This window comes from Pristiophorus japonicus, chromosome 9 (genome assembly GCF_044704955.1).
Source record: "Pristiophorus japonicus isolate sPriJap1 chromosome 9, sPriJap1.hap1, whole genome shotgun sequence".
Lineage (NCBI taxonomy): Eukaryota > Metazoa > Chordata > Chondrichthyes > Pristiophoridae > Pristiophorus > Pristiophorus japonicus.
The window spans coordinates 181,708,754-181,780,842 of NC_091985.1; the positions used below are offsets into that span (position 1 = coordinate 181,708,754).

General features: G+C 49.6%; 1 pseudogene; it reads right to left on the reverse strand.

Moving 5' to 3' along the window:
* Positions 1 to 15,979: 15,979 nt before the first annotated feature.
* Positions 15,980 to 50,036, reverse strand: LOC139273982 (zinc finger protein 229-like; annotated as a pseudogene).
* Between the last annotated feature and the right edge of the window lie 22,053 nt (positions 50,037 to 72,089).

Below are 72,089 nucleotides of genomic sequence, written 5' to 3' on the forward strand. Positions count from 1 at the left end.
CTTATACGTTTCTATGAGATTGCCTCTCATCTTTCTAAACTCCAGTGTATAAAGGCCCAGTTGATCCAGTCTCTCTTCATATGTCAGTCCAGCCATCCCTGGAATCATTCTGGTGAACCTTCGCTGCACTCCCTCAATAGCAAGAACGTCCTTCCTCAGGTTAGAAGACCAAAACCGAACAAAATATTCCAGGTGAGGTCTCACCAAGGCCCTATACAACTGCAATAAGACCTCCCTGCTCCTATACTCAAATACCCTAGCTATGAAGGCCAACATATCATTTGCCTTCTTCACCACCCGCTGTACCTGCATGTCAACTTTCAATGACTGATGAACCATGACACCCAGGTCTCATTGCACCTCCCCTTTTCCTAATCTGCCGCCATTCAGATAATATTCTGCCTTCGTATTTTTGCCCCCAAATTGGATAACCTCACATTTATCCACATTATACTGCATCTCCCATGCATTTGCCCACTCACCTTTCCAAGTCACCCTGCAGCCTCTTTGCGTCCTCCTCACAGCTCACACTGGGTTTACATGTGTTATACAGAACAAGCAGTTGTTGAAACATAACAGATTTCTGGCTTTCTCAAAAGCAGCCTCTTGCGATTTCCCCCATACCCAGTCATCTCCCTTGCGTAGCAGCACGTGTAGGGGTTCTAGCAAGGTGCTTAACCCAGATAGGAAATTACTAAAATAGTTGAGGAGTCACAGGAATGTCCGCAGCTCCGTCACATTCTTTGGTCTCGCCGCGTTCTTGATGGCCTCGTTCTTGACGTCAGTGGGTCTGATGCCGTCTGCCGCGATTCTTCTCCCCATGAACTCCACCTCTGGCACCAGGTAAACATACTTTAAGCATTTCAACCTGAGTCCCACGTGATCCAGCCAACTTAGAACCACTTCCAGGTTCTTCAAGTGTTCGATGGTGTCCCGACCTGTGACCAGTATGTCGTCCTGGAAAACCACAGTGCGCAGAAGCGACTTTAGCAGACTCTCCATGTTCCTTTGAAAAATTCTCGAACGGGCATCTATTGTCGATGAACAGACCTTTGTGCGTGTTGATGCAGGTGAGCCCTTTCGAAGATTTCGCCAGCTCCTGCGTCATGTAGCCGAAGTCAGGTCCAACTTGGTGAACGTCTTTCCTCCAGCCAGGGCCGCAAATAAGTTGTCTGCCTTGTGTAGCGGGTACTGGTCCTGTAGCGAAAAATGGTTAATCATTACTTTATAATTCCCACATATTCTGACCGTGCAATCGCCTTTGAGAACCGGAACAATTGGACTGGCCCATTCGTTGACCTTCACCGGCGTGATGATGCCTTCTTGCTGCAGCTTGTTCAGCTCAATTTCCACTTTCTCTCGTATCATATATGGCACTGCCCGTGCCTTGTGGTGGATGGGTCGTGTACCGGGAACCAAGTGGATCTGCACCTTCGCCCCCGAGGAAATTCTGCTGCCTGGCTCAAACAACGAAAGGAACTTGCTCAGAACCTGGGCACATGAGGCATTGTCGATGGATGAGAGCCCTCGGATGTCGTCCCAGTTCCAGTGGATTTTTCCCAGCCAGCTTCTGCCGAACAGTGTGGGGACATCTCCTGGTACAATCCATAGTGGGAGTTCGTGCACTGTTCCATCATAGGAGAATTTTAATACTGCGCTGCCAATTACAGAGATCAGCTCTTTAGTGCAAGTTCTTAGCTTGGTATGAATGGGGCTACGCTTGGGCCTGTGTGCCTTGTTGCACCACAGCCTGTCGAAGGCGTTTTTGCTCATGATAGACTGACTCACACCCGTGTCCAGTTCCTTGGATACTGGAATTCTATCCAGTTCGAATTTTAGCATGATCGGTGGACATTTCGTGGTGAAGGTGTGTACCCCATACACTTCTGCCTCCTCGGATCCGTTGTGGATCCATCCTCCTCTGCAACGTGGTGGTTTGCAGGGGTTGCACATTCGCTGGAGGTGTCCCATTGTTCCACAGCCTTTGCACATATAGTGTTTGAAGCGGCATTGATGGGCTAGACAATCACCTCCGCAGCGCCAACAAGGCGCTAACTGCCTCGCAATAACGTTTGATGGCAGATTCTGGGTCATCTGAGGTCATGCAGCTGCAGGCGTGTACTTTCTGCCATATGCATTTCCTGCCTGAAAACGATGTTACTTTGTGTACAGTACTTGCCGAAACCTCTTTATGCTGCGAAATTTGTTGGGTGTTATCGCTGGTGGACATAAATGCCTGGCCTATCATTATGGCTTTGCTCAGGTTCGTGTTTCAACAGTCAATAGTTTGCGAAGGATAACCTCATGGCCAATGCCAAGCACACACAAGTCTTTTAGTATTTGCTCAAGGAATCCATCGAATTCACAATGCTCTGCAAGGTGCCTTAATTCAGCGAAGTAGCTTGCCACTTCCTGGCCTTCAGACCGCTGAAACATGTAGAATCGATACCTTGACATCAGAAAACTTTCCTTCGGATTTTGGTGCTCCCAGACCAGTGCACACAGTTCTTCATAGGATTTGTTTGTTGGCTTCACAGGAGCGAGAAGATTCTTCATGAGGCCGTAGGTTGTTGCCCCGTAGACGGTGAGGAGGATCACACTTCGTTTGGCAGCGTTCTCATCCTCTTCCAGCTCATTGGCTACGAAGTATTGGTCGAGTCGCTCCATGAAGGCCTCCCATTCATCCCCTTCTGAGAATTTCTCCAGGATACCAACAGTTCTCTGCATTTCCGCGTGGTTGTTCGTTATCTTATCACCAATTGTTATGCTTATAATAAAGTAATGCAACTGGGTACTGTAGAGAATGAGTAAGTGTGACCTTAGCTCCTTTATTCAGACTCCAGAGTGCTGGTACAGCGTGGTAGGCCTGCTTATATACAGTGCTCCCAAAGAATGCTGGGATCCCTTGGGACTTCAATAGGTAAGCCCTCTGGTGGTGGTATTATACAGGTTGCCTGGGGTTACATATATGACAGGTGGGCCAAGACAGCAGCGTGTTCTGCAACCAATTACAGTGCTTGAGGTTTGGATCCTGAATCGGACTGTCAGGTGAATCAGTGTGAACCCCTCTTAAATAATTTATCTTTTAACAGTTAAATTCAGGTTTCTTTTGTCAACAAAACAGTTTAATATTTGTCAGTATTTTGTTTCCCTGAAGTTCCGATTATGAGTTCCAGACACTTCAGTGCCAAGTGGAATAGATGTTGAAAAGATCATTCATTTCCCTCTTACCATGTCACTGTTAGTTAAAGGTACAGAGATTGATTTCCCCTCATTATACTTTCGCGGTAAAGTAGCATCCTTCGTGTTGGTAGTGAGTCACATTCTGTGCTGGAGGAGATGGCTGGTGGCATCAGCCTTTAAAATACTCCTCCACTTGTTGAAATCCCTCCAAAGTATCACCCTGCCTATCTCTGTAACTGCCTCCAGCCCAACAAACCTCTTAATAGTTTGGGTTTGTTTTCTTTAGAACAGAGGAGGCTGAGGGGAGACCTTATTGAGGTGTATAAAATTATGAGGGGCCTAGATAGAGTGCATAGAAAGGACCTATTTCCGTTTTAGCGGGATCACCAAACAGGGGGCATAGATTTAAAGTAATTGGTAGGGGGTTTAAGAGGGGATTTGAGGGGAAATGTATTCAACCAGAGGCTGGTGGGGGTCTGGAACTCACTGCCTGAAAGGTTGGTAGAGGCAGAAACCCTCACCACATTTAAAAAGTACTTGGATGTGTACTTGAAGTACTGTAACCAACAAGCCTACGGACTAAGAGCTGGAAAGTGTGATTAGGTGGGATAGCTCTCTGTCGGCCTGTGCAGACACGATGGGTCTAAATGGCATCCTTCCATGCTATAAATTTAATATGCTTCTATAATGAGAAACAATTTACAGTGTCGGGGGTCGATAACCAGGTGTTTAAAGGTCATTCATTTCCCTCTTTCCATGTTGCTGTTAGTTAAAGGTACAGGGATTGATTTACACTCATTATGCATCTTTAGTCGTTAAACAAAAATCTTTCCTGTTAGCAGTGAGTAACATTCTGCACTGAGAGAGATAGCTGGTGGCTTCAACCTTTAAAATACTCATTTGTCCAAATCCCACCAAGGCCTCGCCCCTCCCTATCACTGTAACCTCCTCCAGCCCATCAACTCTCTGAATAAGGAGAAACAATTTTCAGTGTCAGAAGGTTCGGTAACCAGAGGACACCAATTTAAGGTGATTGGCAAATGAACCAGATGCTACACGAGGGGGGAAAATTAAGCAGCCAGATGTTATGACCTGGAACGCAGAATGTTCCCAATGTTGGGGAAGTCCAGAACCAGGGGTCACAGTCTAAGGATAAGGGGTAAGCCATTTCGGACCAAGATGAGGAGAAACTTCTTCACCCAGAGAGCGGTGAACCTGTGGAATTCTCTACCACAGAAAGTTGTTGAGGCCAAATCATTAAATATATTCAAAAAGGAGTTAGATGAAGTCCTTACTACTAGGGGGATCAAGGGGTATGGCGAGAAAGCAGGAATGGGGTACTGATGTTGCATGTTCAGCCATGAACTCATTGAATGGCGGTGCAGGCTAGAGGGGCCGAATGGCCTACTCCTGCACGTATTTTCTATGTTTCTATGCCTGTTAGGGTGATGGAAGCAGATTCACATGTTACTTTCAAAAGAGATAAATATTTGAGTTGGAAAGATTTTCAGGGTTATGAGGCAAGAGCAGCGGAGTGGCTTGCATCCTGGAGTCTTAAGAAGTAACGGCAGGGATAGTGGGTGCACTGGTTGTAATTTACTAAAATTCCCTGGATTCTGGGTAGGTTCCAGCAGATCGGAAAACTGCAAATGTAACACCCCTATTTAAAAAAGAAGGCGGACAAAAAGCGGTAAACTAGTTAACCTAACATCTGTTGTTGGGAAATTGTTGGCGTCCATTATTAAGTCAGCAGCAGGGCATTTGTAAAAGCAAAATTCGGTCAAGCAGAGTCAGCATAGATTTATGAAGGGGAAGACATGTTTGACAAATTTGCTGGAATTCTTTGAGGATGTAACAAACAGGGTGGATAAAGGGGAACCAGTGGATCAGGTGCATTTGGACTTCCAGAAGGCATTTGACAAGATGCCACATTAAAGGTTACTGCATAAGGTAAAAGTTCACAGGGTTGGAGGTAATATATCAGCATTGAAAGAGGATTGGCTGACAAACGGAGAACAGAGAGTCGGGATAAATGGGTCATTTTCTGGTTGGCAATCAGTAATTAGTGGGGTGCTGTGGATATGTGAACTGGATATATGGAAATAAAGACAGTGAAGTGAACTGGATATATGAAAATGTATAAGCCATGGAAAAATAACTAAGAGAATGTCAGATTGCAAATAATACAACATCAGCACAATTAACAGACTTTCTCAAGGTTTTAAGTTACTAATCATGCCAATATAAATTGTAACATGAAATGGATATATGGATAAATGAAAATACAACATCAGCACAATTAGCAGAATTGCAAGGTTTCAGTTAGTAGTCACGCCAGTAAAATTGTAACATTTAGAGGCAATGCCTGAGCTTTCGTAAAAAACAGCCCATATAGATGTCGGCTAATGAGTGAACAAAGGAAAGGAAGGATCAAAAGGGATAAGCTGAACTAGAATGTCAATCTAATTGTATCTTGTTATCTATTTTCAAAAATGTATAACTGTCGTCGCTTTACGATGTAACTTCGCTTATCCGTAGGAAGTGTGTACGCTCTATCGAGAGAGTATACCTTCTGTCTGATAAGTCTCGCCGGCCGGTGAATAAAGACTGCTTTGTTGAAAGCACAATCGTTATTCGACTCAGTAATTTCACTGAACCAGATTGAGAGAAAAGAACTCAGAAATCAACATTTGGTGTCAGAAGTGGGATCTCAACAGACGACTGCCGAGAAGTTGTGAATTAAGAGCCAGACTAGCCTTGGACGAGGCGAGGGGAAAGTGGCCACTGGAGTAAGTATACTTTTAATACAGCTCCAGTTTCTCCTAGTTTCAAAAGTCTGAGGAAAGTTTGGCCACTCGCTGGTTCTCGGGTAGTGTCTGAACGAGATCCATAACAATCTGGCGAATACCTTCTAAATTTAGGAAATAAGTGTCCAAGTTAGGTGTGACGTCGACCTTGTATATCACTTGGCCCGTCTAGGCACTGATTGGATTTAAACTGCGCAGTGACGCAAAAGGATAGGGAAATCTGGAGACTAAAAGAAATTAAATAAGGCTCATAAGGAATTAAATTAGGCTCACAGGGAATTAAGTAAGGCTTATGGGGAATTAAATAAGGTTCATAGAGGATAAGTGTCCAAGTCAGGTGTGACGTCGACCTTGTATATCACTTGGCCCGTCTAGGCACTGATTGGATTTAAATCACGCGGCAACACGAAAGGTAGGGCTAGATAGGGCTAGGTAAAATGTGCAGCGATGCGAACATGCAGCGACGTGAACCATGGGCCGACGCGATTGCGAGGTAACGTGAACCGCGGGCCGACACGAATGCGAGGTAACGTGAACCGCGGGCCGACGCGAATGCGCAGCAACGTGAACCGCAGACCGACGCGATTGCGAGGTAACGTGAACCGCGGGCCGACGCAAACATGCAGCGACGTGAACCGCGGGCCGACGCGATTGCGAGTTAACGTGAACCGCGGGCCGACACGAACGCGCAGCGACGTGAACCGCGTGCCGACGCGATTGTGAGGTAACGTGAACCGCGGGCCGATGCGAACGCGCAGCGACGTGAACCGCGGGCCGACGCGATTGCGAGGTAACGTGAACCGCGGTCTGACGCGATTGTGAGGTGACGTGAACCGCGGGCTGACGTGACCGCGCAGCGACGTAAGTTAAAGTTAGTTTAAAGTTAGTTTAAATCGCGCGGCAACGTGAACCGCGGGGCGACGCGGAAGTCAGTGTTAGTTTAAAGTTAGTAAATCGCGCGGCGACGGGAACCACGAGGCGCCGCGGAAGTCAGTGTTAGTTTAAAGTTAGTTTCTATCGCGCGGCGACGTGAACTGCGGGGTGACGCGGAAGTCAGTGTTAGTTTAAAGTTAGTTCAAATCGCGCAGCGACGTGAACGCGCAACGACGCTGGAATTAGAGTTAGTTTAAATATGAGGGGCGGCGTGAAAATGGGTAATCAGTTGGATAAAACAACGGATGCGGATAGTCCGCTACAAAAGTTATGTGAGGAATTCCCTGAAAGAGCTGAAGAATTAAAAAAATTATCAGGAGCCCTGAACAAATTATTAGGAGATGACCAGTGGCCTCTAGGTGGCAGTAGATGCGTAGAGGTAGCAAAAAAAGCACAGGGATTAATTTGGAGAAGGGGACGAGGAAAAGCGGACAAAAACTTAATTGCAACATGGCGACACTATTGTCAAAAATTAAAAGATGCATCACTTCTGTCAAGTTGGCAAATAAATGCTATTAAATTAGGACTCTCATTGACAGAGGGAAGACATGTTAAAAACTGTAGACGTCTTAAAAAAAGAATGCGCGCACGAGAAACTTACTAAGAGATCCTCTGGGACCTCTGAGAAAGGTATTGACCGACTACGTAGTCAAATGGCTAGCTTTGTGTTGACCGAGGCTGATGATGAAATTGATGAATGGTCACTGACTCAGCGCCCAACGGCGCCTTCCGCACCCCCTAGCTCCTTGCTCCAGTCTCTTCCCATCACCCTTCACCTTACACTCCGGCGAGAGGAGTTAAAGATAAATATAATCCCATACCAACAAAGCAACAAACCCAAACTGACTCCTCATCCTCTGATAGCGATTCAGATCCCCAGTTCACAAGCAATATAGCCAAAAGGACCAGATCTCACACTCGGAAGGGCAGAACTATATCTCGATATCACAGACAGTCCCGTAAATCTTCTCGTCAATCTACCAGTCCAAGTTGTGAAAGACATAGCAAACACTCCCGCCGATCGAGACGCGGAATTGTCAAGCAGTCAGACAGCTCCGAAACATCCTCCGACCTAGAAATGCCTTCCAAGATCCCAAAGTCCCGACACCAATTCCCTGTCAGACCAATGCCAAACCCTGATGCACAACAAGCTGCAAACCACCCCACCATAGATGTCTATGTGCCCTGGAAACCGAACGAAATTCTGACCCTTATGGCCAGCATACCAGATCGAAAAAAAGAACCTATCAAATTTATAGATCATCTTCGAACTACTATTTCAGTTTATAATGCAGAATCAAGGGACCTGTGGGCCTTGGTAAAGCAAACCTTGAGCCCAACTGAACATACCGGATTTCTAACTCACCTAGGACGTGCTACTCATGATGCATTGGTGGTTGCTCACCCTAACGATGTCCAGGATCGCCTAAACGCTATCTTCAATGCTCTCACCACGACCCTTCAGAAGCCCATCAGTATGGCCACAGTATTAGAAACTAAACCCAAGCGAGAAGAAACTGCCGATGAATTTATGGAAAGATTTATTGAAATATACGGGAGTCAATCAGGAGATAATGCCTTCAGGGAGCGAGAGGATTCTCCTCAATTCTGCGCTATTCTACTTCAGTGCCTGCCCTATTCGATGCTCACGCTATCCGGACAAATAATATGAATTGGGCAGATAACAGTAAAGCCCAGATGGAAAGGGCGGTTAGATATTATTGGATGGAAAAGAAAGGAGAGGGGGAAGGTGCGCCCCCAACCCGGGTCAAGTCTGAATACGTGACTAGAAACGAAGAGCCATCTCGGGTGGAAGGACCAAAACCCGATCCAAGGGGATACCATATGGAACCGCAGTGTTGCACAGGATTAGATGGATAAGCAAGGATACGGTTATACTAAACACCCAAACGGCTCGGGCCCTGCTAATTACAAACCTCCCTATTGTCCCCGGTATGGTATGGGAAGAGGTCGGGACTGGGTAAGAGGAAATGAATGCTTTAATTGTGGGCAGGAAGGACATTGGAATAAAAATTGCCCCTACCGTCAGCATGAAAAAGGAAGAGGAAGAGGAGGGGGGGCAAGGGGGGAGAGGACGAGGATCTTACACTAACTTCTCCCCCGATTCGTATTGACTACGTAGCTTGATTGTACAGAGATCCTCCCCGGACGACGAACCAATGATATTGTTAAAAATTATGAATGAGTGGCAACCCTTTTTGATAGATACGGGAGCCTTCATGTCTTCTGTACAATCAAAGCTTAAACTCCCTCCCTCTACTGAAACACAGGAACTTTCAGGATTCCTGGGACGAGTCTCTACATTCCCGGTGTCAGAACTGGTTAAAGTGGGTTACCAGGAAGAATCGCTAGGACATCGATTTGTCATCACTACCAATCTGGACTGTAACTTGATGGCTAGAGACCTCCTCTGCAAATTCCAGTTGCATTTAGAGTGTGGAGATGATGGGATTATTGCAAAATAGGGAACCCTTAAGCGGCAGTATTATACCACTCGAACCCCTCAGTGGTGGTCTCTGGACCTGCCGCAGGGACCCTATCACGTAACCCTAGCATACAATCCCAGTGGAAAGAATCTGGACCTGCAGAACTTTTATCAGGATCACGAAGGGGAAGTGAAGGGAATTCTATTAAGGACTAGAGTGACTGGTCCGGAAGGAGAGGCAGATTTTGTGGAAATGGATAAGAATCTGTGGAGACAGCCCCTAACGGTGGCACCGCATATTACTCGTGAGTATTAGCCCCTCACCATGCTAAAGATTTGGGAGTTATGGTGCACAAGGCCATAGATGAGGCTGACCCTACCAGGCGGGATGTGCAAATTGTAAAACATGGCCGAACAGTCCAATTTCATGGGGACCCTGTGAAGGTCTTAACGACTCTACAGCATCATACTGGCTCTGACATACCTGACTACGTGGATCCTCATGTGTGGACAGAGGACCCCTCCCATGTGGGTTATACTCCCATTGATCCGATTGAGATCTCAGTGCAGGGCAATGTGGACTGGCCTTCTATCCGACAGTACCCACTGAAATCACAGGCAATACCGAGTATCCACCGACTGATTAAGGGGCTAATGGAACAAGGGATTTGGTCCGATGCCAGTCCCCGTGTAATACTCCTATACTGGCAGTCCCTAAGCCAGGCAGACCAAACGAATACCGTTTGGTCCAAGACCTTCGAGCTATCAAAGCTATCGTCCAGCCCCTGCACGCTCTGGTTCCCAACCCAGCACAGATACTGTCTTTAATCCCAGCAGACGCCAAGATCTTCACAATAATAGACCTCCAACACGCCTTCTTCGCTTTGCCGTTAGCCCAGGCGAGTCAGTACCTATGTGCCTTCACTTACCAGGGACAGCAATATACCTGGACTAGACTTCCCCAAGGGTTCATCCACTCCCCGACCTTATTCTCAAGGTGCCTGCAGAAACAGTTACAATCTCTCACGCTGACTAAGGGATCTACTTTAATTCAGTATGTGGACGATTTACTGGTATCCAGCACAGATGAACCAATTAATAGAGAGAATGCTAATCAATTATTGAATTACTTGTCCTCCCTGGGATACATAGTTTCCCCATCAAAGGTCAAAATTGGCCACTCTCAAGTCAAATTTCTTGGGATCACTTTATCAGGCACCCACCGAGCCTTGGAGGCATGTCGAATCAAACCCATCTGCCAGTTTCCAGTCCCTAGCACGGCTAGACAAATGCGGCAGTGGTTGGGGATGATAAATTACTGTAGATCCTGGATTCCTAATGCTGCCCTGATGACCAAGCAACTCACACCGTACACTACCAAGGAAGGCAGCTTTGAAATAGAAACCACAGACGTCCAAGCCTTTAAGGAACTAAAAACAGCCCTGCTGCAAGCTCCGGCTTTGGGACGGCCCCTCTACGACCGTCCCTTTCAACTGTATTGTACGATCATGATAGATTGTGCCCGCTGTCTTAACTCAGAAACACGGGGATAAACATAGGCCTGTTGCTCACTACTCTTCTAAAATAGACTCCGTTGCCTTGGGACACCCCGTATGTACTCAAATATTAACTGCTATCTACAATAGCCTTCAATCTGCCGCCAACCTTACCCTTCAGCAGGATATTGTTGTATATACCTCTCACTCCGTAGCTGCCCTCTTGGGTCAACTGCAGACTCAACATCTTACCATGGCCAGGCAAAGTAGATATGAGATCTACCTACTAAATAATCCAAGGCTGACCTTTCGGCACTGTACTGCCATCAATCCGGCCTGTTTTCTTACCGAGCCACCCCAAGATGAGGAAGAACCGGGTCATGACTGTTTATCTTTAATTCAAGAAGCTAACTCGGTCAGAGAGGATCTAATTGATGCACCAATGGAGGACCCTGACTGTATTATGTATGTAGACGGAAGCTCTTCCATTGACCCAGAAGGCAGACGAAATTCTGGACACGCCATAGTAAACCAGGAGAATCAGGTCGTGGAATCTGCCGCCTTTGAGACCACCTATTCCGCCCAACAAGCTGAACTATTTGCCCTCACCCGAGCCTGTATCTTGGCTAAAGACCTCAAGGTCAATATCTATACCGACTCTGGGTATGCCGTTAGAGTAGCCCATGATTTCGGACAATTATGGCAGAATAGGGGCTTCCTAACTTCAAATGGGAATGAGATATCTCATAAACAGCTAGTATCTGATTTGTTGCAAGCCCTCATGTTCCCCAAGCGCATTGCCATTATCAAATGTACCGCCCACACTACCGGAAATTCTCTGGTTGATATAGGGAACCGTTATGCTGACCAAGAGGCCAAACAGGCGTCTCGTGGCCAACGAATGGTAGTGCCTAGAATGATGAGTCAAACTAAAAACCCTGCAAAGGATAAGTTAGCCTCGGAAAAACCAATGTCAACCATCCAAATGTTATTAAAGCACAGGAGGACGCTCCTGAAAAAGATAAACTGTTGTGGAAAGATTATGGATGTACCTATGACAATGTCTCTAAACTCTGGACCACTCCCGCGGAACAGACTTGCATGTCTGACGAGTTAGCCTCATGGGTTATTGAATGTATGCATTTTGCTATTCATTGTGGAGCAAGGGCGACAATTGATACGCTTTTGGCTACTTGGTGGCACCTCAGACTTCAAGCGTTGGCCCAGAACACTAGTAGCCGTTGCCTTGTTTGCCAACAGCATAATCCAGGGAAGGGAGTCCCCTGTGATTGGGGTAAGACGCCCCTACCAGAAGGTCCCTTTGAGATCTTGCAGTTGGACTACATTGAGTTGCAAAGGGTTCAGTGTTACAAATATGTGCTAGTAATAGTGGATGTATTCAGCAAATGGATCGAAGCTTATCCTACCCTGGACAATAAAGCTCAAACTGTTGTTAAAGTGTTAATGAGGGAAATTGTTCCTAGATATGTTATCCCTGCTCGACTGAGTTCCGATAATGGCCCTCACTTTATTGGCCAAGTTAACAAAGAATTCTGCTCCCAGATGCACATTAACCAGCAGCTGCATTGCGCCTACCGACCCCAAGCTGCGGGATTAGTTGAACGTGCTAATCAAACTCTAAAAACCAAGCTTGCAAAACTGGTAACATCAACTGGACAATTGGATTAAACTCCTTCCCATAGCCCTATTCCAGATACGTACTACTCCGACTGGTAAGACTAGGCTGACCCCCGCTGAAGTCATTTATGGTAAACCCCTAAGGATCCCCTGGAATCAGAATGTCCCCTCCACTGTCCAGTTCCACCACATGACTGAGGAGATGACCACATACTTTCTTTCCTTAACTCAGGCTCTGCGAATAGCCCACAACCAGGTTCGAGGGGCTCACCTTGACCTCCCAGTTTTACCCGAATCATCCCTCGTGGTCCCAGGGAAGTATGTCTTGATTAAGAAATGGATTCGAAAGGGATTGGAGCCGCGATGGGAGGGGCCTTTTCAGGTGTTACTCACTACCCCTACTGCATCTAAGGTTGAGGGGAAAAATGCCTGGGTTCACCTGCACCACTGCAAGCTCACCACCCTTTAACAAACCTAGTTTACTGGTTATAATAATTCCTGTTTCTGTTCCAGATTTCCTCTTCTCCATAGCTGAACAAGGCCGTCGAAATCCTAATAGACAGCCAGCTACACCGACAGCTAAACCACAGTGAACAAAAAGAGAGACGAGAAAACTGAACTCTATTAATCAGCAAAATTGGACTATTCTGAGCCTTAAGATGAAACCATGTCTGTTTGCCACAGTCTGTATAATAGTATGGATATATGGCAGTTTCGGCGCATGGGAAGGGAGGCAAAGGCGAGAGCTCCATGTAAACACCTTTTTGTATATGTCTTATGTTTATGCGCAAAAAGGGCACTTTTCTAGATGCTGGGTGTGTTCACATATTCCTATACATTCCAAAGGGGGAATTCCTTTGCGCACCGCTCCACTGACCCTAACTGAGACTGTCAGATGGATTCAGAGCCAAACTATAATAAGAGGAGGGGGGCCAATACAAGTACGAATGATGAAAGGCGGGTCAAAAGAGGGATCACGGAGACCAGGAGGAGTATCATACCGTTACCACCTGAACAAACACAGGGAGGTCACCAAGTGGGAGAGTATTGGAGATCCCATTAGTCAGACATTCCAGGGATGGTCCCAACCAACCTACAACCGTGAAAAGGAACCCCCATTCATAGCTCTGACCAATACCTCAGGGATTGGGAGGCCAACAGGGGACATATGTCTAATCCGAAATGACACCAGTAACAAGGGACATATCGTAGGGTACAACAATTGCCCACACAGTCTCAACCTCACCACAGGTGCACGAGTCACCATCCACTCTCACGATCCGAATAACGCAGGTAGAAGTTTGTGGGCCCAGTCCTGGGACCCAGAGGCAATATATCAGAAAGCAGCTTTTAACGGCACGTATTTCGTGTGCGGTCATAAGGCATATCCTTGGTTGCCCAGGCGATGGACAGGATCCTGCTGTATGGGATATGTGGTGCTATTTGTGTGGAAAGTAAGTACCCTGGCAGAAGCACATGCCTCCAGCCGATATAAGCGAACCATCACCCCCGCCGACAAGTTCTTTGGGGTCCTGGTGTTCCCAATTGGGATAAGACGTCTCATGGACGAAGTACAGAACTTAGAGACGATATTGGAACAGATAGCTAACCATACTGCTGAAGCTCTGGAGGGCATCACAGCTGAAATGGTAGCAATAAGGACCGTAGCATTACAAAACCGAATGGCCCTCGATTACCTGTTAGCTGAGAAAGGGGGAACGTGTGCCCTGATAGGATCTGAATGTTGCACTTACATTCCTGATAGTTCAGAAAACATAACCAATCTTGCTGATCACATAGGAAGGGAGGTGAAGAAGTTATCCACACCAGTAAAAGAACCTAGCAGGTCTGATTGGCTTTTAGGTGGATCTTGGAGATCCTATCGAATGCATGGGGCAATTGTTCTCATCGTAGTAATAATTACCTGTTGTCTGATTGTTGGTTGCCTTAACCTCTGCTGTAAAGTAATGATGGCAAGGTTAGCAAACCCTCTTGTGGTCAAGGGCTCCCGGGTTATGATCCAACAAACTAAAGAACTACTCGACAATAATATGATTCTGGAAATGGAGTGCGAACGGATGAATGCAATACTCTTTAGAATGATCCTAAATGTTATCATAGAATGATAAAAGGGGGAATGTGGATATGTGAACTGGATATATGGAAATAAAGACAGTGAAGTGAACTGGATATATGAAAATGTATAAGCCATGGAAAAATAACTAAGAGAATGTCAGATTGCAAATAATACAACATCAGCACAATTAACAGACTTTCTCAAGGTTTTAAGTTACTAATCATGCCAATATAAATTGTAGCATGAAATGGATATATGGATAAATGAAAATACAACATCAGCACAATTAGCAGAATTGCAAGGTTTCAGTTAGTAGTCACGCCAGTAAAATTGTAACATTTAGAGGCAATGCCTGAGCTTTCGTAAAAAACAGCCCATATAGATGTTGGCTAATGAGTGGACAAAGGAAAGGAAGGATCAAAAGGGATAAGCTGAACTAGAATGTCAATCTAATTGTATCTTGTTATGTATTTTCAAAAATGTATAACTGTCGTCGCTTTACGATGTAACTTCGCTTATCCGTAGGAAGTGTGTACGCTCTATCGAGAGTATACCTTCTGTCTGATAATTCTCGCCGGCCGGTGAATAAAGACTGCTTTGTTGAAAGCACAATCGTTATTCGACTCAGTAATTTCACTGAACCAGATTGAGAGAAAATAACTCAGAAATCAACATGCCGCAGGGATCAGTGCTGGGGCCTCAACTATTTACAATTTATATTAATAACTTGGATGAAGGGACCGTGTAACGCGGCCAAATTTGCTGATGATACAAAGATGGGTGGGAAAGCAAGTTGTAAGGAGGACGCAAATAATCTACAAAGGGATATAGATAGACTCAATGAGATTGCGTGGAAATCTGGCAGATGGACTATAATGTGGTAAAATGTCAGGTTATCCACTTTGGTAGGAAAAATAAAAAAGTAAATTATTTATATGTGACAATTACAAAATGCTGTAGTACAGAAGGATCTGGGGGTCCTTGTACATGAAACTCAAAAAGTTAGTATGCAGTTACAGCAAGAAACCAGGAAGGCAAATGGAATGCTGGTCTTTATTGCAAGCGGGATGGAGTATAAAAGTAGGGAAGTCCTGCTACAACTGTACAGGGCGTTGGTAAGACCACACCTGGAGTACTGCGTACATTTTTGGTCTGGACTTGTCTCCATTCCCATGCCGAGGGTATTGCTACACCAGACAGGAGGGGCAACATTTTGGGACACTGATTTCCCAATTCCCATTCCCCTTCTTTCTGGTGGATAATGGAGGGGCCACTGTGTGTAATGTGCAAGTCAGTAAGAATTGTCAGCAAGCTCTTTCTAATTGGAGATTTTATTCAGCAGAAACTTTCACAACTATTGTAGATTTTGAACCAAAGATCAATTTAGAATTAAAGAAGTTCACAATTTTATTCCACATCGAATTTCTGTTGTGAGTTGCTGAATTAAGGAGAAAGATAACACACAGCGTTTCATAAATGGACACTGCAGCCCCGAGAACACAATCAGCAATATATCCAGAATATTAAAGTCTAGCCCAGTTATAGGGTTATTAACATCAGCAGAAACAAACTCCAACTGTCAGAATGAACATGGTTCAGTCGGGATGTGATTAACAGCAGCAATAACAGCACATTCCAAACCCTGCAGTCACTTGTGAACTCGATGGTGTCTCAGCAGGTGGGATAACAGAGTGAATCCCTTCCCACACTCAGAGCAGGTGAATGGCCCCTCCCCAGTTGAACTCGCTGGTGTTTCAGCAGGGTGGATGATCGAGTGAATCCCTTCCCACACTCAGAGCAGGTGAATGGCCTCTCCCCAGTGTGAACTCGCTGGTGTCTCAGCAGGGTGGATGACAGAGTGAATCCCTTCCCACACTCAGAGCAGGTGAATGGCCTCTCCCCAGTGTGAAATCGCTGGTGCATCAGCAGGGTGGATGACCGAGTGAATCCCTTCCCACACTCAGAGCAGGTGAACGGCCTCTCCCCAGTGTGAACTCGCTGGTGTATCAGCAGGGTGGATGACAGAGTGAATCCCTTCCCACACTCAGAGCAGGTGAATGGCCTCTCCCCAGTGTGACTGCATCGATGAATTTCCAGCTCAGATGGTTTTCTGAAACCCTTCCCACAGTCACACTTTCACGGTTTCTCCGTGGTGCGGGTATCTTGTGACTCCCCATGGTTGGACGATCAGTTGAAGCCTCGCCCACACACAGAACACATTTACAGTTTCTCCCCACTGTGAATGGTGCGATGTTTATTCAGGCTGTGTAACTGGTTAAAGCTCTTTCCGCAGTCAGTGCACTGGAACACTCACTCGGGTGTGTGTATCTCGGTGCCTTTCCAGTCACACTGATGTTTGAAATCTTTTCCCACAGACAGAACAGGCAAACATTTCTCCTTCCACTTTCAAAGGCCGATGATATTCACGTCCTGATGAATGGATTGACTCCGTCAGATTTTGACGTGTTGTTTGGTTTGTGTGTCCTGTCTGAAAATCTCCCCTTCTAATACGCTGTAAAAGGAGATAATAAAACTCATCACTGTCAGTACAAGACAGAAATTCAGGATAGACACATCTAGTTTCCATGGAACCTTCTTTCCTCTCTTGTTCTTCCAAAGCTGTAAATCCCTGTCCCACACATTGTCCCTCCTGCTGTGCTGAAATCCAAACCCATCGCACATTTCTAGACTGTTTCTCCTCCACTCCCGGTTTTCACCACCAATTCTGGCTGGGTTCAGTTCTACTCACTGGTTCCCCTCCCCTGAAGGTACTGACAATGGCTGGGTTCAGTTCTACACTGACTGGTTCCCCTCCCCTGAAGGTGCTGACGCTGGCTGGGTTCAGTTCTACACTCACTGGTTCCCCTCCCCTGAAGGTGCTGACTCTGGCTGGGTTCAGTGCTACACTCACTGGTTCCCCTCCCCTGAAGGTGCTGACTCTGGCTGGGTTCAGTTCTACACTCACTGGTTCCCCTCCAGTGAAGGTGCTGAATCTGGCTGGGTTCAGTTCTGCATTCACTGATTCCCCTCCCCTGAAGGTGCTGACTCTGGCTGCGTTCAGTTCTACACTCACTGGTTCCCCTCCTTACTTAACAGGTAGTTAACCTGGACTGTACCTGCACTGGGAGTGTTTGGTGGGACAGTGTAGAGGGAGCTTTACTCTGTATCTAACCCGTGCTGTACCTTCCCTGGGAGTGTTTGATGGGATAGTGTAAAGGGAGCTTTACTGTGTCTCTAACCCGTGCTGTACCTGCCCTGGGAGTGTTTGATGGGACAGTGTAGATGGACTTTTACTTTGTATCTGAGTCGGGATAAATGGGTCATTTTCTACTGGCAAACAGTGACTAGTGGGGTGCCACAGGGATTGGTGCTGGGTCCTCAATCTTCATTGATGTCCTGGATGAAGGGACCAAGTGTAATGCAGCCAAGTTTGCTGATGATACAAAGACGGGTGGGAAAGCAAATTGGGAGGACACAAAATATCTGCAAAGTGATATAGACAGGTTAAGTGACTGGCCAAAATTTTGGCAGATGGTGTACAATGTGGGAAAATGTGAGGTTATCCACCTTGGCAGAAAAAATAGAAAAGCAAATTATAATTTAAATGGAAAAAAATTGCAAAGTGCTACAGTACAGTGGGACCTGGGAGTCCTTGTACATGAAACACAAAGTCAGTATGCAGGTACGGCAATAATCAGCAAGGCAAATGCAATGTTGGCCTTTATTGTAAGGGGGGATAGAGTATAAAAGCAGAGTACTTCTACAACTGTACAGGGTATTGGTGAGGCCACACCTGGAGTACTGCATACAGTTTGGTCTCCGTATTTAAGGAAGGATTTACTTGTATTTGAGGCTGTTCAGACAAGGTTCACTAGCTTGATTCCGGAGATGAGGTGGTTGACTTATGAAGATAGGTTGAGTAGGTTGGGCTTATACCTATTGGAGTAGAGAAGAATGAGAGGTGATCTTATCGAAACCGATACGATAATGAGAGGGCTCGACAAGGTGAATGCAGAGAGGATATTTCCATTCATAGGGGAAACCAAAACTCGGGGACAGAGTCTCAGAATAAGAGGCCACCCGTTTAAAACTGAGAGGAGGAGGAATTTCTGCTGAGGATTGTAAATCTGTGGAATTCTATGCCCCAGAGAGCTGTGGAGGCTGGGTCATTGAATAATTTTAAGGCGGAGATAGACAAATGTTTGAGCAATAAGGGTATAAAGGGTTATGGGGAGCGGGCAGGGAAGTGGAGCTGAGTCCATGATCAGATCAGCCGTGATTTATTAAATGGCTTGAGGGGCCAAGTGGCCTACTCCTGCCCTTGGAATGTCTGGTGGGACAGTGTTGAGGGTGCTTTACTCTGTATCTAAGCAAGACAAGTACATCCTTCCTTAGATAAGGAGACCAAAACTGTGCACAGTACTCCAGGTGTGGTCTCACCAAGGCCCTGTACAATTATCGAGTAAAGTTAGAGAGAGAATTACACTGTATCTAAATTATGCTGTTCCTGCCCTAGGAGTGTTAATTTGGACAGTGTAGAGGGAGCTTTACTTAGTATCTAACCAATGAGGTACCTGCCCTGGGAGTGTTTGATGGGACAGTGTAGAGGGAGCTTTACTCTGTATCTAACCCTGTGCTATACCTGCCCTGGGAGTGTTTGATGGGACAGAGTAGAGAGAGCTTTACTCTGTATCTAACCCTGTGCTGTACCTGCCCTGGGAATGTTTGATGAGACAGTGTAGAGGGAGCTTTACTCTGTATTTAACCCATGCTGTACCTGCCCTGGGAGTGTTTGATGGGACAGTATAGAGGGAGCTTTACTCTGTATCTAACCCATGTATAACTGACCTGGGAGTGTTTGGGATATTGTAGTCTGAGATATACTCTATCAACCCTGGCAGTGCTTGGGACAGGATGGAGTGAGATTTACTCTGTATCAAACCCGTGCAGTACCAGTAGTCCTGACATCAGTAGTAGGGAAAATGCTACTATTATTCAGCACATAGTAACAGGGCACTTCGGAACTCATAACAGGATTGGGAAGAATCAACATGGATTTATGAAAGGGAAATTGTTCTTGACAAGGTTGTAACTAGCAGGATAGATAAGGGGGAATCACTGGATGTGGTTTATTTAGATTTACAGCAGGAATTCCATGAGGTGCCACACAAGATTATTAAACAAAATTAGGGCTCATGGGATTGGGCGTTATATACCAGCAAGTATTAAGGATTGGTTAACGGACAGAAAACTCAGAGTAGGAATAAACGGGTCATTTTCAGGTTGGCAGGCTGTAACTGGTGGGGTGCTGCGAGGATCGGTGCTTGGGCCCCAGCTATTCACAATCTATATCAATAATTTGGACGAGGGACCAAATGCAATATATTGAAGTTTGCTGAGGATACAAAGCTAATTGGGAATATAAGTTGTGAGGAGGATAAAAAGATGTTTCAATGGGATATATACAGGCTCAATGAGTGGGCAGGAACATGTCAAATGGAATATTGTGAAGAAATGTTAAGTTATACACATCGTAGAAATAGAAAGGCAGAGTATTTTTTTAAATGGTGAGAGATTGGGAAATGTTGGTGTTCAGAGGGACCTGGGGGTCCTTGTACACAAATCACTGAAAGTTAACATGCAGGTACAGCAAGCAATTAAGAATGCAAATGGTATGTTGGCCTTTATTACAAGAGGATTTGAGTATCAGACTAAATACGTCTTACTGCAATTATACAGGGCCCTGGTGAGACCACACCTGGAGTACTGTGCACAGTTTTGGTCTCCTTACCGAAGGAAAGATAAACTTGATATAGAGGGAGTGCAACGAAGGTTCACCAGACTGATTCCTGGGATGGGGGGATTGTCCTATAAGAGATTGAGTAGACCAGGCCTATATTCTCGAGCATTTAGAAGAATGAGAGGTGAGAGACGACACCCACATCCCATGAACGAATCTAAAAAGAGATGTGAGGTGTTTAAATTTGATCAAGGACACCAGCCAGATTATTAGAGACACTCCCTGTCCTACAGGACCTGTGTCCAGGGGAGAAGCTGATGGGTTTATCTGATCATCTTTGGGTTAAATGTTGCGCTCATTGAGCTGAGCAGCTCGTGCCAGCATCAAACACTCTCCAGTCGGGCACAGCACGGGTTAGATACAGAGTGAACCCATCGGTCGCTCCCCGACACAGATACTGAGGGACAGGGAGTGTCCGGGACACTGACATTTCTCTCTCAATAAGGTATAAATTGATCCTGCACCTCTCCCCATTAATTCTGGGCTCCACACGGCTCGACTCCTGCTCCTGTTTCCCTTCCTGTAACAGCATTGAGCTCAACCCAGCCCATCATGAGCAGGGCCCAGGGAGGGTGGTTGCTGGGCACTGTAGTGATGTCATAAAGCAGGGCCATTCAGCCCAGCGGGTCCTCTCCTTATCCCTTTAAAGGTGGAGAGCTGGGACATCCTGTCTCAACACTCACCCCGCTGTTCATACTGAGAATCCCCGGGGAAGGCCCAAGGCCCAGAGTTTGGAACACAACCCAGGGGGAAAGAGGAGGCGAGCTGGTGCAGTGTGGAAGATGAGGGAGGAGTCTGCTCATTCCCAGGGGCAGATCAGACAAAGTGCTTTGAGTGGTGGGTCCAGCAGTGAAACTGAAATTAAACCAAAGGGAATAAATAAAGATCCAATCCAAGGGAACAAGCAACGGGTCATTGGGCAGAAATCACAACTGGACCAGAATTATTCAATGGGCGAGCATCGATTGCTTATTGTGGGAAGTTCTATACTTCAACCATCCATTGAGTGAAGAAGTGTTCCCTAACATCTCTCCTGAATGGCCTGCTCTGATTTTAAGGTTATGTCCCCTCGTCCTAGACACCCACCGCAGCAGAATCAATTTCTCTCTATCTACCCTAGCAATTGCTTTAAAATTCACACTAAATTCCCACAGACGAGGTGGTGTATGGGTTAGATACAGAGTAAAGTTCCCTCTACACTGCCGCAGGGCAAACTTCGGTGTCTGTCCCGACTGCGCTGCTGGCAGCTTATCAATTAAAATTCAGCAGCAGTACGATCTGCCACTGCACTGAAAACTTTCCACCCGCAGCTCCTGATCAGCTTCAGGTTAAAGCTCCCTCTAAACTGTCCCATCAAGCACTCCCAGGGCAGGGGCAGCATGAATTAGATACACAGTAAATCTGTGTCAGAGAAACTGTACGCAAGTGAGAGGCAGTGCCACAGGAAACTGTACCCCAGTGAGAGTCAGTGCCAGAGGAAACTGTACCCCAGTGAGAGTCAGTGCCACAGGAAACTGTACCCCAGTGAGAGTCAGTGCCAGAGGAAACTGTACCCCAGTGAGAGTCAGTGCCAGAGGAAACTGTACCCCAGTGAGAGTCAGTGCCACAGGAAACTGTACCCCAGTGAGAGTCAGTGCCAGAGGAAACTGTACCCCAGTGAGAGTCAGTGCCAGAGGAAACTGTACCCCAGTGAGAGTCAGTGCCACAGGAAACTGTACCCCAGTGAGAGTCAGTGCCAGAGGAAACTGTACCCCAGTGAGAGTCAGTGCCAGAGGAAACTGTACCCCAGTGAGAGTCAGTGCCACAGGAAACTGTACCCCAGTGAGAGTCAGTGCCAGAGGAAACTGTACCCCAGTGAGAGTCAGTGCCACAGGAAACTGTACCCCAGTGAGAGTCAGTGCCAGAGGAAACTGTACCCCAGTGAGAGTCAGTGCCAGAGGAAACTGTACCCCAGTGAAAGTCAGTGCCACAGGAAACTGTACTCCAGTGAGTGTCAGTGCCAGAGGAAAGTGTACCCCAGTGAGGTCAGTGCCAGAGGAAACTGTACCCCAGTGAGAGTCAGTGTCAGAGGAAACTGTACCCCAGTGAGAGTCAGTGCCAGAGAAAACTGTACCCCAGTGAGAGTCAGTGTCAGAGGAAACTGTACCCCAGTGAGTGTCAGTGCCAGAGGAAAGTGTACCCCAGTGAGAGTCAGTGCCAGAGGAAACTGTACCCCAGTGAGAGTCAGTGTCAGAGGAAACTGTACCTCAGTGAGAGTCAGTGCCAGAGGAAAGTGTATTCCAGTGAGATCCGTGCCACAGGAAAGTGTACCCCAGTGAGATTCAGTGCCGGAGGAAAGTGTACCCCAGTGAGATTCAGTGCCGGAGGAAAGTGTACCCCAGTGAGAGTCAGTGCCAGAGGAAAGTGTATTCCAGTGAGAATCCGTGCCAGAGGAAACTGTACCTCAGTGAGAGTCAGTGCCAGAGGAAACTGTACCCCAGTGAGAGTCAGTGCCAGAGGAAACTGTACCCCAGTGAGAGTCAGTGCCAGAGGAAACTTTACCCCAGTGAAAGTCAGTGCCACAGGAAACTGTACTCCAGTGAGTGTCAGTGCCAGAGGAAAGTGTACCCCAGTGAGAGTCAGTGCCAGAGGAAACTGTACCCCAGTGAGAGTCAGTGTCAGAGGAAACTGTACCCCAGTGAGAGTCAGTGCCAGAGAAAACTGTACCCCAGTGAGAGTCAGTGTCAGAGGAAACTGTACCTCAGTGAGAGTCAGTGCCAGAGGAAAGTGTATTCCAGTGAGATCCGTGCCAGAGGAAACTGTACCTCAGTGAGAGTCAGTGCCACAGGAAAGTGTACCCCAGTGAGAGTCAGTGCCAGAGGAAAGTGTATTCCAGTGAGAATCCGTGCCAGAGGAAACTGTACCTCAGTGAGAGTCAGTGCCACAGGAAACTGTACCACAGTGAGAGTCAGTGCCAGAGGAAACTCCCCCAGTGAAAGTCTGTGCCAGAGGAAACTGTACCTCAGTGAGAGTCAGTGCCACAGGAAACTGTACCACAGTGAGAGTCAGTGCCATAGGAAACTGTATCCCAGTGAGAGTCAGTGCCAGAGGAAAGTGTATTCCAGTGAGATCCGTGCCAGAGGAAACTGTACCTCAGTGAGAGTCAGTGCCACAGGAAAGTGTACCCCAGTGAGAGTCAGTGCCAGAGGAAAGTGTATTCCAGTGAGAATCCGTGCCAGAGGAAACTGTACCTCAGTGAGAGTCAGTGCCACAGGAAACTGTACCACAGTGAGAGTCAGTGCCATAGGAAACTGTATCCCAGTGAGAGTCAGTGCCACAGGAAAGTGTATTCCAGTGAGAATCCGTGCCAGAGAAAACTGTACCCCAGTTAGAGTCAGTGCCAGAGGAAACTCCCCCAGTGAAAGTCTGTGCCAGAGGAAACTGTATTCCAGTGAGAATCCGTGCCAGAGGAAACTACCCCAGTGAGAATCAGTGCTAGAGGAAACATGCAGCAGAGCCTGGTCTCCAGTCATCTTGGGTTCCCCTTGCCATTGGAGCAAGACCTTTTCTCTGCCAAGCCCGTGTGGTAGCTAATGTGCAAGGGCCACCTCACGATAAAAGAATTCACGCTTTTAGCAATAAATAACAATCCTCTTCCTCTGTAGTTATCAATCTATTGCAATTCCCCATGCCTGTAGTTTCGTTATATTACAATTTGAAATAGCTTCAGTTATCAGCAACAAATTGCATTTATAATGCGCCTTAAACGTAGTAAAATATCCCAAGGTACTTCACAGGACCGTTATCAAACAAAATTTGACACCCAGTCACGGAAGGAAATATTAGCACAGGTGACTAAAAGCTTGTTCAAAAGGGTAGGTATTAAGGAGTATTATAAAGGTGGAGAGGTTTAGGGAAGTAATTCCAGAGCTTATGACCTCGGCAGCTGAAGATACAGCCACCAATATTGGAGGGATGAAAATTGGGGCTGCTCAAGAGGCCAGAATTGGAGGAATGCAAAGATCTCTGAGGGTTGTAGGGCTGGAGGAGATTACAGCAATAGGGAGGGGAAAGATCCTGGACTGATTTCAAAACAAGGATGAGAATTTTGAAATTGAGGCATTGATGGAGCAGGAGCCAATGTAGTTCAGCGAGCTCAGGGGTGATGGGTGAACGGAAATTGGTCCAAGTTGGGATGAGAGGGCTGAGCACAGATTGATTAGAATCGGCCTATATTCTCTGGAGTTTAGAAGAATGGAAGGTGATATCATTGAAACATAAAATTCTTAGTAGAATTGACAAGGGCTAGATAGTCTCGAAGTAGGGATCCTAGTATTAGGATAAGAGATCGCCCATTTAAGACTGAGATGAGGAGATATTTCTTCACTAGCGTTGTGAATCTTTGAAATTATCTATCGAATAGAGATTTTACTGAATGGTGGAGTAGACGGGAGGGGTCGTATGGCCTACGCCTGCTGCTATTTCTTGTGTTCTTCAGTAAGGATTACGGGCAGGAGTGTTTTTGATGAGCTTAAGTTTGCGGAGAGTGTGAGGCCGATCAGGAGAGTATTGGAATAGTCCAATGTAGCGGTAACAGAGGCATGGATGAGAGTTTGAGCAGATGAGCTGAGGAAGGGGTAGAGACTGGCGATATTATGGAGGTGGAAGTAAACGTACTCTGTGATTGAGGGAATATGGGTTCAGAAGCTCATCTCGGGGTCAAGTACGACGCCAATCAATAAACTGCAACTCTCCATATCTGTGTTTCAGTATATTAGAATACTACATATCTCTAGTGATCAATTAATCAGAAATGCTTCAATATAAGTAGTTATCAATATATTTTCTTATAATTCTAAATGTTGATGAATGACTAATTGATTCTGTCGGTGATAGGCCGTGCTGGTCTTTCAGATGGGTCTGTGCATCGTGATCAGTGAATTGTCTCTGTGCTTCCGCTTCAATCTTTCCATTGGCTTTCTCACCAGATGGGAAATATTTGAACATTGAGATCTGATGGTGTTGGTGTGAGTGCACCCGGGTTACACACTGTCTGATCTCACTGGGACCACCCCCGGGTTACACACTGTCTGATCTCACTGGGACCACCCCCGGGTTACATACTCTCTGATCTCACTGGGCCCACCCCCGGGTTACACACTGTCTGATCTCACTGGGCCCACCCCCGGGTTACACACTGTCTGATCTCACTGGACCCCCGGGATACACACTGTCTGAACTCACTGGGCCCCCGGGTTACACACTGTCTGATCTCACAGGGCCCACCCACGGGTTACACACTGTCTGATCTCACTGGGCCCACCCCCGGGTTACACACTGTCTGATCTCACTGGGCCCCCGGGTTACACACTGTCTGATCTCACAGGGCCCACCCCCGGGTTACACACTGCCTGATCTCACTGGGCCACCGGGTTACACACTGTCTGAGAGGGAGGAGGAGAGGGGGGGGGGTGGGGAGGGGAGACATATAATCTCACCCCTCAGCCCCCTCTCCGCCCGCAACACTCTCCCTCAATCGGTAGTGGGTAAGATGATGGAATCAATTATTAAGTATGTCATAGCAGCGCATTTGGAAAGAGGTGACATGATAGGTCCAAGTCAGCATGGATTTGTGAAAGGGAAATCATGCTTGACAAATCTTCTGGAATTTTTTGAGGATGTTTCCAGTAGAGTGGACAAGGGAGAACCAGTTGATGTGGTATATTTGGACTTTCAGAAGGCTTTTGACACGTCCCACACAAGGGATTAACGTGCAAAGTTAAAGCACATGTGATTGGGGGTAATGTGCTGACGTGGATTGAGAACTAGTTGTCAGACAGGAAGCAAATAGTAGGAGTAAATAGGGACTTTTCAGAATGGCAGGCAGTGACTAGTGGGGTACCGCAAGGTTCTGGGCTGGGGCCCCAGCTGTTTACATTGTACATTAATGATTTAGACGAGGGGATTAAATGTAGTATCTCCAAATTTGCGGATGACACTAAGTTGGGTGGCAGTGTGAGCTGCGAGAAGGATGCTATGAGGCTGCAGAGTGACTTGGATAGGTTAGGTGAGTGGGCAAATGAATGGCAGATGAAGTATAATGATGATAAATGTGAGGTTATCCACTTTGGTGGTAAAAACAGAGAGACAGACTATTGTCTGAATGGTGACAGATTAGGAAAACGGAAGGTGCAACGAGACCTGGGTGACATGGTACATCAGTCATTGAAGGTTGGCATACAGGTACAGCAGGCGGTTAAGAAAGCAAATGGCATGTTGGCCTTCATAGCGAGGGGATTTGTGGCTACAGTTGTACAGGGCCTTGGTGAGGCCATACCTGGAGTATTGTGTGCAGTTTTGGTCTCCTAACTTGAGGAAGGACATTCTTGCTATTGAGGGAGTGCAGCGAAGATTCACCAGACTGATTCCCGGGATGGTGGGACTGACCTATCAAGAAAGACTGGATCAACTGGGCTTGTATTCACTGGAGTTCAGAAGAATGAGAGGGGACCTCATAGAAACGTTTAAAATTCTGACGGGTTTAGACAGGTTAGATGCAGGAAGAATGTTCCCAATGTTGGGGAAGTCCAGAACCAGGGATCAGTCTAAGGATAAGGGGTAAGCCATTTAGGACCGAGATGAGGAGAAACTTCTTCACCCAGAGAGTGGTGAACCTGTGGAATTCTCTACCACAGAAAGTAGCTGAGGCCAATTCACTAAATATATTCAAAAGGGAGTTAGATGAAGTCCTTACTACTCGGGGGATCAAGGGGTATGGCGAGAAAGCAGGAAGGGGGTACTGAAGTTTCATGTTCAGCCATGAACTCATTGAATGGCGCTGCAGGCTAGAAGGGCTGAATGGCCGACTCCTGCACCTATTTTCTATGTTTCTCTGTTTCGACCGCCTATCACTTGCCGCCATTTTGCAGTTTCTTCACCAGCCGTCAACATCCGGCGATCCGAGACATGCGCAGAGCGCGCTCTGTGAGTCGACGTGTTCCGTCGCTGCTATTGGGTGAAAGCAGCTGATTGACAGCTGTCCCCACCAATCCACGTCCGGCACTGCTCCAAAAGCGCCCCGCCCTCTCCCACAGCTGGAGGCGCGCCACTCCCAGTCACGTGCCTCCTGATTTGAATCCTGGCGCGCCCTTCAACCGCCCCAGCGCGTGTGGCGTCCGTAACCCAGCAACGCGAGCTGTGTGACGTCAAGTCAGCTGGCATCAGGAGCGGGCTGTGTGTGATATATGTCTGTGTACGGGCTGTGTGTGTGATATATGTCTGTGTACGGGCTGTGTGTGTGTTTGGGAGATGTCTGTACCTGTGTGTATGTGTGATTATACGTCTGTGCTTATATGTGTGTCTGTGTGTACGCGTATGACTATATTTGTGTCTCTGTTTGTATCTGTGTTTCCCCTGCCCCTTTATCCGGATCTTTCTAAATACTATTCAGTCCCAATGTGTCTGGGCCAATCACCTCCCCAGAAAGTGCTGAATTGTCACTTTAATCTGGCGCATTCTGATTAATTTGATTCCTTTCTTCATTTGTTCTTCAGATGTTGGCGGCGCTCTCGAGGCCAGCATTTTTTTTTATTATTCGTTGCCAATCTTTCCAATTCTTTGTCAAATCACAAACGCCAGAGGTCACCTTGCACACATCAAGGATCACTCTGCACCAATGCTCTTAGCGAAAAGGCCGAGAGCTACTGCACCGTTCCTGGAAGTACTGCAGTACCAGGTTCGTGCCATGGAGGTGGATGGGTCAGGCCCCCCACACACCTCCGTGGAGGTGGATGGGTCAAGCCACCCCACCCACCTCCTATTTCGAAGCCAGCATTTATTGCCTATCCCTAATTGCCCCCGAGAAGGTGAGAGTGAGCCGCCTTCTTGAACCGCAGTCCGTGTGGTGAAGGTGCTCCCACAGTGCTGTTAGGGAGGGAGTTCCAGGATTGTGACCCAGCGACTATGAAGGAACGGCCGATATATTTCCAAGTCAGGATAGTGAGTAACTTGGAGCAGAACTTGCAGGTGATGGTGTTTCCATGCGCTTGCTGCCCTTGGCCTTCTCGATGGTAGAGGTCGTGGGTCTGGGATGTACTGCCAAAGAAGCCTTGGTGAGTTGCTGCAGTGCATCTTGTAGATGGTACACATTGCAGCCACAGTGAGCCGGTGGTGGAGGGAGTGAATGTTTAAGATGGTGGATGCAGGGCCAATCAAGTGGGCTGCTTTGTCCTTAAAAAAAGGAGGCAGACAAAAAGCAGAAAACTATAGACCAATTAGCCTAACATCTGTCATTAGGAAAATGCTGGAGTCCGTTATTAAGCAAGTAGTAGCAGGACATTTGGAAAAGCATAATACAATCACGCAGAGTCAGCATGGTTTTATGAACGGGAACTCTCATTTCATAAATTTTCTGTTTTTCTTTGAGGATGTAATGAGCAGGGTGGACAAGAGGGAACCAGTGGATATGGTGTATTTTGATTTCCAGAAGGCAATTGACAAGGTGCCATCTGACAGGTTACTGCACAAGATAAAAGTTCATGGGGTTGGGGGTAATATATTAGCATGGATAGATGATTGGCTAACTAACAGAAAACAGAGAGTCAGGATGAATGGATCATTTTCTGCTTGGCAATCAGTGACTAGTGGGGTGCCGCAGGGTTCGGTGCTGGGGCCTCAATTATTTACAATCTATATTGATGAATTGGACGAGAGGATCAAGTGTAATGTCACCATGTTTCTTGATGATACAAAGATGGGTGGGAAAGTAAATTGTGAGGAGGACACAAACAATCTATAAAGGGATATAGACAGACTAAGTGAGTGGGCAAAAATTTGGAAGATTGAGTATAATGTGTGCATATGTGAGGTTATCCACTTTGGCAGAAAAAATAGAAAAGCAAATTATAATTTAAACTGAGAAAAATTGCAAATATCTGCAGTACAGCGGAACCTGGGGGTCCTTGTGCATGAAACACAAAAAGTTAGTTTGCAGGTGCAGCAAGTGATCAGGAAGGCCAATGGAATGTTGGTTTTTATTGCAAGGTGGAGGCAGTTCCGCGAAGGTTCACTAGGTTGATTCTGGGAATGAGGGGGTTGACATGAGGAAAGGTTGAGTAGGTTGGGCCTCTACTCATTGGAGTTCAGAAGAATGAGAAGTGATCTTATTGAAACGTACAAGATTACGAGGGGGCTTGACAAGGTGGATGCAGAGAGGATGTTTCCACTGATGGGGGAGACCAGAACTAGAGGGCTGATCTTAGAATAAGGGGCCGTTCATTTAAAACAGAGATGAGGAGAAATTTCTTCTCTGAGAGGGTTGTAAATCTGTGGAATTTGCTGCTTCGGAGAGCTGTGAAAGCAGGGACATTGAATAAATTTAAGACAGAAATGGACAGTTTCTTGAGCGATAAGGGATTATGGGGAATGGGCGGGGAAGTGGAGCTGAGTCCATGATCAGATCAGCCATGATCTTATTGAATGGCGGAGCAGGCTCGAGGGGCCGTATGGCCTACTCCTGTTTCTATTTCTTATGTTCTTATGAAACATAAGATAATGAGGGAGTTCAACAAGCTGCATGCAGAAAGGATATTACCACTCATAGGGGAAACTAAAACTAGGGGACATAGTCTCAGAATAAGGGGTCGCCCATTTAAAACTGTGATGAGGAGGAATTTCTTCTCTGAGGGTTGTAAATCGATGGAATTCTCTGCCTCAACGAGCTATGGAGGCTGGGTCATTGAATATATTTAAGGCGGCGATAGACAGATTTTTGTGTGATAAGGGAATAAAGGCTTATGGGAAGCGGGCAGGGAAGTGGAACTGAAACCATGATCAGATCTGCCATGATTGTATTAAATGGAGGAGCAGGCTCGATGGGCCAAATGGCCCAATCCTGCTCCTATTTCTGATATTCTTATGGATAGAGGGAGGGCTAACTAACAGAAGACAGAGAGTCAGGATAAATGGTTCATTCTCCGGTTGTCAAACAGTAACTAGTGCGGTGCCTCAGGGATCGGTGCTAGGAACCTCAACTATTGGGACCAAGTGTAATGTAGCTAAGTTTCCTAATGATACAAAGATGGGTGGGAAAGCAAGTTGTGAGGAGGACAATCTGCAGAAGGATATTGACAGGCTAAGAGAGTGGGCAAAAATGTTGCAGATGATGTATAATGTGGGAAAGTGTGAGGTTATCCACTTTGGCAATAAAAAGAAAAACACATATTTTTATTTAAATGGAGAGATATTACAAAATGCTGCAGTACAGAGGGACCAGGGGGTCCAGGGGGTCTCTCTGTCATAAGAACATAAGAAATAGGAATAGCAGTAGGCCATACGGCCCCTCGAACCTGCTCTGCCATTTTATATGATCATGGTTGATCCGATCATGGATTAGGGTCCACTTCCCTGCCCGCTCCCCACAACCCTTATTCCCTTATCGTTTAAGAAGCTGTCTATCTCTGTCTTAAATTTATTCAATGAGCCAGCTTCCACAGCTCTCTGAGGCAGCGAACTCCACAGATTTACAACCCTCTGAGAGAAGAAATTTCTCCTCTTCTCAGTTTTAAATGGGCGGCCCCTTATTCTAAGTTTATGCCCCCTATTTCTAGTCTCCCCTATCAGTGGAAACATCCTCTCTGCGTCCATCTTGTCAAGCCCCCTCATAATCTTATACGTTTCGATAAGATCACCTTTCTTCTGAATTCCAATGTGTATAGGCCCAACCTCGTCAACCTTTTCTCATACGTCAAATCCCTCAACTCCGCAATCAACCGAGTGAACCTTCTCTGAGCTGCCTCCAAAGCAAGTATATCCTTTCGTAAATATGGAAACCAAAACTGCACGCAGTATTCCAGGTGTGGCCTCATCAATACCCTGCATAACTGGAGCAAGATTTCCCTGCTTTTATACTCCATCCCCTTTGCAATAAAAGCCAAGATTTCATTGGCCTTCCTGATCACTTGCTGTACCTGCATACTAACCTTTTGTGTTTCATGCACAAGTACCCCCAGGTCCCGCTGTACTGCAGCACTTTGCAATCTTTCTCCATTTAAATAACTTGCTCTTTGATTTTTTTCTGCCAAAGTGCATGACCTCACACTTTCCAACATTATACTCCATCTGCCAAATTTTTGGCCACTCACTTAGCCTGTGTATGTCATTTTGCAAGTTTTGTGTGTCCTCCTCACACATTGCTTTTCCTCACATCTTTGTATCATCAGCAAACTTGGCTACGTTACACTCGGTCCCTTCCTCTAAGTCGTTAATATAGATTGTAAATAGTTGGGGTTCCAGCAGTGATCCCTGCTGCACCCCACTAGTTACTGGTTGCCAACCAGACAATGAACCATTTATCCCGACTCTCTGTTTTCTGTTGGTTAGCCAATTGTCTATGCTAATATATTACCCCCAACCCCGTGAACTTTTATCTTGTGCAGCAACCTTTTATGTGGCACCTTGTCAAATGCCTTTTGGAAGTCCAAATACATCACATCCACTGGTTCCCCTTTATCCACCCTGTTTATTACATCCTCAAAGAATTCCAACAAATTTGTCAAACATGACTTCCCCTTCATAAATCTATGCTGACTCTGCCTGACCGAATGCTGCTTTTCCAAATGTCCTGCAACTGCTTCTTTAATAATGGACTCGAGCTTTTTTCCCAATGACAGAAGTTAGGCTAACTAGTCTACTTTCTGTCTCCCTCCTTTTTCAAATAGGGGTGTTACATTTGTGGTTTTCCAATCTGCAGGGACCTCCCCAGAATCCAAGGAATTTTGGTAAATGCATCCACTATCCCTGCCGCAACTTCTCTTAAGACCCGAGGGTGCCATCAGGTCCAGAGGATTTATCTGCCTTTAGTCCCAGTATCTTACTGAGTACCACCTCCTTAGTGATTGTGATTGTGTTAAGTTCCTCCCCGCCATAAAGCCCCTTGACTATCCACTGTTGGGATATTGTTAGTGTCCTCGACCGTAAAGGCCATAGAGGACTGTAGAGGACGTAAAACACAAAAAGTTAGTATGCAGGTACAGCAAGTAAGCAGGAAGGCAAATGGAATGATGGCTTTTATTGCAAGGGGGATGGAATATAAAATTAGAGAAGTCCTGCTACAACTGTACAGTGTATTGGTAAGACCACACCTGGCATACTGCATACAGTTTGATCTCCTTATTTAAGGAGGGATATACTTGCATTGGAGACAGTTCAGATAAGCTTCACTGGTTTGAAGGGATTGACTTATGAAGAAAGGTTGAGTGGCTTGGGCCGATGGTGCAGAAAGGATGCAGAAGGGAGGGATTCAAATTCCTGGGACATTGGAAATGGTTCTGGGGGAGATGGGACCAGTACAAACCGGATGGTCTGCACCTGGGCAGGATCGGAACCAATGTCTTAGGGAGAGTGTTTGCTAGTGCTGTTGTGGAGGAGTTAAACTAATATGGCAGGGTCATGGGAACCTATGCAGGGAGACAGAGGGAAATAGAAGGGGGGGCAGAAGCAAAAGATAGAAAGGAGAATAGTAAAAGTGGAAGGCAGAAAAGCCCAAGGCAAAAAGCAAAAAGGGCCACATTACAGCAAGATTCCAAAGGGGCAAAGTGTGTTAAAAAGACAAGCCTAAAGGCTCTGTGCCTCAGTGCGAGGAGTATTCGGAATAAGGTGGATGAATTAACTGCGCAGATAGCAGTTAACGGATACGACGTGATTGGCATCACAGAGACATGGCTCCAGGGTGACCAAGGCTGGGAACTCAACATCCAAGGGTATTCAGCATTTAGGAAGGATAGACAGAAAGGGAAAGGAGGCGGGGTGGCGTTGCTGGTTAAAGAGGAAATCAATGCAATTGTAAGGAAGGACATTAGCCTGGATGATGTGGAATCGGTATGGGTGGAGCTGCGGAATTCCAAAGGGCAGAAAACGCTAGTGGGAGTTGTGTATAGACCACCAAATAGTAGCAGTGAGGTTGGGGACAGCATCAAACGAGAAATAAGGGATGTGTGCAATAAAGGTACAGCAGTAATCATGAGCGACTTTAATCTACATATAGATTGGGCTAATCTAACTGGTAGCACTGCGGTGGAGGAGGATTTCCTGGAGTGTATCGGGGATGGTTTTCTCGACCAATATGTCGAGGAACCAACCAGGGAGCTGGCCATCCTCGACTGGGTGATGTGTAATGAGAAGGGACTAATTAGCAATCTTGTTGTGCGAGGCCCTTTGGGGAAGAGTGACCATAATATGGTGGAATTCCTTATTAAGATGGAGAGTGACAAAGTTAATTCAGAAACTAGGGTCCTGAACTTAAGGAGGGGTAGCTTCAACGGTATGAGGTGTGAATTGGCTAGAATGGACTGGCAGAGGATACTTAAAGGGTTGACGGTGGATAAGCAATGGCAAACATTTAAAGATCACCTGGATGAACTTCAGCAATTGTTCATCCCTGTCTGGAGTACAAATAAAACTGGGAAGGTTGCTCAACCATGGCTAACAAGGGAAATTATGGATAGTGTTAAAACCAAGGAAGAGGCATATAAATTGGCTAGAAAAAGCAACAAACCTGAGGACTGGGAGAAATTTAGAATTCAACAGGGGAGGGCTAAGGTTTTAATTAAGTAAAGGGAAAATAGAGTACGAGAGGAAGCTTGCAGGGAATATAAAAACTGACTGTAAAAGCTTCTGTGAAGAGAAAAAGATTAGTAAAGACAAACGTAGGTGCCTTGCAGTCGGAATCAGGTGAATTCATAATGGGGAACAAAGAAATGGCAGACCAATTGAACCAATACTTCGGTTCTGTCTTCACAAAGGAAGATACAAATAAACTTCCGAATGTACTAGGGGACAGTGGGTCTAGTGAGAATGAGGAACTGAAAGATATCCTGATAAGGCGGGAAATTGTGTTAAGGAAATTGATGGGATTAAAGGCCGATAAATCCCCAAGACCTGATAGTCTGCATCCCAGAGTACTTAAGGAAGTGGCCCTAGAAATAGTGGATGCATTGGTGATCATTTTCCAACAATCTATCGACGCTGGATCATTTCCTATGGACTGGAGGGTAGCTAATGTAACGGCACTTTTTAAAAAAGGAGGGAGAGAGAAAGCGGGTAATTATAGACCGGTTAGCCTGACATCAGTCGTGGGGAAAATGTCGGAATCAATCATTAAGGATGAAATAGCAGCCCATTTAGAAAGCAGTGACAGGATCGGACCGAGTCAGCATGGATTTAGGAAAGGGAAATCATGCTTGACGTCTCTTCTGGAATTTTGTGAGGATGTAACTAGTAGAGTGGACAAGGGAGAACCAGTGGATGTGGTGTATTTGGACTTTCAAAAGACTTTTGACAAGGTCCCGCACAAGAGATTGGTGTACAAAATCAAAGCGCATGGTATTGGATAGAGAACTCGTTGGCAGACAGGAAGCAGAGAGTCGGGATAAACGGGTCCTTTTCAGAATGGCAGGCAGTTACTAGTTGGGGTGCCCCAGGGATCAGTGCTGGGACCCCTGCTCGTTACAATATACATTAACGATTTGGATGAAGGAATAGAGCGTAATATCTCCAAATTTGCGGATGACACTAAACTGGGTGGCGGTGTGAGCTGTGAGGAGGATGCTAAGAGGCTGCAGGGTGACATGGACAGATTAGGTGAGTGGGCAAATACATGGCAGATGCAGTATAATGTGGATAAATGTGAGCTTATCCATTTTACGGGCAAAAACACGAAGGCAGTATATTATCTGAATGGCGGCAGATTAGAAAAAGGGGAGGTGCAACGAGACCTGGGTGTCATGGTTCATCAGTCACTGAAAGTGGGCACGCAGGTACAGCAAGTAAAGAAGGCAAATGGTATGTTGGCCTTCATAGCTAGGGGATTTGAATATAGGAGCAAGGAGGTCTTACTGCAGTTGTACAGGGCCTTGGTGAGGCCTCACCTGGAATATTGTGTTCAGTTTTGGTCTCCTAGTCTGAGGAAGGACGTTCTTGCTATTGAGGGAGTGCAGCGAAGGTTCACCAAACTGATTCCAGGGATGACTGGACTGTCATATGAGGAGAGACTGGATCAACTGGGCCTTTATTCACTGGCATTTCGAAGGATGAGAGGGGATCTCATAGAAACATATAAGATCCTGACGGGACTGGACAGGTTAGATGCAGGAAGAATGTTATCGATGTTGGGGAAGTCCAGAACCAGGGAACATCGTCTTAGGATAAGGGGTAGGCCATTTAGGACTGAGATGAGGAGAAACTTCTTCACTCAGAGAGTTGTTGACCTGTGGAATTCCCTGCCGCAGAGAGTTGTTGATGCCAGTTCATTGGAGATATTCAAGAGGGAGTTAGATATGGCCCTTACGGTTTCGGGGATCAAGGGGTATGGAGAGAAAGCAGGAAAGGGGTACTGAAGGAATGATCAGCCATGATCTTATTGAATGGCAGTGCAGGTTCGAAGGGCCGAATGGCCTACTTCTGCACCTATTTTCTATGATTCTATGTTTCTATACTTATTGGAGTTTAGAAGAATCAGAGGTGATCGTATTGAAACATATAAGATACTGAGGGGGTTCAACAAGGGAGGTGCAGAGAGGATGTTTCCTCTCATGGGAAAATCTAGAACTAGGGGCATAGTTTAAGAATAAGGGGTCGCCGATTTAGAACAGAGATGAGGCGAAATTTCTTTTCTCAGCGGGTCATACATTTTTGGAATTCTCGACCCCAGATATCCAGATTTTTGAGCGATAATGAAGTTAAGGTTTATGGGGAGCAGACAGGGAAGTGGAGCTGTGCCCAAGATCAGATCAGCTGTGATCATATTAAATGGCAGAGCAGATTCGAGTGGCCAATGGCCTACTCCTGCTCCTATTTCTTATGTTTTTTAAATGGTGAAGTATTGATACAAACACAATCAGCATTATTTTTTTCATCTGACCCTCTTCCCGTTGATTAATTGGTGAAATATCCCAAATATTAAACTTCAGCCCAGTTATTGGGGTAGTCAATATCAACAGAAAGAAAGCCCAACTGTCAGAATGGACATGATTCAGTCTGGGACAACAGCAGAATCCAAACCCCGCACTCACTTGTGAACTCGCTGGTGTGTCAGCAGGTTGGATAACTCAGTGAATCCCTTCCCACACTCGGAGCAGGTGAAATGCCTCTCCCCAGTGTGAACTCGCTGGTGTGTCAGCAGGCGGGATGATCGAGTGAATCCCTTCCCACACTCGGAGCAGGTGAACGGCCTCTCCCCGATGTGAACTTGCTGGTGTTCCAGCAGGCGGGATGATCGAGTGAATCTCTTCCCACACTCAGAGCAGGTGAACGGCCTCTCACCAGTGTGAACTCGCTGGTGTTCCAGCAGGCGGGATGATGTAGTGAATCCCTTCCCACACTTGGAGCACCTGAACGGCCTCTCCCCGGTGTGAACTCGCTGGTGTTCCAGCAGGGTGGATGAAACAGTGAATCCCTTCCCACACATGGAGCAGGTGAACGGCCTCTCCCCAGTGTGAACTCGCTGGTGTCTCAGCAGTTTGGATGACACAGTGAAACTCTTTTTGGGAGTAAACAAAAAACATTAAACCGTGCCACCCCCGCCCCCCCCCCCCCCCGGTCTGGGGGAAACACCAACCATTTACAAGGCTTTTTTTTTTTCCTTTTTTTATCCTCCAAGTGCCCCCTATAAAAGGGGAGGGGGACACTAAAAGCACCGGCAATTCAAACAAATTAAACTTTAAAACATAAAATCAAATTAAAATTTGGTTGCCGGGGGTGATGATGCACTCCAGTCCCTCCAGTGCCCACCTCTCGCGGAAGGCCACGAGCGTAGCGGTGGACACCTCGTGCTCCATCTCCAAGGACACCCTGGCGCGGATGGACGCGCGGAAGAGAGGCTGGCAGTCAGGTTGAATGACCCCCTCGACCGCCCGCTGCCTGGACCGGCTGATGGCACCCTTGGCCGTGCCCAGGAGCAGTCCTACGAGGAGGCCCTCGGACCTACCCGTTCCCCTCCGCACAGGGTGTCCAAAGTTCAGGAGTGTGGGACTGAAGTGCAGCCAGAATTTCAGGAGCAGCCCCTTTGAATAATGAAAATGGGGCTGCAAACTCACGCATTCCATAAAAACATGGAACATGGACTCTTCCAGACCGCAAAAATTGCAGGCAGCCAGGGAGCCCGTGAACCGGCTTAAAAATTTATTGCACGGGACTGCTCCGTGCACCACCCTCCTGGCCAAGTCCCCGATAAATACTGGGAGGACTCCCGTGTAGAGTGCCCTCCATCGGGGACAACCGCCTCCTTCGGACGGCAAGATGGTATGCCATGGCGTGTCCGGATGGCAGGCGAGGATGGCAAAATTGAGAGTGAGCAGCAGCAGCCCGTACAGGAAAGCCCTCCGCGCGGAACTGAAATGCACGGAGGGGATTTCCTCGAGGCGGCTCAAGTTGTGAGGCGCCGGCTCCCGAGGGAGGTTCCAGGGTTTCCGTCCGGACGAGGGTCAGTTCGGACGGGATCTCCCCACGTGCTTGAGCCTCCTCGATGCACCTAATGGAGTCAGGGCCCAGAGCTGTTTTTAGCGACTCGATGGCATCGGCCACGCGGCGGACGTTGGCGGAATTTAGGCACTGTGCCAGCGTGTCTGGCGCCATCCAGCCCGCTCCTCCGCCATCGAGCAGGTCCCTGACCCTGGTCACCTCACCAGCCACAGCCCTCTCGTCCGACCGCCACCTAAAACCTCGGTCGTGGAGGTACGGATTCCCGAGCAGCGGCTCCTGCAGGACAGCCGCCACTCCAGCCGGTGGAGAGCTGCGCTTGGTGGAGAGTTTGTTCCAGACCCTGGTGAATTCCTTGTAAAAGACAGGCAGCTCCTGGAAGGCGGTCTTGACGCCCCCCAAGCTCACAAACAGGAGCTGCGTGTCGTAGTTGAGGCCGTGCTGCTGGTGGAAGAAATACGTCGCCAGAGCACGCCACCTAGGAGGGGGCTCGACGTAAAGGTATCTCTGCATGGTCTGAAGACGGAAAGTCGCGAGCTGGGTGCTGACGCACACCAACGACTGACTGCCCTCCCCAAGCGCGAGACTCAAGACCGCGGCAGAGACCCAGTGCTTCCTGTTGTTCCAGAAGAAGTCCACTAGCTTCTTCTGTATCTTGGTGACAAACGCAGGGGGAGGGGTCAAAGTGACCAGCCGGTACCACAACATGGCGGCCACCAGCTGCTTTATGACTAGTGGTCCTGTCCAGCGCCCTAGGTGAGTGGCGACTTTGGCCTCCAGCTCTTGCCAGTTCGCCGGCCAGGCTTCCTCGTCGGGGCGAAGGTAGACTCCCAGATAGAGGAGATGGGTCGTGCTCCAGGCAAAAGGCCTGAGCTCCTCTGGCAGGGAGTCCACCCGCCACTGACCCACCAGGAGTCTGGAACATTTCTCCCAGTTGATCCTGGCGGAGGATGCGGCCGAGTAAATCTCCTGGCACTCAGGCATCCTCCGCAGGTCAGCGGGATCCTCCACCGCGAGGAGCACATCATCGGCGTAAGCCGAGAGGACGACCTCCACGCCCGCCCCTTGCAGAGCCAGTCCCGTCAACCTCGTCCGCAGGAGGCGCAGGAAAGTCGCCACGCAGATGGCATATAACTGGCCGGACATGGGGCATCCCTGGCGCACCCCTCTCCCAAAGCAAAGGTGCGACGTCAAGGACCCGTTAACCTTTATTAGACACTCCGCGGCGGCGTTCAAAAGTCGGATCCGGGTGACGAAATGCGTCCCGAACCCGAAACCGCGCAGAGTTCTGAACAGGTAGTCATGATCCACCCTGTCGAACGCCTTCTCTTGGTCGAGAGATAGGAAGGCGACCGACAGACCAGCCTCCTGGGAATGATGGATGAGGTCCCGGACCAGATGGATGTTATCATGGATTGTCCGGCCCGGGACCGTGTAGGACTGGTCGGGGTGGATCATGTGGTCCAGCACGGCGCCAAGGCGAGCAGACTTCGTCCTGGCGAAGATTTTGTAGTCCGTGCTGATGAGGGAGACCGGGTGCCAGTTCTTAAGGAGGCGGAGATCGCCCTTCTTAGGCAGCAGGACGATGACTGCCCTGTGCCAAGAGAGGGACATCTCCCCGGTCGCCAGACTTTCTCCCAGGACCCGCGCGTAGTCGCTCCCCAGGACGTCCCAGAACGCCCTGTGGAACTCCATGGTCAGCCCGTCCAGCCCCGGGGCTTTTCCCCTCGAGAGCCGGGCGAGGGTGCCGGTCAGCTCTGCCAGGCTTAGCGGAGCTTCCAGATTTTCGGCGCCCTCCGGGCCGACCTTCAGCAGGTCCTCTCACAAAACTCTACCCGCTTCCCCGCTGGACGGCTCCGGAGAGAACAGAGCCCCGTAATATTCACGGGCCCTGTTGTTGACGCGCTCCGGATCCGAGACGAGAGAACCGTCGTCGGCCAGCATCGTCAAGAGCTGCTTACGGACACTCTGTCTTTTTTCCAGCGAGTAGAAAAAGGGGGAGCCGCGGTCCAGATCCCGCAGGAACCGGATCCGCGACCTCACGAACGCGCCTCGGGACCCGACGAGCTGCAGGTCCTTCAGCGCGGCCTTCTTCGCTTCGTACACCATCCGCAGGGCCGGGTCCTCGACGACTTGACTGAGACGGGATTCCAGGTCGAGCACCTCTTTTTCGAGGCGCCCGACCCTGGCCGCCCGCCTCTTGGTCGACCCCCTCGTGTACTCTTGACAGAAGACACGGACATGAGCCTTGCCCACGTCCCACCATAGCCTCAAGGAGGGGAAGCCCCCCTGCTTCCTTCTCCAGTTGCCCCAGAAACAACGGAACGAGTCCTGGAACCGCACGTCCTCCAGCATCTGGTTGTTAAAATGCCAGTACATGGACCCCGTCCTCGCGCGGAGCGAAGCGAGCTCCGCCCACAACAGGTGGTGGTTCGAACACGGCACCGGCCGCATGGAGGCCGCCGGGACGCAGGAAACGTACGCCCGAGACACGTAAAGGCGGTCGACTCTGGACCATCCTACTCCAGGCCTCACCCAAGTAAAGGCACTGGAGTCGGGATGGAGATTTCGCCAGACATCCACCAAGTCGAAGGACCCGACGAGGTCCCTCAACTTCTCCATCGCCGTCATGCTCTGCGGGGCACCGGAGCGGTCCCTCGCCTCGAGGGTGCAGTTAAAATCCACCCCGAGGACAATGCAGTCGCCGACGTCGACGGAACCAAGAAGAGCGGACACTTCTTCGAAGAAGCGCGTTTGCTGCGGTCCGGGCTGAGGGGCGTACACATTAACGAGATGGTGCGGCACGTCCCCCAGGCGAACCGTGACATGCAGCAAGCGGCCTGGCATGGGCTCCTCGACCCCCAAGATCTCCGGCTGAAAATGCGGGGCCAACAAGATGGCCACCCCACAAGAAGTGGTAGTGAGGTGGCTCATGCGGACTTCTCCTTGCCATTCCAGGAGCCGCGTGGCTTCATCTCCAGGAACGGTGTGGGTTTCTTGCAGGAAGCACACGGCATATTTCCCTTCCCGCAGGAGCGAAAAATTGTTAAATCTACGGTGTGCCTCTCTGCCGACATTGATGTTGAGGCTGGCTATGGTTATCTTCATGACAAAAGCATAGTGCAACCTCTACCTAACCTATTGTGGTGGGGGAGTGGAGTCATTTGTTGACCTCCACTCCTACAGCAGCCCAGTGAGGAACCTTTTGAGCCGGCGCAGCTCAAGGCCTTGCGCCTTTGATTAGGGTCCACCCGCGGCCATGGTTTTAGAGGCGGCGCGGATGGACGTGACGAGCAGCCCCGGCTCGGATCATCTTTCCAGGGCCAGATGGGCTCGGTTGCGGCGACCCTGGATCTGGACCAAAAAGTCCCGGAGTTCCTTTGCAGGAATGAGGGGGGACTCAGCGGCGGGCCCGAGGAGATCCACCGCCTCACTGGCGATGGACTCGAAATCTTCTCCTTCATTCCCCACCGAGTCCCTGTCCCCCTCCGGGTGGTCGCCGCCAGCAGCCGGCCTGTCGACCGCACGAGGTACGGCAAACGGCCCGGCCGCTCCATCCGACCTTGGCTCTACCCCGATCCCACCCCCAGGATCGTCGGCAGAGGAGTCCCCACTGGGCTCTTTTAAAAGCGGTGCTGGGTCAAGAAGCGACAGTGGAAGGGGTTCATCCTCCGCCCCAGGAGCCGGGGAAGGCGGAGAGACCTGGTCAAAGAAATGTAACAGGTCCTACAAGTACCCCAGCTCCACAGTAGGGGGCGAGGATTGTTGTTCTTCCCCCTCCCCGCCGCCACCCCTCGGCCCAGCTTGTGGATGTTCTGTGAAATTATTGTCATTTTCGGTTTCTGCCGAGTCGAGCAAATCCCGGGGGAAGTTAGATGTTGGCTGGGCGGACTCAGGTTCGGCCTTTTCGGCCCCGCCCGCCTCAGTCCCCGGGACGCTCGACCCGGCGGCTACGCATTCCTCCGCTGGCCCCACGCCCCCCACGACAGGCAGATCTTCCACACCATCCCCGGGAGGCAGAGGCTGGGCAACCTCGATTGTCTCACCCTCCCGAGGGACAGACTCCTCTCGCCTACAGCGCAGCTTGGGGGCGCTGGTAGGGGATGCAGGACACGCGGCGGGCACCGACTCCTCTGTGGAGGGATGTTGTTCCCCCTCCGCCTCATTGGAGTGGCGCCTCCTTTTGTTCCTGTGGGGGCGTGGAGGCAGGGAGACCTCCATGTCTGCCGAGGCCTCCCGCTCCACTCCCCCCTTTTTCTCATCTTGCCCGTGCCCGAGCCCCTCTGTGATATTGGTCAAGAGCTCGGGCACGGGCTCAAGGCACCCCGCGCTTGCCGGTGACAGGGTTGGGCTGAGCGCGGTGATCACACTGTCTGGCGAACTGAGGGGACCCGCCTCAAGATGTTTTGCGTTCCTCCGCGCCTTCTTTCTGATCGGACGTTCTCCCTCCCCTCCACCGGAGGCGGTGAAAACAAAGGCCCCCGACGATGCCCTCGCACCGGCAGCTCCCGGCACGCGGACGCAAATAGGGGGAGGGGTGTCGGCGGCGCCAGCCTTGGCCGCCTTCGGTGGTTTGGCGGCCTTGGAGGCGGGGCAGTTCTTGCGAACGTGCCCCACCTCCCTGCAGGCATGGCACCGCACACCGTCCGACGTCCAAAAGACACGATAGGCAGTCCCCTCGTGCACCACATTAAAATTGCCCTCTGTCATCTCCTCCCGCGCCAGCCGGACAAAGAGCTGGCGGCGGAAGGAGAACACATGGCGCAGGCTGCTCTCCCTGAGGACGAGCGGTATGGGGTTGATCCCCGACCTTACCTCCCCCAGTCGGAGGAGGAGCTCAGCGGGAAGAAAGGGCGGGACGTTTGAAATGATGACCCTCTGCGTGGTGGCCTCGAGAGGGTCCACCGGCAGGAACGTCCCGCCCACCGTGAGCCCCTTTTCGAGGGCCAGGGACACCGCCTGCTCCGACTCCAGGAAGAATACAGCCTTCCCAGACATCTTGGAGGCTGCGACAATGGCCGAGGGGCCGACTACCCCAGCCATCGCCAGCACGCACTCCTCGATGCTCATTCTGGGGTGAGTGTAGCTCTTGACCCCGTGTTTTTTTGTTATCAGCCTGAATGGTGGCAGGGCAGCAGGAGGTGCCGTGGATGTGGACGCCGCCTGCGCATATGTCCTAGCTGGCCCTGCCACCGGCGTGGATGGGGTCGCCATCACGGGGTCCCTTTAAGGGCTACACCCACCCCAAAGTCACAGGCCTTAATGGTCTTTAATTGGCCTCGTTGGTTTTTTGAGCAGAGGGAGCTCTTAATGGGGCACACCTCTGCCCTAGTTAACGAATGGGGAGGGGCCTTGCTCCCTCTGCTCAGTTGTCTTAATTGTTTTTACAATTGGGTGGAAAGGGCTCTCAGAGAGAGAGGGGAGAGACAGAGAGAGAGAGAAAGTGTGTGGGGGGTGGGAAAGAGGGAAGCTGCGAGGGCACGTCTCCCCTCACAGCGATGTGTGGATGTTTCTTGGGGTGCACTCCCCAGATGGCAAAAAACACAGTCTTTGAAGAATGGTCTTCGGGCGGGGGGAGAAGATGTCTTCACCTGGGGTAGCTGGAACCACCCAGGCACACACTCCCAACGATGTTTAATAGGGTAATTAATAGTTTTCAGCCAGGTAGTTCCAGCTATCCCAGGCTAGGCAATGGGAAGGGGAGCTTCAGTGGTGTGTGGGGCCTAGCTGTAAGCAAGACCCCCACACACACTTCCACACACACACCCCCGCCTCGATGTTCTGGCCCTCAAAAGGTCTTCTTTCCTCCCCCCACCGATACAACAAAGTCTTTCGGGGAATGCACCAAAACACACCCACCTGTCGAAGATTGTCGAAATGGCTCTCCCTCCTTCCACACTGGATGGTGTTTTCTCAGGTTGTTCTTTTCCCCCTCTCTCCAACTCTCTGTAGTTGTAACGAATGATAAATTTTCTGCTCTCCTCCTCTCCCTCTGGACGTTGAATGTGCAGTAAGCCAGCCCTCTCCTCCTATTCCTGGGTTGTTCTCAGGGTTCACTCCAGGCTTTCGAGACAGGAGCTTCAGCAGGGAGTTCCTTCTCACACAGCAGCACAGCTCCAACTGATTAGGCCACGCCTCCAAAGCTCCACCATTGGTCCACAGAACTCTTTTTTGGGAGAAAATTAAAACATGAAATCATTGAATCGTGTCCCCCCGATCTGGGGGGCGCACCAACATTTCCAAGGCCCTTTTTTGTGTTTTTGTTTTTGTTTTTTCTTTTGTTTTTTTTTGTTTTTTTTGTTTTTTTTAAGTTTTTTTTTTGGGCACTAAAATCATATATTTTTCCTCCAAGTGCCCCCGATAAAAGGGGAGGGGGACACTAAAAACACCGGCAATTAAAACAAATTAAACTTTAAAACATAAAATCAAATTAAAATTTGGTTGCCGGGGGTGATGATGCACTCCAGTCCCTCCGGTGCCCACCTCTCGCGGAAGGCCGCGAGATACCGCTGGACACCGCGTGCTCCATCTCCAAGGACACCCTGGCGCAGATGTACACGCGGAAGAGAGGCAGGCAGTCAGGCTGAACGACCCCCTCGACCGCCCGCTGCCTGGACCGGCTGATGGCACCCTTGGCCGTGCCCAGGAGCAGTCCTATGAGGAGGCCCTCGGACCTACACGCTCCCCTCCGCACAGGGTGCCCAAAGATCAGGAGTGTGGGACTGAAGTGCAGCCAGAATTTCAGGAGCAGCCCCTTTAAATAATAAAACAGAGGCTGCAACCTCGTGCATTCAATAAAAACATGGAACACGGACTCTTCCAGACCGCAGGAATTGCAGGCGGCCTGGGAGCCCGTGAACCGGCTTAAAAATTTATTGCATGGCACTGCTCCGTGCACCACCCTCCAGGTCAAGTCCCCAATAAATACTGGGAGGACTCCCGTGTAGAGTGCCCTCCATCGGGCACCCCCGCCTCCTCCGGACGGCAAGATGGTATGCCATGGCGTGTCCGGACGGCAGGCGAGGATGGCAAAGTTGAGAGTGTGCAGGAGCAGCCCGTACAGGAAACCCCTCCGCGCGGAACTGAAAGGCACGGAGGGGATTTCCTCGAGGCGGCTCAAGTTGTGAGGCGCCGGCTCCCGCGGGAGGTTCCGGGGTTTGGCGCTGATGAGGAATTCCGTCCGGACGGGGGTCAGTTCGGACGGGATCTCCACACGTGCTTGAGCCTCCTCGATGCAGCTAACAGAGTCAGGGCCCAAAGCTGTTTTTAGCGACTCGATGGCATCGGCCACGCGGCGGACGTTGGCGGAATTTAGGCGCCGCGCCAGCGTGTCTGGCGCCATCCAGCCCGCTCCTCCACCATCGAGCAGGTCCCTGACCCTGGTCACCTCACCAGCCACAGCCCTCTCGTCCGACCGCCACCTAAAACCTCGGTCGTGGAGGTACTCATTCCCGAGCAGCGGCTCGTGAAGGACAGCCGCCACTCCAGCCGGTGGAGAGCTACGCTTGGTGGAGACTTTGTTGCAGACCCTGGTGAGTTCCTTGTAAAAGACAGGCAGCTCCTGGAAGGCGGTCCTGACGCCCCCCAAGCTCACAAACAGGAGCTGCGTGTCGTAGTTGAGGCCGTGCTGCTGGCGGAAGAAATACGTCACCAGAGCACGCCACCTAGGAGGGGGCTCGACGTAAAGGTATCTCTGCAGGGTCTGAAGACGGAAAGTCGCGAGCTGGGTGCTGACGCACACCAACGACTGACCGCCCTCCCCAAATGGGAGACTCAAGACCGCGGCAGAGACGCAGTGCTTCCTGTTGTTCCCGAAGATGTCCACCAGCTTCTTCTGTATCTTGGTGACAAACGCAGGGGGAGGGGTCAAAGTGACCAGCCGGTACCACAACATGGCGGCCACCAGCTGGTTTATGACTAGCGCTCGACCCCTGTAGGACAGCACTCAGAGCAGTCCTGTCCAGCGCCCAAGGCGAGCGGTGACCTTGGCCTCCAGCTCTTGCCAGTTCGCCGGCCAGGCTTCCTCGTCGGGGCTAAGGTAGACTCCCAGATAGAGGAGATGGGTCGTGCTCCAGGCAAAAGGCCTGAGCTCCTCCGGCAGGGAGTCCACCCGCCACTGACCCACCAGTAGTCCGGAACATTTCTCCCAATTGATCCTGGCAGAGGATGAGTCCGAATAAATCTCCTGGCACTCACGCATTCTCCGCAGGTCAGCGGGATCATCGGCGTAAGCCGAGAGGACGACCTCCACGCCCGCTCCTTGCAGAGCCAGTCCCGTCAACCTCGTCCGCAGGGTGCGCAGGAAAGTCTCCACGCAGATGGCATATAACTGGCCGGACATGGGGCAGCCCTGGTGCACCCCTCTCCCAAAGTGAAGGGGCGCCGTCAAGGACCCGTTAACCTTTATCAGACACTCCGCGGCGGCGTACAAAAGTCGGATCCGGGCGACGAAATGCGTCCGAACCCGAAACCGCGCAGAGTTCCGAACAGGTAGTCGTGATCCACCGTGTCGAACGCCTTCTCTTGGTCGAGAGATAGGAAGGCGACTGACAGACCACCCTCCTGGGAATGATGGATGAGGTCCCGGACCAGATGGATATTATCGTGGATTGTCCGGCCCGGGACCGTGTAGGATTGGTCGGGGTGGATCATGTGGTCCAGCACGGCGCCAAGGCGAGCAGACATCGCCCTGGCGAAGATTTTGTAGTCCGTGCTGAGGAGGGAGACCGGGCGCCAGTTCTTAAGGAGGCGGAGATCGCCCTTCTTAGGCAGCAGGACAATGACTGCCCTGCGCCAAGAGAGGGGCATCTCCCCGGTCGCCAGACTTTCCCCCAGGACCCGCACGTAGTCGCCCCCCAGGACGTCGCAGAATGCCTTGTGGAACTCCATGGTCAGCCCGTCCAGCGCCGGGGCATTTCGCCTCGAGAGCCGGTCGAGGGCGCCGGTCAGCTCCGCCAGGCTCAGCGAAGATTCCAGATTTTCGGCGCCCTCCGGGCCGACTTTCGGCAGGTCCTCCAACAAAACTCTACGCGCTTCCTCGCTGGACGGCTCCGGAGAGAACAGAGCCCAGTAATATTCACGGGCCCTGTTGTTGACGCCCTCCGGATCCGAGACGAGAGAGCCGTCGTCGGCCAGCAGCGTCAAGAGCTGCTTACGGACATTCTGTCTTTTTTCCAGCAAGTAGAAGAAGGGGGAGCCAAGGTCCAGATCCCGCAGGAACCGGATCCGCGACCTCACGAACGCGCCTCGGGACCCGACGAGCTGCAGGTCCTTCAGTGCGGCCTTCTTCGCTTCGTACACCATCCGCAGGGCCGGGTCCTCGACGACTTGACCGAGACGGGACTCCAGGTCGAGCACCTCTTTTTCTAGGCGCCCGACCCTGGCCGCCCGCCTCTTGGTCGACCCCCTCGCGTACTCTTGACAGAAGACGCAGACGTGAGCCTTGCCTACGTCCCACCATAGCCTCAAGGAGGAGAAGCCTCCCTTCTTCCTTCTCCAGTCGGCCCAGAAACGACGGAACGAGTCCTGGAACCGCACGTCCTCCAGCAGCTGGTTGTTAAAATGCCAGTACGCGGATCCCGTCCTCGTGCGGTGCGAAGCGAGCTCTGCCCACACCAGGTGGTGGTCCGAACATGGCACCGGTCGCATGGAGGCCGCCGGGACACAGGAAACGTACGCCCGAGTCACGTAAAGGGGGTCGACTCTGGACCATCCTACTCCAGGCCTCACCCAAGTAAAGGCGCTGGAGTCGGGATGGAGATTTCGCCAGACGTCCACCAAGTCGAAGGACCCGACCAGGTCCCTCAACTTCACCATCGCCGTCATGCTCTGCGGGGCACCAGAGCCGTCCCTTGCCTCGAGGGTGCAGTTAACATACCCCCCGAGGACAATGCAGTCGCCGACGTCGATGGAGCCAAGAAGATCGGACACTTCTTCGAAGAAGCGCGTTTGCTGCGGGCCGGGCTGAGGGGCGTACACGTTCACGAGATGGAGTGGCACGTCCCCCAGGCGAACCGTGACATGCAGCAAGCAGCCTGGCACGGGCTCCTCGACCCCCAAGATCTCCGGCTGAAAATGCGGGGCCAACAAGATGGCCACCCCACAAGAAGTGGTAGTGAGGTGGCTCATGCGGACCTCTCCTTGCCATTCCAGGAGCCACGTGGCTTCGTCTCCCGGAATGGTGTGGGTTTCCTGCAGGAAGCACACTGCATATTTCCCCTCCCGCAGGAGCGAAAAATTGTTAAATCTACGGTGTGCCTCTCTGCCGCCGTTGATGTTGAGGCTGGCTATGGTTACCTTCATGACAAAAGCATAGTGCAACCTCTACCTAACCTATTGTGGGGGGGGGCAGTGGATTCGTTTGTTGACCTCCACTCCTTCAGCAGCCCAGTGAGGAAGGCTTTGAGCCGGCGCAGCTCAAGGCCTTGCGCCTTTGATAAGGGCCCGCCTGCGGCCATGCTTTTAGCGGCGGCGCGGACGGACGCGACGAGCAGCCCCAGCTCGGACCATCTTTCCAGGGCCAGATGAGCTCTGTTGCGGCGACCCTAGCTCTGGACCAAAAAGTCCCGGAGTTCCTTTGCAGGAATGAGGGGGGACTCAGCGGTGGGCAGGAGGAGATCCACCGCCTCACTGGCGATGGACTCGAGATCTTCTCCCTCGTCCCCCACCGAGTCCCCGTCCCCCTCCGGTAGGTCGCCGCCAGCAGCCGGCCCGTCGACCGCACGAGGTACGGCAAACGGCCCGGCCGCTCCATCCGACCTTGGCTCTGCCCCGATCCCACCCCCAGGATCGTCGGCAGAGGAGTCCCCACTGGGCTCTTTTAAAATTGGTGCTGGGTCAGGAAGCGACAGCGGAAGGGGTTACTCCTTCACCCCAGGAGCCGGGGAATGCGGAGAGACCTGGTCAAAGTAATGTTCCAGGTCCTCCAAGTACCCCAGCTTCAAAGTAGGGGGCGAGGGTTGTTGTTCTTCCCCCACCCCGCCGCCACCCGCCGGCCCAGCGTGTACAGAATCGTTAAAATGATTCATAATTTCCGTTTCTTCCGGGCCGAACGACACCCGGGGGAAGTTGGTTAATAGCTGGGCGGGCTCAGTTTCGGCCTTTTTGGCCCCGCCCGTCTCAGTCCCCGGGACGCTCGACCCGGCGGCAATGCATTCCTCCGCTGGCCCCACGCCCCCCACGACAGGCAGATCTTCCACGCCATCCCCGGGAGGCAGCGGCTGGGCAGCCTCGACTGTCTCACCCTCCCCGGGGACAGATTCCTCCAGCCTACGGCGCAGTTTTGGGGCGCTGGTGGTGGACGCCGACACGCGGCGGGCACCGACTCCTCCGCGGAGGGATGTTGTTCCCCCTCCGCCTCATTGGAGCGGCGCCTCCATTTGTTCCTGGGGGGGCACGGAGGCAGGGAGACCTCCATGTCTGCCGAGGCCTCCCGCTCCATCCCCCCCTTTTTCTTTTCTTGCCCGCGCCCGAGCTCCTCTGTGATACTGGTCAAGGGCTCGGGCACGGGCTCAGGGCACCTCGCGCTCGCCGATGTCAGGGTTGGGCTGAGCGCGATGTTCAAGCTGTCTGGCACACTGAGGGGACCCGCCTCGAGATGTTTCGCCTTCCTCCGCGCCTTCCTTCCGATCGGACGCTCTCCCTCCCCCCACCGCCGGAGGCCGTGAAAACAAATGCCCCCGACGATGCCCGCGCACCCACAGCTCACGGCACATGGACGCTATTTGGGGTGGGGTGGCGGCGGCGCCAGCCTTGGCCGCCTTCGGTGGTTTGGCGGCTTTGAAGGCGGGGCAGTTCTTGTGAACGTGCCCCACCTCCCTGCAGGCATGGCACCGCAGGCCGTCCGACATCCAAAAGACGCGGTAGGCAGTCCCCTCGTGCACCACATTAAAATTGCCCTCCGTCGTCTCCTCCCGCGCCAGCCGGACAAAGAACTGGCGGCGGAAGGAGAACACATGGCGCAGGCTGTTCTCCCTGAGGCTAAGCGGTATGGGGTTGATCCCCGATCTTACCTCCCCCAGTTGGTGTAGGTGAGGGAGGAGGAGCTCAGCGGGAACAAAGGGCGGGACTTTGAAATGATGACCGTCTGCACGGTGGCCTCGAGAGGGTCCACCAGCAGGAACGTCCCGCCAACCGTGAGTCCATTTTCGAGGGCCAGGGACACCGCCCGCGCCGACCCCAGGAAGAACACGGCCTTCCCAGACATCTTGGAGGCTGCGACAATGGCCGAGGGGCCGACTACCCCAGCCATCGCCCGCACGCACTCCTCAATGCTCATTGTGGGGTGAGTGTAGCTCTTGACCCCGTGTTTTTTTGTTATCAGTCTGAATGGTGGCAGGGCAGCAGGAGGCGCAGGAGGCGCCGTGGATGTGGACGCCGCCTGCGCATATGTCCTAGCTGGCTCTGCCACCGGCGTGGATGGGGTCGCCATCACGGGGTCCCTTTAATGGCTACACCCACCCCAAAGTCACAGTCCTTAATGGTCTTTAATTGGCCTCGTTGGTGTTTTGAGCAGAGGGAGCTCTAAAAGAGGCACACCTCTCCCCTAGTTAACGAATGGGGAGGGGTCTTGCTCCCTCTGCTCAGTTGTGTTAATTGTTTTATAATTAGGAGGAAAGGGCTCTCAGAGAGAGAGGGAAGAGACAGAGAGAGAGAGAGAAAGAGTGCGGAGGGTGGGAAAGAGGGAAGCTGCGAGGGCAGGTCTCCCCTCACAGCGATGGGTGGGTGTTTCTTGGGGTGCACTCCCCAGATGGCAAAAAAAACACAGTCTTTGAAGAATGGTCTAGGGTGGGGGGAGAAGATGTCTTCACCTGGGATAGCTGGAGCCACCCAGGCACACACTCCCAACGATGTTTAATAGGGTGATTAGTACGACTTCAGCCAGGTAGCTCCAGCTAGGCAATCGGGGAGGGGTGCTTCAGTGGTGTGTGGAGCCTAGCTGTCAGCAAGACCCCCACACACACTTCCACACACACACACACCCCGCGATGTTCCGGCCCTCAAGTTATCTTCTTCCTCCCCCCACCGATACAACAAAGTCTTTTGGGGAATGCACCAAAACACACCCACCTGTCGAAGATTGTAGAAATGACTCTCCCTCCTTCCACACTGGATGGTGTTTTCTCAGGATGTTTTTTCCCCTCTCTCCAACTCTCTGTAGTTGTAATAAGTGATAAATTTTCTGCTCTCCTCCTCTCCCGCTGGACGTTGAATGTGTAGTAAGCCAGCCCTCTCCTCCTCTTCCTGGGCTGTTCTCAGGGTTCACTCCAGGCTTTCGAGACAGGAGCTTCAGCAGGGAGTTCCTTCTCTCTCAGCAGCACAGCTCCAACTGAATAGACCACGCCTCCAAAGCTCCACCATTGGTCCACAGATCCCTGAAAGTAGCAGGCCAGGTGAATAAGGTGGTTAAGAAGGCATATGGAGTGCTTGCCTTTATTGGCTGAGGCATAGAATATAAGAGCAGGGAGGTTATGCTTAAATTGTATGATACTTTGGTTAGGCCACAGCTCGAGTGTTGCATGCAGTTCTGGTCGACGGATTATCGAAGGATGTCATTGCACTAGAGAGGATGCAGAGGAGATTTACTGGGATGCTGCCTGGAATGGAGAATCTTCTTTATGAGGACAGATTGGATAGGCTGGGTTTGTTTTCATTGGAACAGAGGAGGTTGAGAGGAGATCTCATTGAGGTGTACAAAATATTGAGGGACCTGGACATAATGGATAATAAGGGTCTATTTCCATTGGTGGAGGGGTCTATTGCGAGGGGGCATAGTTTTAAGGTGGTTGGTGGAAGGTTGAGAGGGGATTTGTGGGCGGGGGGGGGGTTCTTTACACAGAGGGTTGTGGGGATCTGGAACTCGCTGCCTGGAAGAGTGGTGGATGCAGAAACCCTCACCACTTTTAAGAGATGGATGGATGGGCACTTAAAGTGCCGTCACCTGCATGGTTACAGAGCTAGAGCTGGTAACTGGGATTAGACTGGGTGACCTTTCGGTGGACGGAGCAGATATAATGGTGAGTGCTGCAGAGAATAGAATACGGCCAGGGTGATCTCCTGGACTATTTTCGATCACCTGGATGGGGGTCTGAGAGGAATTTTCCCAGATTTTTTCTCTCGAAATTGGCCTGGGGTTTTTATCTGTTTTTTGCCTCTCCCAGGAAATCATATGAGTCCGGTTGGGGACGTCTTGCTACAGTTATATGGGTATTGGTGAGGCCACACCTAGAATAATGCGTGCAGTTTTGGTTTCCATACCTACGAAAGGATATATTTGCTTTGGAGGCAGTGCAGAGAAGGCTCACTAGGTTGATTCCGGAGATGAGGGGGGTTGACTTTTGAGGAAAGGTTGAGTAGGTTGGGCCTCTACTCATTGGAATTCAGAAGAATGCGAGGTGATCTTATTCAAACGTATAAGATTATGAGGGGGTTTGACAAGGTGGATGCAGAGAGAATGTTTCCACGATGGGGGAGACTCGAACTAGAGGGCATGATCCTAGATTAAGAGGTCAGCTATTCAAAACAGATGAGGAGAAATTTATTTTCTCAGAGGGTTGCAAATCTGTGGAATTCGCTGCTTTGGAGAGCTGTGGAAGCTGGGACATTGAATAAATTTAAGACAGAAATAGATAGTTTCTTAAACGATAAGGGAATAAGGGGTTTTGGCGAGCGAGTGGGGAAGTGGAGCTGAGTCCATGATCGGATCAGGCAAGATCGGAGGGGGAGAGGGAGGGGGTGAGAGGGGGTGGAGGGAGAGGGGTGAGAAGAGGAGGGGGTTGAGAGGGGGGTGAGGGGGAGATCGTATTGGATGGAGGAGCAGGCTCAAGGGACCGTATAGCCTACTCCTGCTCCTATTTCTTATGTCCTTATGACAGAGAGACAGAGAGGGAGGGACAGAGAGGGAGAGACAGAGAGGGAGAGACAGAGAAGGAGAGAGACTGAGTGAGAGCGCAAGATATACTCTCTTGCTCTCCTCCCTCTCTCACCCTCCCCCTCTCCCCTCCCCTTCCCTCTCCCCCTCTCCTGTCCACCACCCTCGCTCTCCCCCCTCTCTCTCTCCCTCCCACACTCTCAGCACCACACCCCCGCTCACCCTACCACACTCTCCCCTCCCCTCTCACCCCCTCCCTCTCCCCCTCCCCCTCCATTCCTCACCCTCCCTCCTCACCCTCTTCCCCTTCCGCTCCTCCCTCCCCCTCTCTCCCCTCTCTCTCCTCCTCCTCACACTCTCCCCCTCCTTTCTCCCCCTCATCTCTCGCCTCCCCTCTCCCACCCCCTCTCTCACTTCCCCTCCCTCCCCCTACCTCCCCCTCTCTCTCACCTCCCCTCCCTCCCCCTCTCTCTCCCACTCCTCCCCCTCTTCCCCTCTCTCTCTCCCTCTCCCCCTCCCCTCGCTGTACACGGTTACCCCCCTCCCCCATCACCATCCTCCTCCCCTCCACACTCCCCCTCCACCCCCCGTACACGCCCCCTCCCCCGAACACGGTTACCTCTCCCTCCCTGTACATGGTTACCACACCTCCCCCATCCTTCTCCACTCCACACTCCCCCTCCACCCCCTTACATGCTCCCCCCCCCCGAACACAGTTACCTCTCCCCTCCCTGTACACGGTTAGCCCCCTCCCCCGTCTTTCTCCCCTCCACACTCCCCCTCCACCCCCCGTACACTCCCCCCGAACACGGTTACCCCTCCCCCCTGTACACGGTTATCCCCCTCCCCCCCCTCCCCACCTCCCCGGTGCGGCTTGTGGTGACTCACCAATAGTTCTGGGTCTGTTAGATCAGCGTCAGGGGCAGCGGAGGACGATGAAGATGAGGGAGGCCAGCGATTATATATCCTGTACTGGGTCTGCACAGAGTCAGTAACCTCTCCCAGTCCCACCCCCCATCACACCTGCTCACACCCAGCATTATATTTCACCCGCACCATTCACAGCCTCAGGACCCCCGCAAGCCCCTCACAGCACATTCCCAGTGTGGTCGCTGTTGTAATATGGGAAACGCCGCAGCTAATTCGTGCACAGCAAGCTCCCACACACAGCAAGGTGATAAGTATTGGCCCCAGGACGGTGGTCGTGGGTGTTATGTATTTAACCCCTTGCAACCTGCATTACACTACCACCAGAGGGCCCACCTGTTGGAGTCCCAAGAGAACCCAGCATCCCTTGGGAGTACGGTATATAAGCAGGCCACCCATGAAGTAACTTCACTCTGGAGTCTCATTAAAGGAGCTAAGGTCACACTTGCTCATTGTGCACAGTACTCAGTTACATCCTTTATTATGAGCTATCAAATGGCGATGAGGTAACGAACAACTGCGCAAAAATGCAAAGAACTGTTGGTATCTTGGAGAAGTTCTCAGAAGGGAACGATTGCGAGGTCTTCGTGGAGAGACTCGACCAATACTTTGTGGCCAACGAGCTGGAAGGGGAATAGAACGCTGCCATGAAGGGCGATCCTCCTAACTGTCTGTGGGGCAATAACCTATGGCCTCATGAAGAATCTCCTAGCTCCGGCAAAACCAACAGCTAAATTCTATGAATTATTTTGTACGCTGGTCCAGGAGCAATTAAATTCTAAGGAAAGTGTTCTTATGACGAGATATCAGTTCTACACATGTCAACGGTCAGAGTGCCAGGAATTGGCGAGCTATGTCGCCGAACAAAGGCACCTCGCAGGATATTGTGAATTTGAGCGATTCCTAGAACAAATGCTTCGAGACTATTTTGCACTGGGCATTGGCCATGAGGTAATCCTTCGCAAACTGTTGACTGTTGAAACTCCGAATCTAAGTAAAGCCATAACGATAGCCCAGACACTTATGTCTACCAGCAACAACACCAAACAGATTTCGCAGAGTAAAGACGTTTCGACCAGTACTGTGCACAAAGTAATGTCGTTTTCCAGCAGAAATATACATGGCAGAACGTACACACCGGCTGTTGTTGCCCGACCTCAGATGACCCAGGGTCCACCATCAATGGTTAATGCTAGGCAGCTAACACCTTGTTGGCGCTGTGGAGATGATCATCGGCCCCATCAATGGCACCTCAAACACTATGCATGCAATGGTTGCAGAACAATGGGGCACCTCCAGTGAATGTGCAGGTGAACTGCAAACCCTGCAAACCACCATGTTGCAGAGGAAGATCGATCCGCTGTGGATCAGGCTGAATTGGAGACTCGTACCGAGGAGGCAGAAGTGTCCGGGGTGCACACATTCACCTCGAAATATCCACCAATAATGTTGAAAATTGAACTGAACGGAATTCCAGTATCTATGGAACTGGACACGGGTGCGAGTCAGTCCATAATGAGTAAAAAGGCCTTCGACAGGCTGTGGGGCAAAAAGGCACACAGGCCCAAGCTCAGCCCCATTCACACCAAACTAAGGACTTACACCAAGCAAATAATCCCTGTAATTGGCAGTGCAGAAGTCAAAGTCTCCTATGATGGAGCAGAACACGAACTCCCACTGTGAATTGTGCCAGGGGATGGCCCCACAATGTTTGGCAGAAGCTGGCTGGGAAAAATCCGCTGGAACTGGGATGACATCCGACCGCTTTCGTCCGTCAACGACGCCTCATGTGCCCAGGTTTTGAGCTGGGTTCCCATCGTTGTTCGAGCCAGGCATTGGAAGCTTCTCAGGGGTGAAAGTGCAAATCCATTTCGTTCCCGGTACGTGACCCATCCACCACAAGGCACGGGCGGTACCATATATGATGCATGAGAAAGTGGAAATTGAGCTGGACAGGCTGCAGTGAGAAGGCATCATCACGCCGGTGGAATTCAACGAGTGGGCTAATCCGATTGTCCCAGTACTTAAAGAGGACAGCACGGTCAGAATTTGTGGGGACTACTAAGTAACAATTAACCGGTTTTCACTACAGGACCAGTACCCGCTACCCAAGGCATCCAACCTATTTGTGACTCTGGCTGGAGGAAAGACATTCACCAAGCTGGACCTGACCTCGGCCTACATGACACAGGAGCTGGAGAAGTCTTCGAAAGGCCTCAACTGCATCAACGCGCACAAAGGTCTGTTCATCTATAACAGATGCCCATTTGGGATTCGGTCGGCCGCGGCAATCTTCCAATGGAACATGGAGAGCCTGCTAAAGTCAATTCCTCACACTGTGGTTTTCCAGGACGATATACTGGTTACAGGTCAGGACACCATCGAGCACTTGAAGAATCTGGAAGAGGTTCTTAGTCAGTTGGGGCTCAGGTTGATATATTTTCCTGGCGCAGGAGGTTGAGTTCCTGGGAAGAAGAACCGCAGCAGATGGCATCACACCCATCAATGCCAAGACGGAGGCCATCAAGAACGCACCGAGATCACAGAATGTGATGGAGCTGCGATCGTTCCTGGGACTCTTTAACTATTTCAGTAATCTCCTACCTGGGTTAAGCACCCTGCTAGAACCCCTACATGTGCTATTGCGCAAGGGAGATGACTGGGTATGGGGGAATTCACAAGAGGCTGCCTTTACAAAAGCCAGAAATCTGTTGTGTTCAAACAAACTGCTTGTCCTGTATAACTCTTGTAAAAGATTAGTGCTAGCTTGTGATGTGTCATCATACGGGGTCGGGTGTGTGTTACAACAGGCTAACGAATCGTGGATTTTGCAACCGGTCGCTTATGCTTCCAGGAGGTTTTCCAATGCCGAAAGGGCCGACAGCATGATTGAAAAAGAGGCTCTGGCGTGCGTTTACTGGGTAAAGAAAATGGACCAGTACTTATTTGGCCTCAAGTTTGAGCTTGAAACTGACCACAAGCTGCTCATATCACTGTTCTCTGAGAGCAAATGGATTATCACCAATGCCTCTGCCCGCATTCAAAGATGGGCGCTCATGCTGTCAGCATACAACTAAGTAATCCGCCACAGACCGGGCACACAGAACTGCGCTGATGCTCTCAGTTGGCTGTCATTGCCCACCACCGGTGGAAATGGCACAGCCAGCTGACTTGCTCATGATAATGGATGCATTCGAAAACGAAAAGTCCCCCATTACAGCCCGCCGGGTCAGGACCTAGACCAGCCACGATCCTTTACTGTCCTTGGTAAAAAAAACTGTCCTCCATAGACGCTGGTCCAGCACCCTGCGGAGATGCAGGAGGCGATTAAGCCATTCCACAGGCACAAAGACGCAATGTCCCTGCAGGCGGACTGTCTGTTGTGGGGCAATCGCATGGTCTTGCCCAAGAAAGGCAGCGATATGTTCATTTGTGAACTGCACAGCACACACCCAGGCATTATAATGATGAAAGCTATAGCCAGATCCCATGTGTGGTGGCCCGGCATCGACTCAGATTTAGAGTAATGCGTGAGCCAGTGCAACACTTGCTCTCAGCTGAGCAATGCACCCAGAGAGGCAGTGCTAAGTTTGTGGTCGTGGCCCTCCAAACCACTGTCGAGGATCCACGTGGACTACGCGGGCCTATTTCTAGGCAAAATGTTTTTGGTTGTCGTGGACACTTACTCAAAATGGATTGAACGTGCAATAATGTCTGTAAGCATTTCCACGGCCACTATTGAAAGCCTACGAGCCATGTTTGCCATGCCCAGCTTGCCTGATGTCCTATTCAGTGACAATGGATCGTGTTTCACCAGTTCTGAATTCAAGGAATTCATGACCCACAATGGGATCAAGCACGTCACATCTGTCCCATTTAAGCCCACATCCAATGGCCAGGCAGAGTGGGCAGTTCAGACTATCAAGCAAAAGCCTGAAATGCATGTCGAAAGGCTCCCTGCAGTTCCGCCTATCCAGAGTGCTGCCACCCTGATCTCCATGATCACATAGAGGGCAGGCGGCATCAACAAAGTGTGTACCATGACCGTGCAAATTTGTCATGCGATATTGAGATCAATGATCCTGTGCTTGTACTCAATTATGGACAGGGTCCCAGATGGCTCGCTAGCACGGTCATAGCCAAGGAGGGGAGTAGAGTGTTCCAGGTCAAATTGGCCAATGGACTAACATGCAGAAAACATTTCGACCAAATCAAATTACAGTTCACCAACAGCTACGAACAACCGAAGAAGACACCACCAACTTTGACTCTCCAACACACACACAAGTGTCAACTGACATCATGGTTGACCACGAAGCCGAAATCACCATCCCTCCCCATTAGCCCGGCAAGACGGCTGCCCAGCAGCCCAGTGAAGAACTAAGCACCTCACCAACATCCGCATTTGTGCCGAGACAATCGACAAGGGAGCGAAAAGCCCCAGATCGTCTCACCTTGTAAATAAGTGTACAATTGAGTTCACGGGAGAGTGATGTTATGTATTTAACCCCTTGTAACCTGTATTACACTACCACCAGAGGGCCTACCTGTGGAGTCCCTTGGGAGCACGGTATATAAGCAGGCCACCCACACGGTACCTGCGCTCTGGAATCTTATTAAAGGAGCTGAGGTCACACTTGCTCATTGTACACAATATTCAGTTTATTACGAACATATCAGAGCGAGTGCAACGAAGGTTCACTGGACTGATTCCTGGGATGAGGGGATTGTCCTATGAGAGATTGAGCAGACCAGTTCTATATTCTCTCGTGTTTAGAAGAATGAGAGGTGCGAAGCGAAGCCCACATCGCATAAAGCAATTTTAAAAAGTGATGAGTGAGGTATTTAAATTTGATTAAGGACACCAGCCAAATTATTAGAGACACTCCCTGTCCTTCAGGACCTGTGCCCAGGGGAGAAGCTGATGGGTTATCTGATCATCTTTGGGTTAAATGTTATGTTCATTGAGCTGAGCACCTCGTGCCAGCATCAAACACTCTCCAGTCAGGCACAGCACGGGTTAGATATAGAGTGAACCCATCGGTCACTCCCCGATACAGATACTGAGGGACAGGGAGTGTCTGGGACACTGACATTTCTCACTCAAAAAGGTATAAATTGATCCTGTACCTCTCCCCATTATTCCTGGGCTTCTCATGGGCCGAATCCTGCTCCTGTTTCCCTTCCTGTAACAGCACTGAGCTCAACCCAGCCCATAATGAGCAGGGCCCAGGGAGGGTGGTTGCTAGGCACTGCAGTGATGACATAAAGCAGGGCCATTCAGCCCAGCGGGTCCTCTCCTTGTCCCTTTAAAGATGGAGAGCTGGGACATCCTGTCTCGACACACATCCCCCTGTTCATACTGAGAATCCCCGGGGAAGGCCCAAGGTCCAGAGTGGGGAACAGAACCCAGGGGGAAAGAGAGGAGAGAAGGGGAGGTAAATGAAGGAGTAGGGACTGAGGGCCACCAAGCTTCACTTTTAGAGCCTGTAGACTTCAGGAGGGGAAGAGTTAGTTCTGTCGTTTCAGGATCCAGGGAGAGAACAAGGAGCAGATGGGGAGACTGGTGTGGGTTCCAGCATAGTGAGGATGTAGGGGGAGGGAGATTGTGTAGGGCTGTGTATTAGGAATGTAGGAGGGACAAGAGAGGAAAGGTCAGAGGAGCAATTGGTGCAGCACAACCAATAGTGAGAGAGAGAACATGGGGTCAGAGTGGGCCCTGGACAGGCCGGTAAACTGTTTGTTTGCTGTGACCAGCTTTCCTTCTGTCACAAATAGCCTCCTGTAGCCCAGTGACACAAACAGCCCGTTAAACGCATCAATGTCCTTTGGTCTGGTGAGGTCTCCCTTTATGAAACATCGGCTGTTGTTAAAGCTTCTCATTCTGACTCGCTCACAGTGAGAAATGAGCTTCAGAACTGACGATTCTGTCCCTTTGAAGATCGATTGCCCATTGAGTTTGATTAAATTGATAAACTAAAAATACTGCTTTGCCCTGTGACAATAACAGATTATCAGAATATTTCCCATAGGTTAAAAAACAATATTACAGGGACTGGACCCTGTGATATAATAGAAATTTCTGACCTGTCAGACTTAGACATCTTGGAGATCCATCTTAAAAATGTTTTGGGAACTCAGTTCTACGATGTATACCACACAGTTTGTAACAAGTGCTCAATCAGCTCGTCTTATTGTCGAAAAATCAAGGACCTGACATACTGTGTGTGTGGGACACAAACCTGATTTACTGGACATCGATACAGATTAAACTTCAGCCCAGTTATAGGGGTTACTAACATCAGTTTTACCAAACCCCGACTGCCCGAATGAACATGGTTCAATCCTGGATATGATTAACAGCAACAATAACAGCAGAATCCATCCCCTGTACCCACTTGTGAACGTGCTGGTGCCTCAGCAGGTTGGATAAATGAGTGAATCCCTTTGCACACTCGGGGAAGGTGAACGGCATCTCCGCAGTGTGAATTCACTGGTGTGTCAGCAGAACCTTTGTGCTTTTAAAGCTCTTCTCACTGTCAGAACGTTTCAAAGATCTATTATCAGTGTGAACAAGCTGGTGTGTCCGGAGGTTGCATGACGGAGCGAATCTCATCCCACACACGCAGCAGCAGAATGGCCTCTTCCCAGTGTGAACTCACTTGTGGGTCAGCAGTTTAGATGAACGAGTGACTCCCTTCCCACATACGGAGCAGGTGAACAACCTTTACCTGATGTGAACTCACTGGTGTTTCAGTAGGTTGGATGAGTGAGCAAATGTCTTTGCACAGTGACAGCACCTAAATGAACCCTCGTCAGTGAACGTTTGCTGGTGTTTCAGCAAGTTCGATGATTCTTTGAAAATCTTCAGACAGCAAGAGCAACTGAACGGCCTCCCCGGTGTGACTGCGTTGATGAGTTTCCAGCTGGGAGGGGGAATTGAATCCCTTCCCACAGTCCCCACATTTACACAGTTTCTCCATGGTGTGTGTCCTTGTGTCTCTCCATGGTTGGACGATCAGTTGAAGCCTCGTCCACGTACACAACACGTGTACGGTTTCTCCCCGCTGTGAATGGTGCGATGTTTTTTCAGGTTGCGTAACTAGTTAAAGCCCTTTTCACAGTCGGTGCACTGGAATACTCTCACTCGGGTCGGTGCTTTTCCAGTCACACTGATGTTTGAAATCTTTGCCAACTCACAGAACAGACAAACCTTTGCCATTCCTCACTCAGAGCCCGATGATATTGGGGCCCTTATGAATGCAGTGACTGTGTCAGACCTGGGTGTGATGCGGACTGGGACTTTGCTCTGTAAATGCTGCTCCCCTTTTCTCTTAGCCTGGAACACCAGTTGACAAAAGCCCTCACTGAGTCCCGCATCGAAACTCTCAACAATTCAGTGTGTGAGGGGCTTGTGTCCCCCCCAGTGGGCGGGGCTGAGCCCGGGTGGGAGGGTCTTGGGCCCCCAGTGGGCGGGGCTTCAGGGTCTCTGTTCCTCACTGGGTCCCAGTGCCTGGGAGATGGAACATCCTGAACAACAGATTTTTCATCACCTTTACAATCAGAGAGTGGTTACAGCACGGAAGGAGACCATTTGGCCCATCCAGCCCATGCCGGCTCTCTGCAAGAGCGGTTAGCTGGTCCCACTCCCCCACCATTTCCCGTAGCCCCACAAACTTCTCTCCTTCTCGTCCTTATCCAACTCCCTTTTGGAAGCTGTGATTGAGTTTGCCTCCACCTCCCTTTCTGGCAGTGCATTCCAGATCCTGACCACTCGCTGCATAAAAAGGGTTTTTCTGACGTCACCCTTGGTTCTTCTGCCCATCACCTTAAATCTGTGTCATCTGCTTCTCGACCCTTCCACCAATGGGAACAGGTTCTATCAACTCTGTCCAGACCTCTCATGATTTTGAACATCTATCAAATCTCCTCTCAATCTTCTCTGCTCTTTGGAGAACAACCCCAGCTTCTCCAGTCTATCCAAGTAACTGAAGTCCCTCATCCCTGGAATCAATCTTGTCAATCTTTTCTGCACCCTCTCCAAGGCCTCCACATAGTTTCAAAAATGCGGTGCCCAGAATTGGACACAATACTCCAGTTGCAGATAGTGCAGATGACACGAAGCTGGGTGGCAGTGCGAGCTATGAGGAGGATGTTAATAGGCTGCAGGGGGACTTGGACAGGTTAGGTGAATGGGCAAATGCATGGCAGATGCAGTATAATGTGGATAAATGTGAGGTTATCCACTTTGGTGGCAAAAACATGAAGGCAGATTATTATCTGAATGGTGACAGATTATGAAAAGGGGAGGTGCAAAGAGACCTGGGTTTCATGGTACATCAGTCATTGAAGATAGGCATACAGGTACAGCAGGCAGTAAAGAAAGCAAATGGTATGCTGGCCTTCATAGCGAGGGGATTTGAGTATAAGAGCAGGGAAGTCTTATTGAAGTTGTAAAGGCCCTTGGTGAGACCACACCTTGAGTATTGTGTGCAGTTTTGGTCTCCTATTCTGAGGAAGGATGTGCTTGCTATTGAGGGAGTGCAGCGAAGATTCCCCAGACCGATTCCCGGGATGGCAGGACCGACATATGAGGAAAGACTGGATCGGCTAGGCTTATACTCACTGGAATTTAGAAGAATGAGAGGGGATCTCATTGAAACTTATAAAATTCTGACGGGACTGGACAGGTTCGATACAGGTAGAATGTTCCCGATGTTGGGGAAGTCCAGAACCAGGGGTTACGGTCTAAAGATAAGGGGTAAGCCATATAGGACCGAGATGAGGAGAAACTTTTTCACCCAGAGAGTTGAGAACCTATGGAATTCTCTACCACAGAAAGTTATTGAGTCGAGTTCGTTAGATATATTCAAAAGGGAGTTAGATGTGGTACTTAAGGCTAAAGGGATCAGGGGGTATAGAGAGAAGGCAGGGGTGGGGCACTGAGGTTGCATGATCAGCCATGATCATATTGAATGGTGGTGCAGGCTCGAAGGGCCGAATGGCCTGCTCCTGCACCTATTTTCTGTATTTCTATGTTTGAGGCCGAACCTGTATTTTATAGAGGTCCATCATAATATCCATGATTTTGTAATCTATGCCTCTATGATGCCCAGGAGCCTGTAAGCATTTTTAAACTGCTTTCTCAACCTGCCCTGCCCCCTGCAACGATTTGTGCACATAGACCCCTCGGTCTCTCTGTTCATGTACCCCTTTAAAAATGTACCCTTTAGTTTATATTGCCTCTCCTCGTTCTTCCTACCAAAATGTATCACTTCAAACTTTTCTGTGTTAAATTTCATCTGCCACGTGTCCGCCCATTTCACCAGCCTGTTTGTGTCCTCCTGAAGCCTATCACCATCCACTGTACTGTGTCTGTCCATTTCACCAGCCTGTGTGTGTCCTCCTGAAGTCTATCACCATCCCCTCACCATTCACTGTACAGTGTCTGTCCATTTCACCAACATGTCTCTGTCCTCCTGAAGTCTATCACCATCCCCTCACCATTCACTGTACTGTGTCTGTCCATTTCACCAACATGTCTCTGTCCTCCTGAAGTCTATCACCATCCCCTCACCATTCACCATACTTCCAAGTTTTGATCCATCTGTAGATTTGGAAACTGTGCCTTGTACACCCAGGTCTGTGTCATTAATATTTATTAAGAAAAGCAGTGGGCCCAGGACCGAGCCCTGGGGAACACCACCGTGTAACTTCCTACAGTCCGAAAAACAACTGTTCCCCACAACTCTCTGTTTCCTCTCACTTAACCAACTGAGTATCCATGCTGCCACTGTCCCTTTTATTCCATGGGTTTCGATTTTGCTGGTATTGGTAACATGCCCGGGATCATAGCGAGGAGCTTTGAGTACAGGGGCAGGGAGGTGTTATTGCAGTTGTACAGGGCCTTGGTGACGTCACACCTAGAGTATTGTGTACAGTTTTGGTCTCCTAACTTGAGGAAGGACATTCTTGCTATTGAGGGAGTGCAGCGAAGGTTCACCAGACTGATTCCCGGGATGGCGGGACTGACATATCAAGAAAGACTGGATCAACTGGGTTTGTATTCACTGGAGTTCAGAAGAATGAGAGGGGATCTCATAGAAACGTTCAAAATTCTGATGGGTTTAGCCAGGTTAGATGCAGGAAGAATGTTCCCGATGTTGGGGAAGTCCAAGACCAGGGGCACAGTCTAAGGATAAGGGGTAAGCCATTTAGGACCGAGATGAGGAGAAACTTCTTCACCCAGAGAGTGGTGAATCTGAGGAATTCTCTACCACAGGAAGTTGTTGAGGCCAATTCACTAAATATATTCAAAAAGGAGTTAGATGTAGTCCTTACTACTAGGGCGATCAAGGGAATGGGGTACTGAAGTTGCATGTTCAGCCATGAACTCATTGAATGGCGGTGCAAGCTCGAAGGGCCGAATGGCCTACTCTTGCACCTATTTTCTATGTTTTTATGTTTCTATCACTAAACACAAAACCCAGTCTGTTAATCACTTTCAGCTACTGGACTTAGCGTGTGCCACAGAGCATCTCTTCCACCTTCAATGTGTGAATAGAGCATCACGCCTGCAAAGCTGGTTCAAGTTTATATCCACGCAGCAAATATATTTAAGAAAAGCCTGTCGGCCGATGAGAAACTGTTCAGGTGCCAGCGTACTGCTTGGTTGCCCGGCATTTTGCCTGTAATGGGAAATAACTGAACATTTCTCCCAGTGTAACCTTTGCTGGAATGAAATGTGTTTTTTAATAAGCCTCATGTCCTTGCTCGTGTCTGCTGCAGTTGTGTAGAGAGGGAATGTGTGAAGTGATGGTATTTGTATGGAGATGTGAAACAAGGAAACGGTATCTGTGTGTCACAGCCTTGTGGTCACAGGGAGAACCAGGCACCGATATCCTTGTGGTTATGGTTTGAGCAGGGTCAGTTCACCAATGCTCGAGCTAAGGGGTTCCAGGGATCGGCAGCAGCAGCAGTAAATATAATCTAAATGTAAATTCCGATGTAGTTTATCTTCATTTATTCCTATTTTAATAGCTTTTGCTGAATGTGGCCCATACCAAGTGTCAGGATATTGGATCAGGCCCACCATAGAAAATGAGTTTGACATCCTGAGGTAGACAATGTCAACCGGATTCCCCCATCCACCAACCGAACAACTTCTTTACAAACTCAAGCTAGTTTGTAAGACATGACCTTGTTTACTGGAATCCGTGTTCAGTATCTCTAATGGCCTCTTCCCTTACCCCATGATCGAAAACAGCATCTCTCAGGATCCCTTCAAGCATCTTCCCGGTGATAGAGGTCACATTGATGGGCCTTCAGTTCCCGAGCTCTGATTTGTGCCCAATTTGCAAAACGTGTGCTACCTTCCATCTCAGGGAACAACCCATGGCTCTACTGAGCTGTTGGAGATATGGACAAGGGGCTGACAGAGCACCCATCCCATCTCTTTAAACACCCTTGGGTGGATAACATCCGCACCTTACACAGTCAAGATTAACCCTCACGGTGACTTTGCTGTCAGTGAAGAGAGGCGAGAAAGACCAAAGTGCCATTTGCCCCTCTCAGTGTGACCCTGAAGGACTGTGTCCAGGCTGAAGTTCTCCCCCCATACAATCCTCCCCCCAGATTGTCCTCTGAGCTCCAGCCAGGTGATGCTAAACACTCGGGTGGGAAAGTCAAAAATCTACAGCAATGTGTTGAAAGCAACTCTAATTTATTTATATATATCCCAAATATCAAACTCCAGTCCAGTTACAGGAGTTATTAACATCAGCGGAAACAAACCCCAACTGTCAGAATGAACACGATTCAGTCCGGGATGTGATTAACAGCAGCAATAACAGCAGAATCCCTCCCCTGCAGTCACTTGTGAACTCGCTGGTGTGTCAGCAGGTGGGATGATGCAGTGAATCCCTTCCCACAATTGGAGCAGGTGAACGGCCTCTCCCCAGTGTGAACTCGCTGGTGCGAGAGCAGGCTGGATGTCTCAGTGAATCCCTTCCCACAATCGGAGCAGGTGCACAGCCTCTCCCCAGTGTGAACTCGCTGGTGCTTCAGCAGCCCGGATGACCTAGTGAATCCCTTCCCACACTCAGAGCAGGTGAACAGCCTTTCCCCAGTGTGACCTCGCTGGTGTCTCAGCTGGTTGGATAACACAGTGAATCCCTTCCCACATTCAGAGCAGGTGAATGGCCTCTCCCCAGTGTGAACTCGCTGGTGTATCAGCAGGTCGGATGATGGAGTGAATCCCTTCCCGCAGTCGGAGCAGGTGAACGGCCTCTCCCCAGTGTGACTCTGCCGATGTGTTTCCAGCTGGGACGGGTATTTGAAACGTTTCCCACAATCCCCACATTTACACGGTTTCTCCCCAGTGTGACTGCGCTTGTGTCTCTCCAGGTTGGATGATCGGCTGAAGCCTTGTGCACACACAGAGCACGTGTACCGTTTCTCCCCGCTGTGAACAGTGCTTTTTGCTTCAATGGTCAAAGGCCGATGATATTCAGGTCCTGATGAATCGAGTGACTCCGTCAGATCTTAATGTGATGTTTGGTTTGAGCCTCCGGTCGACAAATCCTCCCCGTTTAATACCCTGTAAAGTGAATTTCAAACAGGAAAAAGGTTGGGTGAGAGAAAACCCACAAAAACACAGAGGCAGGTTGTGAAATTGAGCTGAATGAACCTGGTTATTTGTGCGGCCGTCAGCAGAAAAAAAGTGACGATGAAAGCTGTCGGATTGTGGTAATAACCCAACTGGTCACTAATGTCCTTCAGGGACGGGAACCCACCACCCGGTCTGGGCCTACACAAGACTCTGGCCTCTATGGGTGGAGGGAGAGGTGGGCGGGGTGAAGCGGAGGGACTTTATATATCTGCAGGTCAACCAGAACTTTGACAGAACCTCCCAAACCCACAACCTCTCCCACCTAGATGGACCAAGGCAGCAGGTGCTTGGGAAATCCATCACCTCCAAGTTCCCCTCCAAGTCTCTCACCATCCTGACTTGGGCATATATCACCGTTCCTACATCGTCACTGGGTGAAAATCCTGGAACTCCTCACCTAACAGCATTGTGGGAGGACCGTCACCACACGGACTGCAGCGGTTCGAGAAGCAGGCCCACCATCACCTTGTCAAGGGGCAAATGGAAATTGGAAATATATTCTGGCCTTACCAGTGACACCCACATCCCAAGAATGGACGAAAACAAATCTGTACATTGAAAGCCTCTACAGAAATACTTGTTCCTAAACCAATACTCTTCTACATTGTGCAGACAGTGTCTGTTTCACAACCTAATCTCCCCTAGAATCCACCGCCGTTGACAGTCTCTCATCGGAAATTGTTGGGCCCGACTGGGCTCAGAGGTACTGGGGTTAAACCCAGCAGCTTCTCCCCCCCGCCCCTCCCTCTCCACTCCAGCTCAAACTGATGCAACACAGGAGGCCAGGGAGCGACTTCCGTATCCAGTGCCCACCCTGATACAGAGCGGCTCTGGATTGGTCGCTCTGTGTTTCCAGTATCGATGCACTTAAGATCAGCATATGAGGGAGAAGGGAAGAGGCTTATGCTGATCGAGTTAGAACCATAGAATCAGAAAATGGTTACAGCATGGAAGTAGACCATCCGGCCCGTCGAGCCCGTGCCATCTCTCTGCAAGAGCACCTCAGCTAGTCCCACTCCCCCGCCCTTAACCCACAGCCCTGCAACTGTTTTTCTTTCAGGTACTTATCCAACTTCCTTTTGAAAGTCGTGATTGAGTCTGCCTCCACCACCCTTTCAGGCCGTGCATTCCCGATATTAACCACTCGCTACGCAAAAAGGTTTTTTCTTTGGTTCTTTTGCCCATCACCTTAAATCTGTGTCCTCTGGTCCTCGCCCATTCAATAAGATCATGGCTGATCCGATCATGGACTCAGCTCCACTTCCCTGCCCATTCCACATAACCCTTTACTCCCATATCACTCAAAAATCTGTATATCTCTGCCTTAAATATATTCAATGACCCAGCCTCCACAGCTCTCTGGGGCAGAGAATTCCACAGATTTACAACACTCAAGAGATGAAATTCCCCCTCATCTCAGTTTTAAATGGGCAACCCCTTATTCTGAAACTATGCCCCCTGGTTCTAGATTCCCCTATGAGTGGAAACATCCTCTCTGCATCCACCTTGTCAAGCCCCCTCAGTATCTTTTATGTTTCAATAAGATCACCTCTCACTCTTCTGAACTCCAATGTGTACAGGCCCAAACTACTCAACCTTTCTTCAGAGGTCAACCCCCTCATCTCAGGAATCAACCTAGTGAACCTTCTCTGAATAGCCTCCAATGAAAGTATATCCTTCCTTCAACACTGAGACCAAAACTGTAGGCAGTACTCCAGGTGTGGCCTCATCAATACCCAGTACAGTTGTAGCAGGACTTCTCTGCTTTTATACTCTATCCCCCTTGCAACCCCAGCTTCTTCAGTCTGTCCAGGTAACTGAAGTCCCTCATCCCTGGAATCATTCTCGTAAATCTTTTCTGCACCCTCTCTAAGGCCTTTACATTATTCATAAAGTGTGTTGCCCAAAATTGGCCATAATACTCCAGTTGAGGCCGAACCAGTGCTTTGTACAGGTTCATCATAATATCCACACTTTAGTACTCTATACTTCTATTTATAAACAGAGATACTGTCTAAGGTAATCTAAACAGAGACAGGGTCTAGTGTAATCTAAACAGGGACAGGGTCTAGTGTAATCTAAACAGGGACAGGGTCTAGTGTAATATAAACAGGGACAGGGTCTAGTGTAATATAAACAGGGACAGGGTCTAGTGTAATATAAACAGGGACAGGGTCTCGTGTAATATAAACAGGGACAGGGTCTAGTGTAATATAAACAGAGACAGGGTCTGGTGTAATATAAACAGAGACAGGGTCTACTGTAACATAAACAGAGACAGGGTCTCGTGTAATATTAACAGAGACAAGATCTCGTGTAATATAAACAGAGAGAGGGTCTAGTGTAATATAAACAGAGAGAGGGTCTAGTGTAATATAAACAGAGACAGGGCCGTGTAATATAAATAGGGACAGGGTTTAGTGTAATATAAACAGAGACAGGGTCTAGGGTAATATAAACCGAGACAGGGTCGAATGTAATATAAACCGAGACAGGGTCTTGTGTAATTATAAACAGTGTGATGATCTAGGGTAATATGTAAAATTACTCCCGGTGCCACGAGCTAGTGAGTACAGAAATCGGAAGATAGAGCAGATGACTGCGTGACTGGAGAGATGGTGCAGGAGGGAGGGCTTTAGATTCCTGACACATTGGGACCGCTTCTGGGGGAGGTGGGACATGTACAAACCGGATGGGTTGCACCTCAACAGAGCCGGGACCAATATCCTTGCAGGGGGGTTTGCTAGTGCTGTTGGGGAGCGATAAAACTCGCTTGGCAGGGGGATGGAAACCTGAAAATAGATTCATTAGGGAGGGAAATAAAGCTGGAATTAGAAAGAAAAATGTAGAAAGTGAGTTTGAAGGACAGAGGAAAAAAGCAGGAAAAAAGGTTAGAAAAACAAATTTAAAAGCTCTCTGTTGAAATGCACATAATATTCATAACAAAATAGATGAGTTGACGGCACAAATAGACACAAATGGGTATGATCTGATAGCCGTTACAGAGACGTGGTTGCAAGGTGACCAGGACTGGGAACTGAATATTCAGAGGTATTTGACAATTCGGAAGGACAGACAGAAAGGAAAAGGAGGTGGGGTAGCACTGTTAATAAAGGATGGGATCAGTGCGTTAGTGAGAAATTATATTTGCTCAGAGGATCAAGATATTGAATCAGTTTGGGTGGAGATAAGGAATAATAAAGGGAAAAAGTCGCTGGTGGGCGAAGTCTATAGGCCCCCTAACAGTAGCTACACTGTTGGACGGAGTATCAATCAAGAAATAATGGAAGCTTGCAATAAAGGAACGGCAATAATTATGGGTGATTTTAAACTTCATGTTGATTGGACAAAGCAAATTGGCCAGGGTAGTCTTGAGGAGATGTTCATAGAGTGTATCCGGGATAGTTTCCTTGAACAGTACATTGCGGAACCAACTCGGGATCAGGTTATCTTAGATCTCGTACTGTGTAATGAGGCAGGATTAATAAATGATCTCGTAGTAATAGAGGAATGAGTGACCATAATATGGTTTGTTGTAGGGCGCTTCCAAAGGCAAAGGCACCTGCTGAATATATGTATGTATGTATGTGTAAAATGGCAGCCAGATATAAAATAGCTGCCAGGGCTTCCGCAAAGCACGAGGGGAATTCAGCTAACCAGCTTGACTAAATTTCTGGGTAGCTAATGACACTGCAGTTCCGTGTACAGGAACACTGGAAAGAGCGAGCTCAGCAGAATGTCTCTAATCAGCAACCCCCAGACAAGATGTCCTTGCAGAATACTGAAGAAAGGAATTCCTGTAACTGTGTTCAGATAAGAAGATTAGGCGCAGGCAGAACCCAAAGACAGTAGAGATAAGGGGGTCTGGAGAATATCACAAGGCCATGAGTAAGCTCCCAGCTAAACATGAAATGATCACGCAGTCCCCTGGTGCCTGGGGGCCAATCCCATTGGCCCAAAGAAACCGATTTATAATTTATAATCGTTATGATTGGATTATGTCCAGCCGACATGAGCTGAGTAATTGTAATGAACTCTTGTAAAACATATAAATATCGATGAATTTCTTTGTTCGGCAGAGAGTAGTGCCGAAAGTAACCCAGAGGCTTTCTCCCCGCCGGTGTAATTAGGACCGTTGTGATGTTTGGAACCGACCCAGAGTGACGAGTGATTCTTCCAGGATTTCGGTCGCGCTAACAAATTCAGTTGGAGGGTGAGAAATTTGGTTCTCAAACCAGGGTCCTAACCTTAAATAAAGGAGACTACAATGTTATGAGGGCAGAGTTGGCTAAAGTGAACTGGGAAAATAGACTAAAGAATGGGACGGTTGATGAGCAGTGGCAGACATTTAAGGAGACATTTCATAACCTTCAACAAAAATATATTCCAATGAGAAGGAAAGACTATAAGAGAAGGGATAACCATCCATGGCTAACTAAGGAAATAGGGACGGTATCAAATTGAAAACAAAGGCATACAGTGTGGCCAAGACGAGTGGGAGGCCAGAGATTTATGACATTTTTAAAAGCCAGCAGAGACCCACAAAAAAAATGACTGAGAGAAAAGATAGGTTATGAAAGTAAACTAGCACAAAATATAAAAACAGATAATAAGAGTCCTTGATGGTAGAAGACACTAAAAACATCCCAATAGTGGATAATCAAGGGGCTTTAGGTAGGGAGGAACGTAATACAATCACTATCACTAACGTCGTAGTACGAGATAAAATAATGGGATTAAAGGCGGACAAGTCCCCTGGACCTGATGGCTTGCATCCTAGGGTCTTAAGAGAAGTGGCTGCAGAGATAGTGGATGCATTGGTTATAATCTACAAAAATTTCCTGGATTCAGCGGCAGTCCCAACAGATTGGAAAACCGCAAATATAACGCCCCTATTTGAAAAAGGAGGCAGACAAAAAGCAGGACACTATATACCAGTTAACCTAACATCTGTTGTTGGTAAAATGCTGGAGTCCATTGTTAAGGAAGCAGTAGCAGGACATTTGGAAAAACACGATTCAATCAAGCAGATTCAGCATGGTTTTATGAAAGGGAAAACATGTTTGACAAATTCGCTGGAGTTCTTTGAGGATGTAATGAGCAGGGTGGATAAGATGGAAGCAGTGGATGTGGTGTATTTGGATTTCCAGAAGGCATTCGCTAAGGTGCCACATAAGAGGTTACTGCACAAGATAAAAGCTCACAGGGTTGGGAGTAATATGTTATGGCATGGATAGAGTTTGGCTAAACAGAAAACAGAGAGTCGGGATAAATGGGTCATGTTCCAGTTGGCAAACATGACTAGTGGAGTGGCGTAGGGATTGGTGCTGGGTCCTCAGCTATTTACAATCTCTATAAATGACTTGGATGAAGGGACCAAGTTTGCTGTTGATACAAAAATTGTGAGGACATAAAAAAATCTGCAAAGGGATATCGACAGGTTAAGTGAGTGGGCAAACATTTGGTAGATGGAGTATAATGTGGGAAAATGTGAGGTTATCCACTTTGGCAGAAATAATAGAAAAGCAAATTATAATTTAAATGGAGAAAAATTGCAAAGAGCTGCATTAGAGAGAGACCTGGGGTCCTTGTGCATGAAACACAAAAAGTTAGTTTGCAGGTACAGCAATAATCAGGAAGGCAAATGTAACGTTGGCCTTTATTGCAAGGGGGATAGAGTATAAAAGCAGATAAGTCCTGCTACAACTGTGCAGGGTATTGGTGAGGCCACACCTGGAGTACTGTGTACAGTTTTGATCTCCGTATTTAAGGAAGGATATAGTTTCATTGGA